This window comes from Anas acuta, chromosome 3, assembly GCF_963932015.1.
Source record: "Anas acuta chromosome 3, bAnaAcu1.1, whole genome shotgun sequence".
NCBI lineage: Eukaryota > Metazoa > Chordata > Aves > Anseriformes > Anatidae > Anas > Anas acuta.
In genome coordinates this window covers 72774455-72830955 of record NC_088981.1, presented here as the reverse complement: position 1 = coordinate 72830955, position 56501 = coordinate 72774455, and the positions used below count along the sequence as shown (strand labels likewise).

At 42.2% G+C, this 56501-nt stretch overlaps 1 protein-coding gene across 4 annotated transcripts; it reads right to left on the bottom strand.

Annotated features, from left to right (window-relative positions):
- Positions 1 to 3872: 3872 nt before the first annotated feature.
- Positions 3873 to 56038, bottom strand: LOC137854436 (popeye domain-containing protein 3). Of its 4 annotated transcripts, XM_068677814.1 has the most exons (11): positions 55662 to 56019; positions 47623 to 47976; positions 47232 to 47342; positions 27694 to 27927; positions 25506 to 25630; positions 19217 to 19404; positions 18177 to 18285; positions 16042 to 16209; positions 11842 to 11983; positions 6658 to 6761; positions 3873 to 4186 (listed from the first exon to the last, which is right to left on the bottom strand). In XM_068677814.1, the coding sequence occupies exons 2-10, from the start codon at positions 47720 to 47722 to the stop codon at positions 6694 to 6696; spliced, it is 1245 nt and encodes a 414-aa protein (XP_068533915.1). In that variant the 5' UTR covers positions 47723 to 47976; positions 55662 to 56019; the 3' UTR covers positions 3873 to 4186; positions 6658 to 6693. The 4 variants fall into 4 exon arrangements, with proteins under 4 accessions (XP_068533915.1, XP_068533914.1, XP_068533916.1 ...); XM_068677813.1 differs by lacking the exon at positions 6658 to 6761 and having other exon boundaries at positions 55662 to 56014; XM_068677815.1 differs by lacking the exons at positions 3873 to 4186; positions 6658 to 6761 and adding an exon at positions 7164 to 8512 and having other exon boundaries at positions 55662 to 56018.
- Between the last annotated feature and the right edge of the window lie 463 nt (positions 56039 to 56501).

The window sequence follows — 56501 nt, the reverse complement described above, 5'->3', positions numbered from 1 at the left end:
TATCTGAACTACTTAGATATTATTGAAACACTTTTGATCACTAATCATTTTGATCAGTTTTAAGCGTACTATTTCCTGCAAGCACCAGCCATGGACTAGACCTTGGGGGCTGTTTCCCAAGCTGCAGCAATGCAAGGTGGGAAGCACATAGCACCCTTCATTACTGCTCACCAGGTGCTTTGGGCTCCCCAGCTCTCCAGCTGGAGCATGCTTCCACCTGCCCATCTGCTTTCTGAATCCCCTGAAAATGCCCAAGTTATCTTTTCTGATCTTTAGACAACTCCTTCAATGCAGATGTACCTCCTGGGGTAGGAGTATGCGTGCTCTTACGTGTACGAGTCACAGCTGAGGAGCTGCTGGGTCAGCTCCGCATGAAGTTCACGCCACACAATTTCGGCATGAGACACACATGCTTGGCTGGTGAGAGCAGGACGAGCTCTGAAATGATTCCTTAAGATGGTTATTGATACAGCTGATGAACACTTCGTGCCCCTGACGAACACGACATTTAATGTACGTTTTACTACAAGTACCAAAATCCGAGAATTCTCAGAAAAATATAAAAATACATTGTGATGAAGTACTTTTTTTTTTTTTTTTTTTTCTCCTTTCTTTCCCCACAGGCATTCTGGTTAGTAAAATGAACTATTTGCCCATATAATTCACATCTGCTGCACAGTGAAAGTTCTGACCAACCCGACATGATGTTATGATTTAAAAGTACACGTTGTTTTATGTTTGATTTACCAGCCACACCTCGGAATGAGCCAGCAATGGGTTTACAGCCTGTCCTCTGCCCATGCACACAAACACTCCTTTAAATCTGAATTATTACAGGATGCATTTACTTACCTTCTGCAGCAGCAATGGAAAGGGGTGCCTCATTAAATACAGAAAAGCAGGCTATAGCCTACTTTAACCTCTCTGTTGCCTCGGAAACATCTCCATTTGAAACAACAGGAAGAAAGGTAAATAGACTTCGTAAGTTGTGTACATCAAGCAAGCATTTGCTATTCATTTTACCCCTTCACCGGGAATTTTAAAATACCCAGCCATATATATTTACGTATAAAATGTACTGCTTCCTGTAGTGTAACACCGCTATTTGCCATTATTTGCAGCGTTATTGCTGTAGTGTCACTAGCATGTGTGATGCTTTGTAGGCACGGAGATGACCTGGTTCCTACCCCCAGCTCCTGGCGCTGAGGCTGGGACACGCAGCCTGTGTGCAGAGCCCTGCTCCTGCAGAGCCTCTCTGATCCTTAAAACAAATTCTGCTCTGGAGATGCAATCTTTCCTGGCATTGAATTTGTAACAATACGTAAGAAATGAGTGTGCTGCAGAGGGAAGAAGAGGAAAAGAAGTGATTATTTTTTATATCAGCCAGTCTGGGTTTCCTGGTTATTCGCTTATTAAGCTATATGAGGTCTATACCAGTAGCTTAATTTCCTCCTTAAAGGAGTTTGAAAACTGGCAGAATTTAAAGAAAATTACACTGGGACAAGGACACGGCTCCCTGCATCTTCTCCCTAGTAAGTAAAATAGTTCCTGTTTTCTCTCTTGCCCTCCCTGTAGCTAAGAGGCAACCTCAGAGATAGAGCCACGCTTTTTCTGACCTTCAACTGATGTTGCACTTGCTTCTTGTGTGTAGATCTACTGGTTTTAATCCAGAAAGATGGGATTCGGTTTTTGCTTGTTTGTTCTTTTCATATTTTCACCATGGTCAAATGACCTTGTTATGTGATTTTATTTATTTATTTATTTATTATTCCTAATCATTAAAAATCATGCAGCAAATTCTTCCAACTGGTGTGTGCTATTCATTTGGATTATTTTATCTGGAATGCGAGTAAAACATCCCTTCTTATGCAGAGCTTGAAGCTGGTGCATGGAGCAAAGAAGCATGCCCCTAACCAAGCCATGAATCTCAGACCATTTTGTTACTGACACAGATTTTTAATCGACTACTTGCAAGTAAAACCTGCAAATATATGCAGAATTGTTTTATTTACGAAGTCTGTCTGTGTCGTAATCCAAAGGAACGTAAGTGTTTTAGGCATGCGATACTCACGAGCAGCCTGGTTCCTGTAACAGCACCTGTTGATGGTTTTGTCTCCCTCATTCCACCATTTCCACCCACGTTGAAGTTGAGCCTGCTTTGGGCAGGAGGCTGGATCAGATGATGTGCAGGGGTCCCAGCCTAACTAACCCGCTCACTCCATAATTCATCCCACAGACTTGTTATATAATTGCTATTGTTTATATTAAAAGAAATGGGATATCACAAAACTCAAAACAGACCTCCAGCACCTGCTGGAGTTATGAGGATAAGTATTTCTCCTTTACTACGCACTTAATTGTATAGAGAATACTTCATATTTCTTTCTGCTGTATTCAGTTTTCTTGTCTGTTGTATTTTTGGTCATGGTATAATTCGTTTCATTGCTAGTATTTAACAGTTAGCCACTAAAAACATGGTACACTTGACTTACTATACTGTAAAGATATTTTACATCTATTTACACAAAGTAGTAACCATGTCTCGCCTCAGTGGGACATTTTTAATAATGTAAAACTGAACAAGCGACAATACACATTGATGTAATGTTAAACACCGGATTTAAACTCACAGAAACAAGAACATCGACAATGAAGGTCAAATTTCCAGTTGTGTAAGCATGCATTTTGATGCTGCAGGAGTTTTTGGAACAAATGGCTTACATAACTCAGATGCAGGATGATTCAAGGATGCTTTGCCAGGATAAATTTTAGAATTAAAGCGGAGTGACAGAAAACAGAGCAGAAACAGACGCTTAACACCTTGGACTGCTTGCACATGTACACTGAACTTCTATTATTGTATCTAGTGGATTTTTGTGCAACGCGCTAAATGAAATACTATCTGTATTCTGCTTAGTTACAATATACTACTTGTTAAACAACAAACTGCAAAGCACAGAATGACAGCTACCATTTATGCATCCCCACTTATTACAGGCAGGGCTGCTACAAGTGCCTCTGACAAAGCCTTCCCAATGCCACCCACTACGACACTGTGCTTCCCTTTACTTGCAGCAGGCTCATTTGGACAGTTGGAGATGAATTTCCTGCACCAACCGTCATCTATACCTCATGTATTGTTGTGTGCAAAGATTAATCCAGAATAAATCAATCATCCTGCAGATAAGACTAAGGAAAAGTGTATATTTTTGCCCATCTTAAAAAAGCAGATCAAGAAGTCCCTTCCTGAAGAGGCACTAGAACCGACACAGCTTTGTAAAAGAGAGGCATGTTTGGCACAGATGGGCTGATGTGACTTCATTAGACTTTGTTAAACAGACTTTCTTCTGTGAAAAAAAAAAAGTGGTTGCCCAACTGAGACTTCAGTATTACAATACACTTACCTAAAGAAGAAAAAGTTAAGGTTAGAAACATTACATTTAACATTAAATCTAAGTATTTGGCCAAAAGAAGAAAAAAAAAGAAAAAAAAAAGAAAAAAAAAAAGAAAAAAAGAAGTAATTATTACAACTCTGGAGTCAAGCAGTCAGGTTAGGAAATGCCAGAATTTGAGGCAAATACCTACCAATATAAGCAGAATAGTATGTCTATTGTTTCACAGGAGACTCACAACGATGAGTTAAAAACAACACAGCTTTAGAAACATAATTTTAAAATCTCCCACAGTATTTTTCAGCACTAAAATACAAGCTTCTAAGAATCTTATGGAAATAAAACTTTGGATATTCTGCATCAAGTTAGTCTTTAGAAATTTCAGGCTAGTCAGCCACTGTATACTAAATTAATAACAGCAAAAGCCAAAGTAAAAACAAAGCAAATACCCATGTCCAGAAAACAAAAATAAAACCCATATGAGATTGTTTTTATTTTTATTTAGAAGTAAAATAAAAGCGTGGCACTTCTGTCTAGAAGCCACTGACATGCTGTGGTAAATTCAATTGTGGGAAGATGTTTTTAGCTTCCAGACTCCTTCCCATTTAAGCTTCTTCCTCTTGCTCTGGAGCTTAGTACAAGCTCTTGCACTTCCGAAGACATATCTGTTTAAGGCAGCCGCTGGACTTCAAGCTTATCAGCTGATGGTGCTTCAAAGACATCATCTTCAACGCTTTCTTCTATTGGCTTCATCTTTGCCGAAGTTCTCAGGTAGGGAGATGTCCGGCCTGGGCCTGCCATAGTTCCAAAGAAATTTTTGATTAATTTCACAATTCACACCTGCTATTTATACCCATTTGTGACAAAGAGTACAGAATCTGATGATCCATTACTAATTCCCTCCTAAGGGGATTTTATTTCTGAAAGTTTCTTTATTATTCGGCTACAGGCATCAGGAAATCCTGACATACACCAGTAATACCTTCAGGGTTCAAATTCTACAGCCACTTCAGTCACAGATTTCTCCCCAACTTCAGTGCAAATCCTGAGACTGCATGAGAAGCACAGTACTGTGGCCTTGACATCTGTTTTCTCATTTGTTAGACTCACCCACGAATTATTCTCCAAAAGGACACTAAGACCTTATGTACAGATGGTATGTACATCTGCATACTTGCCTTCACTGGGAACCAACTCTTACATTTACTGGGAAAACCTGAGGCGTGTATGTTATCATAGTCCCAACTGCCTTAAAAACACGATAATGTAAAACTTAAAGAAAATACAATATCCCCATAAACAATCATAAAGAGAACAAGACAGATTAGGAGATGAAGGCCATACAACATTTGACTGACAGAGATGTCATTGCTCTAAGACAATCTGCTAGGAAAGCAGCAACTCGTAAAGCCTGCCAGAGCAGAGCATGCACAAAAGCCATTGCTGGCAAGACATTAAATGGAGCTTTTGTGCAAGTTGCCACTGCAAACTACATCTGTTTTAGTTAACCTTTCAGCTTGAGCGTTTCACCATAGAACTCCTTTAACATTAGTCTAACAGGTTTATTTCCCATCGTTCAAAGAAATGGTATCTGGAGCTGCACAGTTCTTTCTCTGTGAAGAGTTAACCACAAAGGTACAAGGTTGTAAACAGTTAGCATATGATGACCAAAAAGAGTAGGGAAATCTCTGAAACACCACTTCAGAAGAGAAGAGCAAGAGGTAGTGGTTCTGTCTGACAGGTCATCTGTATACAACCTAAAAGTTTTCTTGAAAAAAAAATACTGGTAGCCATCACATACTGCTTCAGGACTATTCTTACTACTTCTTTAAATAAAGTTTGTCAGACACACAGTAAGTGCTCTGCTAAGGAAGCCTTCTTATGAAGAAGGACTCCTTTCTGAGGAGATTGGATATTAGGAGGAAATTTTTTGCTCAGAGGCTGGTGAGGTACTGGAACAGGTTGCCCAGAGAAGCTGTGGATGCCCCATCCCTGGAAGTGTTCAAGACCAGGCTGGATGGGGCCCTGGCAAACCTGATCTAGTGGGTGGCACCCCTGCCTATGGCAGGGGGGTTGGAACTAGATAATCTTTAAGGTCCCTTCCAACCCAGGCCATTCCATGATTCTATGATTCTGCTGCGTATTTTACACACAGAGAACAAAACACTTGCTACACGTAAGACCAGCAGGTGTTACATTACTGCACTTTTAAGTCACATTCACACAAACATAGTTTGGAATTAGTGGTTTAGAACTTTTTGTGTTAAAGATGTATTAGTATTTTATTCTAGCATTCAAAAAAAATTAACTTGTGATAAAGGGATACTCACATGCATTTTTAAACACTGGAAATGTTAAGCACTTCTTTCCACACATGAGCTTTTACAACCTCTGTGAGTGATGACTGCTTTTAATCATCAAAATCCAAGGTTTAGATATAAAACAGACTTTGTTGGAAGACATTAACAAATTACACTCAAAGGTGAAAGGATATCTGAAAATGTTGGATTACAGTTTCAGCTTTTTTACATTTTTTTTGATTTCTATATTAGAATACTTCAGTTTTAGAATGTTTTTCTTTTGTTTAAATGTGCTTACTCTTCTGTCCAGAAATCTAAAATAAGAATCCATAACTCTGCTGAACAGGATCCAATATTAGGTCTAATACTGTTAAGTTGTTCAGTTCAAAGCCATGCCCTTGTTTCCTCCAAATACAAAAAAATTTTCTATTCATGCCTCCACCCAGCATTGTACAGATGTTTGAGACTCAACCAGGTCTTGAACGCAGGCCTTCCATACACTGCTCTTACATTTTCTTTAGGTCCTAAACTAAGATGCCTATTAAAATGGTATTTCCTCTGAAACCCAATATTGCTGTTACCCACAAGCTGGGTGTAACATAGCCAGCATACACAGTGAGATAATGCCGATAAAAGCATTACCAAAACAAAGCCTTTCTACATTCCTGCTTAGCTCAGAAATTCACAAATTCAGATTCATAGCAAATCTCAGTGATCTAAACCAAGTACCATGGAAAAGACCCGTGTCATTAGTAAGTATGACTATCAAGCAATAGAATTATTGAATAGAAATTAATATTGAAATGTTTCTTAAAGGACTTAAAGTTCTGATTGCATTGAACTATTTCTGCTTATCTCATATTTTGGGAAAAGAGATACAAAAATTTCATCTACTAATAAACTACACCTGAATGGATAATGTACATCAAGCACACGTACCACAACACACAAATTCCACTTTATACCTTTTTGAGGATGCTTGCTGAGTTAATGTGATGTTATCAACACAAAGCATCATGCTGCAAACGACCCACTCCGTAAGCATTACAGAACTCTTGTTGGTTATTTCCTTAACATAAAAGCAAACAGTTAGTTGGGTTTCTTAGTTAATTCATTTCAAAACACATTTTTGTTAGCAATTGTAGTTTGGGGCCTACTAATTCAAAATTTTCACACTTTCACAGCAAAACACTTTGAAAAAAGCCTTTTATCAGTTTCTTTAGAAAATGAGTTAAAGCTGATAAGGTATAGAACAGCTAAATGCATAATGTAAAAATTTTATTAAAAAATAATAAATGCTTATTATTTCAATAACATGGAAATTAGGAGAATAAGGTTTGCTTTTATTGTGGCAGACAAATATCGTATCTGTACTGGGAAGGTTTTTGTCCACACAACTGATCACCTAACAATGACAAAACAGAAGTCCTCCAGAATTCCTGCACAGGTATGTTTCTCATTTTTTCTTCTAAAAAAAAACCATATATATATATATATAGGTGTCGGTTCCATATGCTCTTCACTATATCTTCTGTTTGATTTTGTTTGTTCATAATAAACTAACGCATGACTAAGAGGATCCAGGGGAACACAGCTCTGGGACTGTATGCCTCAGCACATACCTCATACTGCAACTTAAAAGCATACACAAAAGACTGGCTATGCTGCAGTGACAGCACCCAGAAGGTTATTGAAAACAGAACAGTGGGAAGGTAAATGGCAGCTTTTTTTTTTTTTTTTTCTGTGATCCAAGAAAAAGTGCATAAATGGCCACAATCCGAATTCAATAAAAAACTTTAGACAGAGCTCACCTTGGTAGAAAAACCGCCATTGGCAATGGCATTACACAGGACAAACAAGTTGGCAAGATATTTTGGCAAAAAGACAGACTGAAGTGTTATAGTTTAGTTAGACAAATCACCTTTTATCAACTACAGAGGTCAGAAATTTCATATTAATCAAAATGCAAAGAAATAAATGATAGCATTTCTTGAGGTGTCTTACACACTGCTCTAGGGGCAACCTCCCCACCTCTACAAAAGAGAAATACTGGACTCCAGGGGCTGCCACCACACCTAGCAATGGTAATGCTACCAATGGCATGGTGGTACTACCAACTACACCAACCATTGTCAGAACATAAAAGACATTTAAACCTCTCTCTCCTCTCTCTTGGGGAAAGTACACACCATACACCAGAAAACACGGTACATAAACCAGGAAACGTACAGCAGAGAACAGTATTTTTAACAAGTATATACTAAGAATGGATGCATCTTAGGGATTAATGTAATTACAGCTGAAAATGTCAAGCATTTAGATTACTTTCTCCCAAAGCTGAAATACTGGTGTTAGTGTTCTGATGCTAGGCCTTGGAGAGAATTTTAATTTTAGCTAATTGCACAAACACAGTTTTACAATTTCTTTCAGGCTTCTGAGTGTGCCAATTTGTACAAGTGCCCTCTATGCAGAGGAGTGGCTTCAGCGCATGGAGCTTTGCCTTGGAACAGGTGAAAAGCCAGTTGAGAGCTTATGGGTAAAGATCGGAGAACAGACCAACATGGGAGACTTCACAGCAAGTATCTACTACAGGCTGCCTGATCAAGAAGAGCAAGTAGTTGGAAGCCTTCTTTAGACAGCTGGATGAAGCCTCATGATGGCAGGCCTGGGTGCTCATGGGGAGCTCTAACCACCCCCGTAGCTGGTGGTAACAGGGCTGGGTTCAAGCAGTCCAGGAGGTTTCTGGAGGCTGTAGAGGACAATTTCTTCACACGAGCAGTCGATGAGCCGGCTAGGGGAGGTGTTCTGCTGGACCTGTCACTGACGAACAAGGAAGAACTCATCAGGGAGGTGAAGGCTGATGGTAACCTTGGCTGTAGTGTCCAAGGGCTGGTGGAGTTTAAGAAACTGAGAGAAGAGTGCAAGACAAATAGAAGAGTTACAACCCTGGGCTTGAGGACCGTGGACTGTGGCTTGCTCAGGGATCTACTTGGCAGGAACCCCAGGGTCATGGCCCACAAGGGCAGAGAGACCCTAGGACAGCTGGTTGATCTTCAAGGACACCTTCCTCTAAACAGAAGGACAGTCCATTCCAATGTGCAGAAAGTCAAGCAAGCGTGGTAGAAGGCTGGCATAGATGAACAGAGAAGTCCTGAAGAAGCTCAAACACATACACATAGTGAAAGCAGGGATGAGCTGCTTGGGAGGAATACAGAAACATGGCCCACGCATGCAGGGATGGAAATGGGAAAGCCAAAGCTCGGCTGGACTTGGATCTGGTAAAGGGCAACAAGAAGGGCTATTACAAATACACAGGCAACAAAAAGGAAGACCAGGGAAACTGTGAGGCTACGGCTCAGTGGGGCACAGGACCTAGGCAGAAAGCAGATGGAAATGTCTGAGGTACTGCATACCTTTTTTGCCTCAGTTTTTACTGGTAAGGTTTGTCCCCAGGCCTCCCAGATCAGTAACTCTAGTGGCAGAGACTGGGAGAGTGATCCTTTACTTACAGGAAAGGTGGACTGAGTTAAGGACCACCAAAGCCAACAGGGCATACACAAGACTGTGGAACCACCTGGGCTGCATCCAAGGGTGCAGAGGGCTGGCTGAAGCAGTTGCAAGACCCTTCTCTGTTGTCTTTGCAAGGTGATGGCAGTCAGGGGAGAGGCAAATGCCATGCTTGTTTACAAGAAGGGCAAGGAGGAGGATCTGGGGAACTACTGTTCCATCAGCCTCACCTTAGTCCCCAGAAAGATTACAGAGGCTATCTTCCTGGAAGCTGTGTGCAAGCACATGAAGGACAGCAGGATTACTGGGAATAGCCAGCATGGATCTACCATGGTCAGATTGTGCCTAATCACCCTGACCATGTTCTGTGGAGAGATGACTGGCCCCTGTGAACAAAGGGAGTGGAGTAAATATTGTTTACCTGGACTGTAGCAAGGCCCTGAACAGCCTGCCATTAAATCCTTCCAGCCAAACTGGTGAGAAATGGACAGGATACATGGACTACAGTGAGTTGTAAACTGGCTGGATTGCTGAGTTCACAGGATGGTGAACAGCAGTACAAAATACAGCTGGCAGCTGGTTACTAGCAGGGTCCCATGAGGCCTGTAATGTTCAGAATATATTTATTACTGACCTGGAAGATAGGACAAAGTGCACTCTTGCCAAATTCATAGACAACACTCAAGTAATGAAGGAAACTGCTGACAGGCCACAGGGTGAGGCTGCCAGTCAGAATGGGCCTTCGGAGGCTGGAGAAAAGAACTGACAGAAATGACATGAAGTTCCACAGAGTCAAATTCCTGCACCTGGGACACTATGAGCCTATACAGCAGTACAGGCCAGGCAGTGACTGGTTGGAAAACAACTTTTCAGAAACAGACCTGGGAGCCCTGGTGGACACCAAATTGAGTATGAGTCAGCAGTGTGCCCCGGCAGTGAAGAAGGCCATCCATATATTGGACCATATTAGCAAAAGCATAGACAGAAGATCAAAGAAAGTGGTTATTCTCATCTACTTGGTAATTGTGAGGCAAGATCTGGTTTGGGCTCCCCAGTACAAGAAAGACATGGACATATTGGAGTGAGTGCAGTGGAGAACAACCAAGGTGGTCAGGAGCTGGAGCATATGGCATACATGGAGAGGCTGTGAGAACTGGGTGTGTTCAGCCTTATGAACAGAAGACTCACAGAAGATCTTACTGTTGTTTTCGGCTACCTAACAGAAGGCTACAAAGAAGACAGAGCCAGACTCTTCTCAGAGGCATGCATTAAAGAACAAGGGACAACACTCATGAGTTGCAGTAAGGGAGAATTTTTTTCACTGTGAGAGTGATAAGGCACTGGAGGGGGTTGCACAGAGAAGGTGTGGAAACTTAAACCTTGGCAATACTCAAAGCTTGACTGGACATGGCCCTCAGCAACCTGCTGTAGCTGATCTTGCTTTGAGCATGGGGTTGGACTAGATGATCTCCAGAGGTCCCTTGCAACCCTTAACTGTACAGTGATTATAAATGTTCTTTCAGGAAACAGAGGATAAATTAATAAAGTAGCACTGGACATTTCACCAGCCTTTAACAACTATGTCCCAGCTGTCACCCTAGAATTCTAGCAGGGTGAAATATTATCAGGGCTTTTGCTTCCATCTCTCAGGAGATGAAAGTAGTGAAAACAGACAGGCTGAAGGAGTCCGTGGATGAGAACTGTGAGGAACACAATGGAACACAGTAAATAGTAGAGTGCAAATACTTTAAATCACTTCTTCACCTTAGCAGTGTGGTTAACCACAATAAATAACTGGCTGTGATTTTTTCATCATAGATTTAAATTCTAACTACCAAAGAATAATAGTCCCCAAATCAAAATAAATAATTCTATGTGACCCTTTTAAATTGTTAAACTAACAGCTTATGCCAAAGGAGGCAATTGAGCTTCTTCTGTTTTTTGTGCTGTTGTTCAAAAGTGGGTTTCAGAGTTCAGACTACTGTTGAAACACAGATTCAGGGAAATTGGAAGTGAACAATAGAAAGCCTAGAAAGTATTGTTTAAAAGGCTTCTATAAAGGAATAAATTCTAAGAGCAAAAGGTCAGATACGGCTTCACTAACTTGATCTGTACTACTCCCATCATACAAAGCACAAGGAAGGAAATTCTGACAGGATATTTGGAGATTTTTCCAGGGGGCATCAAAAAATTAGTTACACATCATATCTTTCCACACCCTCCCAACGCAAACTACCTTCGGAGGAAATGCAGAGCTCCCAGTTGATGAGGGGAGGAAATGTTTTGCTTTGTTTTTTTTTAATTTCTACAAGCTCTAGTCACAGACCAAAGGAGATACTACTGTGACAAGCACTGTGGATTCACGCTGTTTTGCCCCTTTGCTATAAACATTCTATATTATGTCTACAGATTATATCACGAATTATTACTATATATGCTACTTTTTCTAGTGCCTACTTGAAGTAGTTTCAGTTAGCATAGAAATCCTTAAAGCAAATCTATGAGATTCTGTACACTTAATTTACAGCAGCAACCGAAAAGCTACACTTTGCTCCTACTGAGGACTATAGGAGTTCTACAATCATCTTTAGTTATCAACCAAATTGTGTCCAAAATTGGCATGAACTATTTTGAGCACTCACGTAGAGAGGATGCAGAGGAAGTCCCACGAAGAAACATCTGCAAGCCGTCCTCACTGTCGCTGGTACTGGCCATACTGTTTCTCATCTGCATCACAGATAGCTGTGAGCAAAGACTAGGCTGACGATCAATCTTTTTGGAGGCCTAAAATATATATATATTATTTTAAAAGAGGTATCAAGTGAATTCAAAACAAAAATTGAGACTTTTTTTCTCTGTAGTTAACACTCTGGTCTCAGCTGTGACTATTTATGAATCAAGAAAGAGCAGAAGATTCTGTGCAGTGTAAATTGATTTAAATGCAAATATAAGATGCCAGTAATATATTGGAATTAGAACATCAACAAGCATGAATTATTAAATTTTTCTTCTGTGTTGTACTGGAATTTGCAGGTATTTTCCTACAGGTAGATTTATTTTTATTATATGGTAATCCATTACTCAAGTATGATGCTTGGTAATCACATACAGGCTTCATGACAGCGTGGTCCTCCTTGCTAAGAACTGGTTCTTGATTATACTGAGGACAAATTAAATGCATCATATGTACAATATTCTCTATCCAATGATTTTAGGGTCTTCTATTTGCTTGCAGGACTTTTTCTGAGATGTCTTTGTACTATCATATTTACTTGAAACAATGCATTTTATCTTATTAAATATTACTGAAAATCAGAAAGCAATTGCAGGTTTATTTGAAAGGTGGTAATCAATGGCATATGTATAATGAATAACTCCATTTTACTGAACTTTAACAGTCAGGAATTGCCACTCTGTTTCATGTAGAGAAGAACAACTATTTTCCCAAGAGTAGTGAAAATCTCCTTATGTAGAAGTCATAAAGTTCCTTACAATTAAAATGGTATTTTTTCTGTTTTCCAACATACAACAAATAGACACTGTTCTCAGCTACTATCTTGATAATGAATAATCTACACCGGATTTGTTTTGGCTGCTCTCCTGTGTGTCCCCTGTGTACAGAAGTCTACTACAGAATTTTCTGTTGAGATTGTTACCAGATGAAAAGTACAAAAGACATCAGGAATATGTACATTTGACAATGAAGCTTGTGAGAAGTGACATATGCATAGGGTTCTGACAATAAGGAAATTAAGCTGGTTTTACTTGACAGAGCATTTCTGTCATGCATTATATAGGAAGGGCTTGTGAAGAATTTCATTTGAGGAAGAATAAAAAGGTACTACAAATTTTCCAAATGCTCACTCTTGCTGTTTATAACATATATTTTCCAAAACTGTTGAGATGCAAAAGTTATAATGATTTTGATTTCAAATGACTACTTTCACTAAAAATAAGGACTGGGTACAAACACAAGCGAAAATGAAAATGTAATTAAGAAATATACATAAAATTGTGAAGCCAAATATATGTATATGACGTTAACATTTTAAATGACTTTTGAGTAAAATATATACTCAGTGTATATAACTCAAAAGTGTTACTAGCTGTAGTTAAATGGACCTTTTCTGTTCATACTGATACATCTGTATATTATAGAGCTATACCTTTATAGTTTACTAGTAGCTCTACTATATTTACCAAATACCTCTATTTAGCATACAGCAGTAAATACAGACAGGGTAAATACAGAACTAGAAAGTACTTTCAGCATTGATCTCATCTAGCTCAACAGGCTCAACAGGTTGGGTATCCATTGGATTTTCCAAGCTCTGCATACCAAAATAAACATTTCAAACCGCAAGGACTGCCATTTGATGACAGCAATACCCGTGGCAGGGAGGAGGCAGGAGCTGTTCCCACAAGGAAACCTGAAAGGAATATGCTGATGACAAATCCTTGCACTACTGTTTTCATAAAATGTGCAGATGTTGTGTTTGTCAAAGCATGAAGGAAATCAAATGGATAGGAAGGACATAGAGAATGGGATAAAAATGACCTAAGCTAAGACAGTATGAGGAAAAAAAAAGGATAAAGACAAAACAGTAAAATAAGAGACAGAGAAAGAGAAGGGATTTCTTCTGGCAATGAATATATTCAGATATTCAAACTGCATCTGTTTCAGACTTTTTGGAGGATAGCATGAACTCCTTATGAAGTGAAGTTGCAGTGTCCCAGCAAATCAATTTTCTAACATATTTAATTCAGCAATTCTCTTCTGCCAGATTTTGGTAGCTGGACTCTGTTAAAGTCTAACCACCTTCCTGTTGTTGTTTTTAACATTTTGAAGGTATGATAAGGACTTTTTACTTAAACAAACAAACAAACAAACAACAATTTATACCTTACAACAGTGAGTATTCCATGTGGTATTACCAGAGAATACTGACACTAGTGCTGAAGTTCTACTGTGCAGCACAAGTCAGCAGCGTAAGTGTGTTGCAGATGAGTTTGTACACTATGCACAATAAAAATACCTCAATGTGCCTAGAGTCACCCACATGTAAGAAAATAAAAGAAAGGAATGAAAGAAAGAAGGAAGACAAGAGAGAAAATTAAAATAAAATAATAAAATAATAAAATAAAATAAAATAAAATAAAATAAAATAAAATAAAATAAAATAAAATAAAATAAAATAAAATAAAATAAAATAAATAAAATAAAATAGGAAGAAAGCAGAAAAGAGGAAAAAGTCAAGAAAAAAATAAAAGAAGAGGAAAAAAAGAGGGAAAAAAAAAGGAATGTAGAAAACAACTGTCCCCCAGGAGATGCCTGCTGAATGCAATTCTTAGCACAAAAAGAAGGCATGCTGCTAGGTGTTCCTTTCAGATGCCATAGTTCAGAAATGACTTACTGTCTATACAGTTTTTTTGTTTTATTTTGTTTTTAATACTGTACATCTCTGTACTCTGTAATTCTTGCCTTTAAAAAAAAAAAAGAAAAGTATTAACCATATATGTTGTAAGATGTACTTCATAGATGGCATATTCCTGCTACATCACTTTTAGTTTATTGCACTAGTAAGACTCACAACCTCAGATGATCAATGAAAACAGTGATCTGAAATAGTTTTGATGATCTAATTGCAAGACAGGGTAATCCTCAGTGTCACTGACCACTGTAATCCCCTTTGTTATTGACCAGAGGGCAGAATAAGCAGTATTTTACTGCCATAAAATTGTTTCTCTGACAATTCTTTTTTTTTCCTCTCCTTATAACCAGTAGAAAATTGGGAAAACTTACAATGTCTAATTATCCATAAATACCTTACAAGTGAAGCATACTATGTAATTTATATGGTAGCAGTGGCAGTCATTCTTTTTGGATCTTTTTCCAGTAAATTCACGACTTTGAAGAACTGACTATTTAACCTCTATGTATTTACAGGCAATCTGACAAAAAGGATTTTTGCTCTCAGTTAGTGTGATTTAAGTCAACAAAGACAGAATATGAAAATACTGTATTATAAATATCCTAAGCTTTTCATAAATGATGGTTCTTCAAATAAATTACATGAGAACCCTAGCCACTATATAAAGAATAGAAAAATCACTACTAGCAGCTGAGTGGCATACCTTCCAAATCTTGAAAAGCCCTGTAACTAAGGAAGGAGACAAAATGAAAGTAAAACAAGATAATCAATATATCCATGGCTATGTCCAGACCACTTACCATGACACCTAAAGAATACTCCCTCTACACACAAAGAATGTAATTACAGCTGAAAATGTCACACAGAATGAATTATTTTCAGACTTTTTAGCAAAGGTATTTATATGGATTTCATGCCTTCTTCCACTGATTATACTGTATCAATTCAACACTGCCTTTTTTTTCTCATATTGGCAACACTCAAGCACATGCTGAAATTACTCATTTTGGCAATCAGTGTTACCCAGCAGTCTGATCGCAACAAGTGAATTCTTCTAAAATGCCCTGAAGCTTCTCTGTGCAAAGGTACACATTTATTAGTTAGAAATGATATCCAAGAAGAAGCACCTTTTTAGCTACTGCTCACCACGTCTGCCAGTTGGCAGTAGCCAATCAGTTGAGAATTTGTTATTCATCTTTCTTGCACATTGCTGTGCTAACATCAACCAGTATTGATGCTGACAAAAATGTTGCACTGACTCATATTTTGGCACTAAAAGGCAATATGAGTATGAATTCAACAGCTGATAGCAGCAGATAGAAAAAAGGTGCTTTAAGATGATTTAAACCTGAAGTAACAATACATTTGTGTGAGGCAGGAAAATTCCCGAATGAAACTTCAGTTGCTTACCTTGTCATTTAAGGTTGGGTCATTCAATGAATACAGTTTATTTGTAATATCTTTGCCAATAAGATACTTAAAGATCTCATAAAGAAATGGTTCAGATTCCAGAAAATAAGTCAGCCTTTCTCTGGACCAGCACAGGAACTTGCAATTATCATCTGCGACAATGGTGACCTGAGAAAACACATACTCAGAATTAGCCCTTCGCTTTTGCCTGCAAGTAAGCGTTACCATTTTATTTGTGCCTCTATTTAAAATAATTCTTAAATCCATTACACTTTTTGTTGTCCCTTAGAACATGATATTTACAAATTTAAAACAGCTCACATGTTTATTATCATCATATTTTTAACATATAAGCACAACCAGTTTGATTTGCTGAAAGTCTGGTGGGAAATAATATGAAGGGGAAATCTGCTAAGTTCTAAAACTCTAAGTATTTATATTACAGGAGATTTACATGCAAAGTCAGTCCTGTGTTGATGACACTTCTCACATCCCAACAGGCCTACACATTTCTTGGTTTTAGTTCATATCACTGTGACCAAGCAGGAAGAATTGGTGTAATCCAAAAGTTTCAATGAAAGAGTTTTAAAAATGAGATTAAAAAAAAAAAAAAAAATGAAAAGAAAAAAAAAAGTTTAATCTCTCTTTCTTCCTTGTCAGACCTTTTGATTTTACAAGCACTACCTTCTAGCACGTGAACCAGGGACCTCTCTGCTTAGTTATTGACAATTTTGCTGTTGATAGCTGCAGCCTAGCTTACAACCTCTCTAGGCAGGCTGTAGCATTTATAAACAACTTATCAGATTTGTACAGTTGTGCCAGTGGAGGGCAGTGCCACACAGAAATAAGCCCTGTGATGCTGCAGCATGTTTTACAAGATGAAGTCAGTCATCCAGGAAGAAAAGAGGTGCACTGTACTATCACAGACTAACTTTGCCTCCTCAAAACAAATATATAAAGCCTAAGAGAAAATAGAAAGTCTAAGGAAAACTGTCAGATATACTCAGGTTTTAACTCTACTGTCTGATAACAGTAAACAGGCAGAGAAATACAAGCTTGGGAGGAACTTGTCAGCATTGCCAGCAGATGGAGTCCCTAAGACGAAATTCACATCCTGCTTCGATGGCACTCCCGAGAACATTTATATTGCAGCACGCCGAAATGGCAAACAGCTAGAAAATCTCAAGAGTGAAGGATGTGTACTGCACTAGACTGCAATAATTTTTCAGGCAGGCACAGCTTTGAGTTTTTTCCCTTTGGCAGAACTGATTCATATCTAGCCATTTATGAGAGAAATAGATTGTACCAAGAGGTCCGCAGCCCTGCAGGATGCCTTGCTGCCGTGAAATGAATACATCTTGACAAGTATCTCCCTTTGGCATTAAGCCTAGTATTTGACTGGAACATGTTACATCAGTCACTGACTTTACATTCCGCATTACTCTTCTCCCTCCCTTTCTGCCATGGTATCAGCGGGGATGTATCCAGTCCAGCCACAGTCCAGTAATTACTACATAGACACTGTTAAAGAATATCAAATACGAGGCAGCAAAACAGTGATTTCAATAGTATGTGAAAAAAAACCACCTTCTCTAGTAATAGTATTTTTTACTACAAGCTATAAGATACTCATTAATGTACTAGCATAATTAAACCACTAAAGATATATATCCTTACTGCTCCCATATGAATATTTTAATTCTAAGCAGTATGATCACCTTCAGTTAATGCTGCTTTAACAATTTTCAAGATGATAGAAGCATTTAACACCTTTAGATAAATACCAATTTCAAACTATTAGTTCCTGCATTTTACAAATCTTTCATTTTAGTAACACCAAACTTTACTGTAATTAATTTTCTTTTTCTGGTTTTTGAACTAGTGAAGGGACTGCTTGCATCATCTTTTTCTCCAGTAAAGCTCTCTCTTAAATAATTTCTCCTGAATGATATTTTAATACAAAATAAACTTGCGAACAGTAAAAAGGTAGAACAGAATATCAAAGGACAAACTATTCAGTAAACACCATCATAATACTGTTTTGCAGCATTTCATTCAAAAAAGTTTTTCTTGATATGGGCCATCACTAAACACCAGTACTAGAAAGGCAGCATATGACTTAAACCAAAGTGTACCTGGAATTTCTCACCCCGGTTCATCTGAGTTGATCGAAATTCAGGTGAATCTATAAAGGCACAGGGGTAAATATTATGCAGAAAATGCCCTCGATAAGAGACCTTCATTCTGGAAATAAAAATGTACGAAATATCACTTTAAAATCACAGAGGTCAACTTATTTGATATCATTTGAATATGATTATTGACAATGCTAATGCAGAAAGTAACAGGCTAAAATATATATTTATTCTGGAGTTTCAGCCAAAGAACCAACCTGTTTTCTGCCTGAATCTCCTCTGTTTCCAATTTTCCTGGTTGCCTGATGCGATATGTAGCCTCAAAACACTGATTTTCAAAAGGGAAAAGGTCTGAAGGGTAATGACTCCACAGTCACACCAGAATCAGGCTTCCTTTAGATAACTAGCTTCACAGTGATGAGCAGCTCATGACTTCAGAGTCAAAGAAAAACATGAAACCTGATGTCACTGTTGCCATCTACAAAGACTGGTTAAAATATTGGCCAGAACTTAGCAAGACCTTCAAGATTACAGCTTGGCCATGGGGATTTATTTTACCTTCTCATCTGGGTTTGTGAGCCGGGTCTGGGCAGTGCACTTGACCCAATTTCAATAGGCTTCTTGGTTTACAGTCAGCTGGAGGGTTAGTCTTCCCCTCCCTCATGAAGAATATTCTTTAACATTAAACCCAGAGAATGCACTGAGGATAAGACTAAGGATAATGAAAATATCCAAAACCGGAACAAACTTCTTGCTTGTTCTGGAAGACACTTTCTCTGGTATTGTATGAATATAATTTCCATTAAAATCAATATGGCTCTACACACACATTGATGCACAATGTATTTTCAGTAGGACACATCACTGTCATTTGAAAAAAGTGTCAGAATATAGCCTATGGCTAGAGGCTGTGTGGCTATAGACCATAGCATGCAAGAAAAAGTAACATTTACAAAACTAGCAAGCAACCAAACAACTTTTTTAACTAATCCAACCACCACACAATACATAAGACCATTCCCAAGCTTTATAGCACCTACTTCCCCTTCAGCAGGATGCTCAGCCTATCATCAACTGATGTTTTATCCTCTGCAGCATAAGCTTGACCTGTCTTTAAAGTCTGAATGTTGCAAAATTGCCCAGTTAATCTCTGGAACAGCTCTGGAGGCACATGGAGTGGTTCAAACATTCTCTTGTAGAGGCTGCTGAGCTCCTTCTCTATCTTGATCTAGAATGCAAACACAAATAAACATAAATACAGAGACAGACTGGTTAAAAAAGACTGCACACATGCTTTAGCTGTTAAATCTGAGTAATATCTTTGTCTTTCATATGTTTAGTCAAGAAAAGAAGTAGCCAATGTGTGACATCTATCCACAATGCTGCCTATGGCAGGGTGACCAAAGCCTTAGCTAAAACCGGCCAGGCTGGCAGCGTGGTGCTTTAGTATGCTGTTCTATGCAAGTGGCATGGTAAATCAGACACAAGGAGTCTTTTGAGACTTCTTTTCATCTAACAGGGAATAGAACTTGGGTGAGAATTACACAGAAAAAAAAAATGAGGTTGCCTGCATTTTTCACACCATATCCACAACACATTCTGGCCATCTCTCAGACTCTCCTGGGAGCCTCTCATCCCTTAGCTTCTTGGCTGACTTGCAGTAGAAAAGCAGGACTATGAGTCCTGAAAAACAAACCCATCATATTGAAACCACGTGCGATGAGGGAGGAAAAAAGCAATGCCAGCTGAACATCCCACATCTAGGAGCCCACCCAAACTCAGGCAGTGGCAATGAGGGAAAGGAAGCTGGCTGAAATCCCAAGCCTGGAGATCTTTCCTGAATGAAGGCAGCAGGGAATGAGACAGAGTCCTGGCCTCCCCTAAAGCAGAGGCAGCTTGAACAAACAAATTAGAATGAGCAACAGATCATGAAAAAATAATGTATACATAGAAAAGAAAAATGGAAAAGCAACAAAGAAAAAAGGTAGAAAAAGAAGAAAATGAGTCACCACTTCAACAAATGAGAATATTCCAAGTTTCTGTATTTTTCTATTTATTTATTTTTTTAATATTAGAAAAAGGGAAAGATAGAGTAAAGCAGCACAGGAGTCCAGGAGTCACTTTTCAGCTGATGGTAGCCAACAGCGCCAACTGAGAAGCTTCTGAGCACCCTGTGGTTGGAGGTGGAAGGGGTCCAAAATGATCGTGGGAGGCCCTGGGTTGACTGAGGCCCATGAGAGCTTCCAACTGTCAAGTATATACTATTTCCTCCCCAGAAGACTATTTTAGGGTTAAAATAATAGTTTTTAACTCCTACAAAACCTATGTATTCCGTACCAAAAATCCTCCCTGAGCTGTTCTTCATAGAATTACATATGAGTGCTGAATAGTGAATCAAGCATAACAGAGGTTTTTGGAAAATTCATTAAGGTTTATATGTTTTTTATTTAAATCTAGAACAAATTGAGCCGAAGCAGAAACTTTCCCGACTTATGGAATCATATTTGAAGCTTATCACCCACAAGCTCAATCACTGGATGCCATCCATCCCACAGATGGGCCACTGAACTCCATGGGAATCACTTTGGAACTGACAATCAAGAAGAGATGGTGGGTTAATCCCAGAGAAACAGGATACAGCTACTTATTAAATTTCTGCACAGGAAGAGATAAGGCTGCTTATGTGACCTTGACATTATAATTTCATAACCTTTCAGGATGGTCTTTGCAGCCTTTATTTTTCTATAAAGGCTCAACAAGAGCATCCCAAACCTGCAGTCTTCACTTTTCACCCAAACATCCTCAAAATATGGAAAGTGGAAGCAAGTTTATAAACTGCAGAGATTTCTATGTGGCCTTGAAAAACAGACAACAATACCTACTTCCAAGGGCTTAATACAAAATATTCTTCTGAGAGCTCCTGAGAACTTTCTTTTGCTTATACATAGTTGAACTTACTGTTGACTTTGTGTACATTTGCCACCCACAACAATATTAAAATATTCTATTTTTGTTTAACTTTTTTGATCTGTCCATACATATACCTCCATCAACTGTGACTTACTGTCTCCTCAAAACATTTAAATGGATCATTCTATTACATTGCTTTGGCGGGATTTTGTTACACGTCTCCCTTCTCCTATAATATCATCTCTGCCACAGGACTGAGAAGAGGAGGGCTGGAATACAAATGTTCAGACAAGATGATCAATAAAGCCACAGAATAATTGAGCTTGGAAGGGACCTCTGGAGGTCATCGTGTCCAAGCCTCTGTTCAAGCAGGGCCACGAAGAGTAACATTGCCCAGTATCTTGTGCAGACAGATTCCGAACATTGTCAAGGATGGAGACCCCACCACCTTTCTGGGCAACCTGTGCCAGTGCTCCATCATCTGTACAGTAAAAAGTGTTTCCTTATGTTCAGGTTTCAGTATGTGCCTGTTGCCTGTTGTTCCATCACTGGGCACCACTGAAAAGAGCCTGGCATTGTCATCTTGGCATGTCTGCAACCTCCCTTTAGGTATTTATACACACTGACACGATCCCACTTGAACTTCCTCTTCTCCAGGCTGAACAGTCCCAGCTCTCTCAGCCTCTCCTCATAGGAGAGATGCTCTGGTCCCTTCATGATCGTGGCCCTTTGTTGGGCTCCCTCCACTACGTCTATGTCTCTTGTGTTGGGGATTGCCCTGAATTGTTTGATTTCAAAATATGTTCCATATACATGTGAAGTTGGGCAATTTGTTTGGTCCATAGCTTCTCCAGGAACTCACTCATTTTTAGGACCCATACCAATTTAACTTGTACCTCTTTCTATCCACGAGCACTGCAAGTCAAAGAGAGAGAAATTCCTTTCCCTGATAAACATACAGGTAGCTCCCAAGACTCCTGAATTCAAAACAATAAAGACATGAGGAGATAACTTGGCCCTAGAGTGCTAATTCACTCCCTTAACTAGCACATAATTCAGATTTCATGATCTCCCTTGTGTGTTTAATACTTAGGAAAGAAAACATCCGCAACTACTTTCCTAAAGATCGATCAGGTTGGACACTGTAGATACACTTCGGATAGCCCTCCTTGTAACAGACTATTCACCCTCTGCAAGCACAGTTGACTCTTTCTCCAGTCATGCTTGTGGGTCATATTCCAAATGAGCCATATGGGTAGGTGTAATGTTTTGTTCAGCAATGGTTGAAATATTTTGGGATCCTGCCAAAGCTCCGAGTCAGAGCTCTGTAGAGACACTGATTAGACTCTTTCAGCTTCCACTCAGACTGGAAAAGCCAAATCTGTAAAGCTCCAAGGAGTCAAAACTGCAGAAATAATCTTTTGGTCAGAAAAGAAATTCACTGTTACTTAGCATGCCACGTTTAATAAAATAAATATTTAACTGAAAATATCAATTATTCATTTTGTAATATGGCTAACTTGTAATTATCTTCCATTCTTTTATTTCCTTAAAAATGTGATTTGTGAGCATGACTAAATAAAATTGATTTTGTGATGGGCAATATAATAGATGCAGACAGAAAATCTAATTCAAAATCTGTTTCTAACTTACTTTTTTTCTTCTTTGCATCCTCCAGCTTTTTATAGAAAAACACTAAAAAAACAGCCTGAAAGTTCATAGTAAACAGAATCTGTATGAGAGCTAAAAAGACATATGTGACTACCAGGCATCATTTCTTCCAGTAATCTTGCTGTTCATAGCCTGTAAAAAGGCAATTTATACATCACTTGGGATACTACCCTGCTTCCATATACTTTCCACTATTTAAATTCACACAATTTACTAAGAATTTAGAGCCTAGTTTTCAGAGATGCTGAGGACACAGACCACTCTTACGGTGGCAAGAATAAAAATATTTCATAAACCAGACTCTGGACTCCAGTTCTCCTTTGTGGTACAATTTAAATTAGCATGAAGTGAATTTTTTTTCCTCATACTGCTAGAAAGCAGCAATGAAATGCATCTCACCTAACTGTGAGTATATAAAGATAGGTTAGTAGTTAGCAATGGTTGTGCATGCTTGTTCTCTGGTCACTGGAGACAGATGTATCACACCTTCAACAGGTGTTAGGTAGGTGGCTTGAATGACAGCGGACAAACAAGCTTAAACTGGATGTATAACCCTGGGACTGGGACTGTTTAATATCCTTATCAACAACATAGACAGTGGGCTTGAGTGTACCCTCAGCAAGTTTGCATATGACACAGGTTGCCCAGAGAGGTTGTGGATGCCCCATCCCTGGAGGTGTTCAAGGCCAGCTTGGATGAGGCCCTGAGCAACCTGGTCTAGTGTGTGGCATCCCTGCCTATGGCAAGAGGGTTGGAATTAGATGATCTTTGAGGTCCCTTCCAACCTGAGCCATTCTATGACTCTGTCAAAGCGAGACAAGATGACTCCAGTTCTTCATTCCTCTTTCATAAGGTAAACTTATTGTCTCAGAAGTAGAAGCCACAACACATTATTTGTACTCTTTGAAAGTGCTCTTAATTGTTAGACTCAAGTGTAATCTGCTTCCTCTCAGAGGCCTTTCATTTCTGGAAGTGCTTATGTCCTGAACTATGTAATATTTCAGTGTCAGTATGTGACAGAGACTACATAAGAACACAGCTGATGCCTGTGTAGAGCACTTCCCAGTTACAAGGATTTGATATTCCTCCTACATTTTAACATTTTTGTTGCCTGAACATTTCTGTCTTTAGAAAGCAGTTTAATATTGAATAAGATTGAGGGAAAGAGAGATTTAGTAAAGGCATCAGTGGTGGTGGTTTCAAGATTTTAATTTGTTCTCTGTCCAGGATTATAGAGAATGTCAAGATGTAGTCATTCATTCTTAAAGTCAACAGAACTGACATTTGTTTTAAGAATGCTCTTCCTGTAGTAATTCCAGTCCCAGCAGAAAGAGCAGCTAGAAAGTTTTCATAGGGAAGACCGTTTCTTCAAGCTCCCCACTTTTGTTCCCTGGATCTGGTTGAGATCCGGAGTATGCAACTGTATAGGCATCTATCTCAACTAAGTGTTGCAAGCTTCACCACTACAAGAAGTATTTTGAAAGATGAGTGTACACATCTACAAAGATCAGGGTTAAATGATTTCCTATGATATACATATATAGACGTGCCAGAAGGGTTTTACGTGTCCAAACAAGAAAGCGCAAACTTAAAATTCCACCATGTCACTTTCTTTGGTCATGGAATTGGTGGAAAACCACATTTGGATCATGGTGGAATGTGCAGAGTTAGCATATACATGCAGGAAACCATTTTAAATACAGCTGATTTCAACTACTTATTATCTGTCACTTGTTAACACAACTTTAAGAACTCTCACTGTCCAAGACAGAATTTAATCTTTACCCTCTTTTCAAATGGTGTGGTTGCCTAAGTCTGCAAGTACCTGTGGACTGTCAAAGTTTGTTCTGCAGTTGTTTTTAGCCGTACTGGTAAAGATTTCAGCCTTTCTACCATCTCTCATTTTTTGTCATTTTCTTTAATTCTTCTACTGACAACTTGTTCTATTTCTTGAAATCCTTAACTTGCACAGCATTTTTTGAAGATGTACACAGAAGTCTATCTGTCTGTTTCTTCCAATGTTCTCTGCCAAGAATTATGGTTTATTCTGTATAAGAACAGATGTGGTCTTGCACCACATTTGTATGGTATACAGTCAGTTCTGAGCACCTTCATTCTGTTTTAGATCCACAGCTAGTGGGAAAGGTGTAGAGAAACGGAGAGAAAAGTTACAGCCACGACCTACAGTCCTTTCTCTTTTAGTGTTACTTTGTGTGGTGCACTGGACAGCATGGTGATGGCTGAGTAGCAGAAATACAGTGCAGTACCGTCATCTATCTTGATGATGACACATAAACGGAATGAAAATTGTTCTAAATACGAACAAAAGAGGACCTCACTCTTTAACTGGGAAGATTATTCTCCGAGATAGAAAAATTTAAATGACTATGCACACTATGGATGCGAGGGTGGGGAAAACGAGAAAAAGACTAAAACACATACAGAACGCAAGCCGGTCTCTGCAAAGAAATCCCATAACCCCTTCCTTACTACCAAAACTACAGACAAAACCAGTAACTTCTAAAGTCAAATCACTTTTCGAGAATATGGATTTCAGGAAAATATTTATGTACTGAATCTGACTGAGCTAAGAGCATACTCATGGTCTGTATCCTTACTGAAGTAGCTGGCTTAGTTCAAAATAACCCCTGTGGAATTTATTGATAGGTTTGTACAGCAAGCATGGTAGGAACGTCCTTTTTCTTGCATCTTACCAGAGTGCTTGTGCAATTTAGCTGTTATACATACCGGTCTTCTCTTATACACTAGGTATATGAAATGTAAAAGGTTGACAACCAAAAATACAGAATTCCAGATCATTATGTCCAAGGCACAACGGTACAGGGTAGCCCAAATGATGAACAATGCACATCCTGCAAAAATTAAAAAAGGAAGTTAACTGTCACTGACCAATAAACACATTCTTATAAAGCCATCAAGATTTTGTCCACTGCGTGCAATTACACTCAGAAGCAATATATTCTACAAGCTTTATTACACTTAGGCTCTGTGGATCAATGCATGCAAAGGTAGCAGGAGCTCATCACTGCAATGCTACCAACAGGCACTAGGAACAGAATGAAAGCCAACTGCAGTCCTGTTGCACAGGACTACAATACCGGAGCAACATGAATTCAGGTCAGGACTGGGGAAAGCAGGAAGGCGCTGCCCATGATGGTCTGTTACTAAAATGCTGTAGAAATGGTAGCTCACAAAACTCGATTACTTGTATTGCATTAATTAGACAAACAGCAGCATAGAAACAAATATTCATTGTCCGTATCAGTGACAATCATATCTATCTAGTGAGAAGTAGTTGCACAAAAACCTCCTGAAGTTATACATGGATATTTTTGACAATTTAAAGGAAGCGTGTCATGACTGCATTTTGACAAAGTCACAGCAGGAACCAGAATTCTCTTCAAAGAGAAAATTTCAAATGCTTACTCTTTCTTAGTTACTTTACTTTGAATAGTGACAACTGCTCTACAAGATAAATTATGCTGTATGATTAGGGATACTATTTCTAGCCTACAAAGACAGTACTTATCAGATGATAGGTTATGCATCAGTGAGTCCCTCTCAGATAAATGTGAACCAACTGGCCAAATTTAGCCATGTCCAATAAAGGTGCCTGTAGATGTCACAAGTTTTCCCTTTCCTCTTTTCTCCCTGAAGACATTGCTGAATATGAGCTCAATATTCTGTCTTTGTCTGACAGGTGAGGCAGCACTTACATATGGATCAGAAAAATCAACGTGATCACTCTTGATCTGCTGCTAATTTAGCCTAAGATGAATAGGAGGACACTAGACCTGGAGGTACTGAAGAGGAGTAACACTGTGTGGTTATCAATGCAAAGGACACAGATCCATCAGAACCAGACCTCCTGCTGCCCACAGAGCACATCTGCTTCCAGCTTCCACCTCAGTTTGACGAATTCTGATTCCCTATTTGCTCAAAATGCAAGATGACCTACAGTCCAAATTGGCATGCTCAGATTGTGCAGAAGTCCCATTGTTTTTAAATGAGAGCTACACAGACAAAAGATTTTACAATACTGAGACCCTTGGTCATTACTGCAGTCTGTTTTGATAAACTATCCTATAATTGCTATAAAAAGGGCAAAATGAAAGGGTAAACTCAACCATCAAAGTTTTATCATAAAATAGATCCCTGCTATTATACAAAGCATTCTCATGTAGAAAATACTCAACCATGCCCTGTGTTGTGAAACACCTGGGTTTATCTTTCTTACAATGTAACTGTTTAGTCTCAAGCATGCCAAATTCAGTTTTTCCTTTGAAGCCAAATTTTTGTACTGTCAGATGCCTGCAGTGGTGAAGGAAAGAGGACTGACTACAAGAGAACTGACTTCATCCTGTATTGACAGCTCGCATGTCTAAACTGGTAATGAAAATAATGGTACTGCAACAACAGCAAATGCCACGTGTTTGAACTCCCATTTAAAGAATGTGTGCCCACATCATGCTTTTCAAGGAAAACCCTACCTATTACAGAGGTACTAAGCCAGTGTACCAGCCAATGCATGGTCCCAGTATTTACCCAAAACCTAAAAATTCAGCTCTTAAGGATCCATGGAATCAACTATGATTTGGAATTCAATGAATTTTAAGCAGCCAGTGAGGTTTAACATGAATGGGGTTCACTTGTTTTTAAATCAACATCTACATAGTTTTGAAGTTTTAAGTTGCAGCTCTGGGAGATTTTAAGAGCCTAATACATAACCTTACTAGAAAATGTCTGTCTGGGTCAGAATGGACCCCCAATTACACCAAAATACCTTCAGCAAAGCACAGTGACCATGAATATGTGCTGGAATTTCCCTGTAACCTGAAGAGACCCAGAGATCTCCTTGTAATGTTCACTGTTTCTGCCACAGGTAAGTTGCAAATCTCCCAGAGAAGTCACCTACCTATGGTGAGCAGGCCCCGCAGGAAAATCATATGAAAATTCAGAGTAGTTGGAATAACAAGTCCAACCGCAAAACAAATATTTGCCACATGGAAAACAAGATGATGAATCTCTTTCCAGTTTTCACATGCAGTCTCATTGAAAGGCACAAGGGTGGCATTTTTTAGGTCTGGAATAAAGCCTAGTGGAGTAACAGTGAGTGGGCTAATCGCTGTAGTGTTCATCTTGAAGACCCCTGCAAGGAGACAGAGAGAAGAAAAAGAAGACCACGCGTTAAACCAAAATGTATTAGACACAGGCACGGATTTATTTTTTTTTTCTCTCTTTCTAGAACTTATTTTTCATTATAATTCAGGCAAAAATCTTCAAATGCTTCAGGAGGGCAAGCTAGACCTAGTTCAGTAATACTTTACTATCTCTTTTTCGCCTAAATGTTAGGCTTGAAGCATTCTATACTTCAAAATTTGGACTGTATGCAAACAGCAAACAACAACGTTTGAATGCTAGCTACTATAACTTTGGTTGCTCAGTAAAACATCCAGAGTATTCCTCCTAGTTCTACACAAATAACAACCATATTTTGGTTTCCCACTTACTGAATGAGCCCATGGTCTTAGGCTAAGTAAGTAAGTAAGTAAGAGAACTTAACAACCTACGTAAGAACTGAAAGTTAAAAAAAAAAAAGAAAGGCTTTTGTAGCGTAAGCCTCCGTTAGGACACACAAAGCTGTTCTTCTAAATAAGGAGTGGAAGGTCCTCAAGGAGGAACAATGCTGTCTGGTTGATTAAAAAAGACAACCACACACGCGAAAAGGAAGCAAACAAAAAACCACCACCACCCAGCAAATCTCTTTTGAGAACGGTAAATAAATATTACTCTTTCTCCTCCCAGTTGATCAGATGCTACCAAATCAGAAGTGGAGACAGCCAGAGTGCTAAGTTTTGATGAAGTTGCTAGTCTTTCAGGGAAAGCACTTGGTCTACCTAGCATAAGCAAGCTTGCAAAACCTCTGGTTGTTTGTGGAAATCCTGGAGAAAATGAGACAGTTAGAAAACTCTGATTCCCAATCTGAAAATACATAGGCTTTGTTTTAATACCAATGATAATTATAGTGTATTTTCTTTTTGCACCAATTAAAAGACGATTTCTGTGGGCAAATATCTTCCCCAAAGAAAGCAAAAAACACCCTATTAAACTGCAAAGAGAACAGGGGAGGATTCAGGACACTACCTTTAATATCTCAGAAGCCAGTCCCCGTAAGGAACTCGGTGTTACAAGTAGTCCAGGGGGTCTTCTGAACATGGACCAGTTTCCAGCTGGAATAATACTACCACCTCTAGATAGGCTGCTTCCAGCCAAGTACGTGTGATCCCCTGCTGCTGCAGCAGGAGAGCTGATAGGGAGCCGTGCTCGACTCTCACTAAGGAAACACATGCCTGTATCACTGAGCAGACAGACTCCATCATGCCTAACATGGTGGGATTTGTATTCAAATAAATTCTGTAGAGACACTGCCTGTCCCCACCTCGTGTGCTTGCTAACTGCCTGTAACTCAGCTGCTGAGCAGACTTGCAGGACACGGTCAATGCACCCCACGCTTCCTGCCGACGGGAACACACTCAGCATCTTTCTGACACTTGCAAGTGCTTGTGTTGCCTCAGCTCCATCCGCTCTTTTTATTATTTCCCCCCCATCGACTTGTGTACAGGGCTCATGCAAGCTGGACAATTCCTGAAATTAACCAGAAATTAACCATGAAATTAACTGCTTGAAATCCCTTTTGAAAGGAGTGGGAAGAAAGAAATCGGGGAGAAAAACTCAGCCCTCTTGCAGCTCCTCTCAGAAGCCCAGAGCCTGTCACAGATAAGGCACACGACAGAGTACACAGAGGAGACATTTTGCAGGATCAAACACTAGCAAGGACATAGTGTACACGGTCCCTGGAGTGAAATGGTTTTCAAAGAAAAATAATATCTAATTTTTAACCAAAAAACCATGATTCTCTTATTTCTGTTCTTAAGAGCTTGTTTTCCTCCTTTGATTCCTACGTTAGTCATTCAAAAAGGCGTAAACAAATTTAACACCAAATTGCTACCCATTCCCTGGATGCCCAAGCAAATTCACAGGGAAGTTATTAAACACACACCATCCACACCTGCTCCTACCCCTCTTCAGCTCCTGCACATGAAGTTTAGCAACAGGTCATGAGAGCAGCTCTGCCGTCGGACCCCAACCGCTCACACTGCCAGTGCGAGAGTGCGCCAGGAGGAGTTTCAGCTGCATCTGATTACGAACCCACAAAGCTTTCCAGATGCTCGCTTTTTTCCCAGCCAAATTTTGTAGTGCGTCCATGAGAACAGAGGATACCTTACTCTTCTAAGACCTGGCCGTAAAGCGTCACACATTTGAAGACTGGAAACCCAACCAGGCCTGCCAACTGTATGGCACATGGCTATCGCTCTTCTCCCAGTCCAGCCAACCCGAAACTCCCCGTAAACCACAGGTGCTGATCCTGCTGGCCAAGAATTGGCATAAGGAAAGGTGTTTCTCCAACACATGTTGACCTATCACTTAGCAGCTTTGACAATATAGCATCCATAGTCGCAACAACAGGATGGTCGGTACTCTCCAAAATCTGTGCCACCTGCTTAGTTGCCCAAATTATAACCTAGGAAGCTAAATCTACACACATTCAATTTTTATAAGCTTTAATACCTTGAAGTCTTCATACGATTACATTTGATGTTAACTTACTACTTAGAGACATCGCAGCACCCCTGCCACACTGGAGAATGTCGGAAAGCTGCAGAACTTCGAGGTGGTATTTTAAAGCCGGCAGAAATAGACTTATCCTATCTGCAGGATGACATGAGGACAGGCTGTGACCCTGGCTCTTACGGAGGAATTTCAATTAGTGAGCTTGTTTGAGAATCAACAAAAATCCAGCACATGCAGTTACAAGCTCTACCCTAAAATGCTATCCACAGATAACACCAGAAAATCAAATATCCAACTCTGGAGCTTTTAGATCCAATTCTTTAGCCTTAACTTTTACTGCTGTCAACTAATATTGAAGTATTAGCAAAAAATCTGCTGTTCAACAGGTGAACTGCAGAATACCAAATTTTAATATTGGAAATACAGAATCACACCTTTAAAAATTTATGTAGGGTTACTTCTGCTAAGAATATTGTAGGATTTTAAAGGGGCATATATTTTAATATGTAAGTTCAAAATACAAATAGTACAGTCAAATCATTTGGAAAAATAGCGGAAATAGCATCAAGTGAAATGTAAGCTTTATGGACCATATGACAAATAATTAAAGGAATACCTTAAACACCCTGTAAATTTTCCTCCATATGGATTTAGATTTACTAAAGTAAGAGTTTGAAAATTCAGCTGACTCAAGCAATCTGGTTGTCCAGAAAAAAAAAAGAATATTGAAAATATGCAGTGACTGCGTAGTATTAAATTAGTATTAAATCCACAGAAGTTAGTACAGTTAGCAAGAAAGCCTATTAACAACTTCTTGTGTGTATGTTAAGGTGTGTAAGACATTGTGCTTTTAGGTCTAAAAATCCAAATTCTCAGAACATAAAGGAACACCTGAGGTGGGTTTACTCTAGGATTTTCCTTTGCTCAGGACATCTTCACATGAGACCAAACTTTTGAAAGCCATTCCCAGAAGTATTTAGTCCCTGGACGCTCACACACACAGATTCCTTCAAAATAAGGGTGGTTTGTGGATACGTGCACAACGTTCACAAATCGTGGACGTAACAGAAAAGATTTAAGCACTGTGTTGCACTATGAGAACAAGCTTGCCAAGCTGATATGGGACAGCGTAGAGCATCCAACTCTTATTGTCACTCACTTTCTTGAGAGTATTTGTATCCCACAACTTTACTGATCAGCACTATTCAAGTCAGCTTCTTAGAGCTTTGTGCAAGTATGTTTGTACACGTTTACAGTCATTGCAAGCTCCTTTACGTAGATGGGCTTTGTGAGTCTAACGAAATAGCCAAGCTCAACATTTTTTTTATCACACCTGCAGCTCTTTAACTACTTTTCTATGGTCTCCTAGCACAAAAACTGCATAGAGAGTCGTGACAATCAATAATGATTTCTGTGCCTTTGTGAGCTGAAGACAACTCTAAGTGCTAGCACAATTAAGTTAATTACAGGGTAAGTTACCAGTTTCCTTTTTATAATGAAGTGGATGGGAAAGTGATATAAGAAAAGACGGATTTCAGTACGCTCTTTGGGGCAAGTTCATTTCTATTAAACGTGTCGGCAATGACACAAATTTGTCACCCTCATGTTACCCAAAATTTAGTGGTGTTTTTGTCCTGCTTAGTTAACAAAAACATCCATCCAGTGACAACCACTCTTGCGTAGGCTCAAGGTGGTACCACCGGGGACGCGGGATGGAGCTGGGGACGTGTTGGCTGCGTTTGCTCGCGCCCTGCTTGGGTTGCGCCGCGCACAAAGAGCCCGCCGAGGGCTGCGACCGCAGCTGTCGCCCTGCAGCCCTGCTTCTTATAACCCTTGCTTAGGAAGCCGGGTTTTAACCCACCATTAAAAACTGGAATAGTAAAAAAAATAAATCACGCAAGCCGTCCCTTTCACCCCAAAAAGGGACATCTCCAAGGCGGTGTCCAAAGTGAACGTGCCACCACAGCAGCACAGCTTGGAAGACGAAGAATATATATATAATATAAATATATTTGTTTTGTTTTTTATTTATAAGCACTACAGAGGGCTTTTTAGTGTCAATTTCAGTACTACCAAGCCACCGAGCGACCCGACCCGAGGGGGACACGCGGGGCAGGCGGTCGCAGAGCCGCTCCCCAACCCGACCCCGGACCCGATCCCGGACCCGGTGCCCGGTGCCCGGCCCCTTACCTGTCCCCGTGCCCCCTGCCGGGCGCCCTCGGCAAAGTCTGGCGGCCGGTTCGGGACGGGCCAGACGGGGCGGCCAGAGGGGGGTCGCTCCCCGCAGCCCCCGGCGGCAGGCGCCGTCCCGGCCGATCCGGTCCCAGCCCCCGGCCCCGTCCCGGCGCTGTGACTAAAATAGGCAGCGGCCGCCGCCGGGCTGCGGGCGGCGCCAGGCGCGGGGCCGGCACCGAGCGGCCGCAGAGCGCAGGCGCCTCCCGGCGGCCCCGGGGGGCTGCGGGGTCCCCCCGCCGAGGGGCTCCCGGCTGCGGGCACGGGGGGCGCTGGGGGACGGGCTGAAGGGACGGGGCGGCAGCGAGCGGCAGGGAGGGAGGCGCTGGGGCCGGCCGGCGGTGGGGCGGATAAAATTAGCAGCGCCCCGTTCCCCCCGAAACGCGCGGCCGGCGGCGATTCCCCTACATGGCGAGCCCGGGGCCAGCTTGGCACCTGCCGCGGCCGCCCGGTCGCCGGCGGCTGTGTCAGGCAGCGGGGCAGGGCAGGGCAGGGCAGGGCAGGGCACGGCACGCTCCGTCTGTCGGCGGGCAGACGGAGGGACGGCGGGACTGCCCGCCCGCACCGCCGCTACGGCAGGGCAGGGGCTTCGTTTGCAGGGTGTTGGCCATGGGCATCCCAAGCCCGTCCCCGTGGGGACCTGACAAAGTGACCAAAATGAGGGGCTGCAGTGCCTTCCGATGCCTCCCAAAACAGCCCCGAGCAGCCGTCGGAGAGCTGCTCTACAAACCTACATAAGCATTTTCTGTCACGTTACTGGGTGATACACATTGGAGATGCATTTTGCTGCGCTGGTTGTGCCTTTTATAGCATCTTCAGGCTTCTCGCACTTCCCAACAGGGTTTGGGGGGGGCACGGTGATGAGCAGTGGCTGTTCGGGGATATCTATAAAGTGGATCTCTATATGGGTATCTACATAGTTCATACAGATCTCTATATGACTGTCAGTATGGTTATAGAGATAGCATAGATAACATTGTTTGAGTAGAATGAGCTCTTCCAAGTTTATTCTCAAGCCAAGGTCTCACGTGCCGTAGGAGAATGTGGTTTAAATCTCTTCAATGTTCAACTGTTAAACCACTGTGAAGGCACAAAGAGTTGTTATAACCTCCTGTCTATGTCAATAAAGCACATCTTCATCAAAGTCTGCAAATATAAATTAACCTGACGGAGGCCAGACACAAAAACTATGTGCTCCACACGTATGAGGGGTTGCCTTCACACAGCCAGATCGATTTTTAGGTGTGTGTTGGATTGATGCATTGAGTTCGTAGAGACGGGTCTAAGCGCTGGCACTACGGCTGCTCAGTGATGCAAACTTTCCCTCTGTTGTGTTTCTCTCTTTTGCTGTTAACTTGATAGCTTGTGTACTTTCTCCAGTTGTTTAGTTATCTTCCCCAGTAATGGCCCACAGCAGACAATGTCAAATGGGTGTTGCAAGTTACCCTGTTTTGTGCCTTATCTCCATTGCTCTGCTTTGTGATCTGTGACAGTGTAAGTGAACCTTGGGGCTTGGCTGTTTCTTACACATTGTAAGGAGACCAAGATGTGCTTATACACAGGGCAATGCAGCTCAGCAGAGGTCCTGCGTGAGGCCAGGAGCTGAGGTGGGAGCCGAAATTCCCACTCCTGTGCCTGGGCTCAGTGCAGCGAGGTTTTTTACTACACAGGCTGTTGAGTAGCTTCTTCTAAGATCGCAAGAGCTCTGCCTCTTCTGAATGAGCGCCTCTGATTCCACGGCCTTTTTTAGGCAAAGTTTTTTCACTAAAGAGAACAAATGCTTTGTATACCTAGCTGCTGTAGCTCTGGATCCCAGATGTGCCAAGCTGACACAGCTATTTTGAGACAATGGCAATGATCTATGAAACGTTTCCATTTATAGTTTCAGGAAACGTCCCCAGCATCTGCAAACCCAGAGATCTCTGCTCTAAACTAATTTTTTAAGTCACAGAATCACAGAAGGGCTGAGGTGGGCAGGGACTTCTGGAGGCCATCTGCTCCAACCCCCCCTACTCAAGCAGGGACACCCAGAGCTGCTTGCCCAGGCCCACGTGGTGGTGGCTGTTGAGGATCTCCAAGGGGGAAACCCCACAGCCTCTGTGGGCAACCCGTGCCTGTGCTCCATCACCGCACAGCACAGAAGTGCTGCCTGGTGTTTAGATGGAAAAAATTCCCCCTACAGAGCATGCAGGGGGGCTCACTCAGGAAATAATTAATCCTGTATGTGTATGTTTGACAACCGTCTGAAGGGGGGTGAAATACGCTGGCCGTGTGTGGTGGCTGGAGGAAGCCTGGATGTGTAGTTCAGAACTACCACATTTCAGTGAGACAAATCCCATTACAGACGCTGAAATTACGTGCCATGTGACTGAAATATTGCACACATTTTCACAGAAAAATTATTGATTTGGGTTTTCTCTGAAAGCATCCTTGAGAATTACATTTTATTACAGGGAAGTTTATATTGAAGGGGTTTTGAATGATAAATACTCTCTCAACTCTTCAATATTCTGGAGGGCTTCTTATATAATATATAGGAGGAGCAAACACATTCTGGCACATCTTTACCCCATCCCCTCTGACAGTCACTTTCTGATGCATCACAACATAGTCTGGCCGTGTTTCCCATGGCATGCCTGCAGTGAGGGTGTCTCCTCTTTCCACAACAAGGGCTTTCTTTCTGTGAGCCATGGGCTTTCGAGTGTCTGACCGACAGTACAGTAATCGATAGCTGCAAACCTGTCAGCCAGGATCCAAGTGTCTTCTAAAACCATCTGTCAAAGTATCCAAGTTTTAGCAGATGCACAGGTTGTCGTTGACGTTTATCCAAAGGGTACACGGTCATGAGGTACAAAGGCAGAGTGAAACTGTTTGCTCTCAAGGTCATCCAAACTATGCACTGTAAACAATTTATTCAGTCACGTTTAGCAGTTATCCCCGTTCCTCAATTATGTGTCATGCTGACAATTTAATTTGTATTTAAGTTGCTCAGGGAGCAATTTCAGTGAATGTAGACAAGCCTATGGTCTGCTCAGAAGTGCATTTTCTCAGCCTGATGACTGCAGAGCCTGCTATGCTACACTCTGTCTGCCTGAATCACACGATGACCAAAAAAATAAAAGGAGAGCTGCTATAAAAACTTATCATGTATCACGGTGCTAAGGGCAGCAGGGAAGGGCAGGGGGTCCATCCCAAAGGGATCTCCCTGGTTCAGGAAATAGAGGGATACTGGGAATACTGGGACTACTAGGTCTGAGCACATCATGTGTCCAGGAGGCAAGCTGCTACTGCTATTTACCACAAGGCATGTGTGAAGCAATGCAGCAGTTCCTGAGCTGGGCACCCAGTCCTGAGGGACGTGACAATGCAGAGGTGTCTGTGCAAATCCTCATGTACAGCCGTCTTTGCCACAGATCACAGCGGAGGTGTGTGGGAATGTGTTATCCTGCCTGGCTGCCCGAATAAACCAAAGGAATTGCAAACGTTGGTGGGGCATAACTGCGAGCATGCTTTTTGGTGTTGGTACAATTGCAATTAATGTTTTGTTGCAATATTGTTTTTAGCTGTGCCAGTGGCTGGTTTTGAGAAATGAAGGCTAGGCTTGAATTTCCAGGACTTCGTAGCTATGCATCATTAAAAACTAGTTTTCTAGGATCTTTTTAATTATCATTATTGGTAAGTATTTACAATTTTATTTCAAGACAAAAAAAATTAGATGAGAAGTGCTTAGCATGTCCAGAAGGATTGACAGAACTCAAAAAAGTAAAAAGGAAAGAAAAATATTAAAAAAGTTAACAAGTACTTAAGGAAGAAGGAAAAAGAGGAAGTGAGGGGAGACAGAAGATGAGTCTACTGCTTTATTTAAACAAATGACAGAGAAAGCATGTAGGATTTGAGAATGAAAATACTCCACGCTCTGAGGGGGAAGAAAAAGTAAACAGATTAGTTCAGAAGAACTGAGAATGGGCATGAGATAGCTTTTTTTAAGGATACATTTATCTTTACAAAAAGATATGATGAGAGCAAGAGTGGGGACAAAATGCATAATCACTGATACTTGGGAAAAAAGTAAGCTAAAATAAATACTAGGAATGAAAGATCAAAAGCACAAAGCAAACCTGGAGTGCACAGGTTTGGTCCAGCTGCACAGAAACACGTTGCTGTAGCTCAAATATCAGGCAGGAGCATTTGATGCACTTGTTCAGACTAGCAGTCCTAAACAGGAGTCTTTGAAATGCATCCTGTTTTGAGCATAAACCTCAAAAGATAATAAACACCCAATTTCTTGACTGAGTTAGCTGCTTCCTCTGCTATTTCAGTCAGCATTGAGCAGCTGCTGAGGAGGGTCTGGTCTGCATTTACTGAACTCCTCGGCTGTAGGTCCAGATGCTGGACCTCAGTTCTGCATCTTGTAAAAGACTACCAAAAAGTGTGCCATGGTATGTCACACTGCAGCTTCTTCTTGCTACTGTTTGAATGATCTTCAAGAGTAAAGGCAAACACAGAATTATAAAAGAAAAACACTCTAATTTCAATGAATAAATAAGACCAGTCTTCTGATTCATGTTTATTATATTTTTTGTTCTGTAAAGAAAAAAAGCAACAAACAGAACCCTATTATATAGGGTTAAAAACAGGGATACATACTGCAGTAAACAAACATTATATATATATATATATGGTTATTGCTTTTGCATGTAATATTAGCTTAAATACGCATACCACCGTATAAAGCAGTTTCAGAACTAAAATTGCAATGTCTATGGTAAAAGTAGTAATAATTTATAACAAAAAATATAAAAAATGTTTTATATTCCATATCTCATTTTAAAATATCCATATATAGTGTGTGTTTTTTTTTTCTACTAATAATTATTCATTAATTCTTTAACACATGAACATATATATTTAAAGGATACTGCATGTTTTGAAAAGCCATAACCAAACAAAAAAAAAAATGTAGACCTAGTAAAATTCAGAGGATGGAGCAGTAGGACTGGTGTTTAAGAAGTCCCCATTCACTTCACTTGGGAGAGCTGCTTAAAAAGTCATCTGAGAGAGCCCTACCTTTCTATCAAGGAAAACAGGACACTTTTGCTTCATATTCAAAATAAGTATTCAAAATATTTTTTATTTCTAAGCTAAATCTTGTACTAAAATAGAGCATCTGCTACTGCTGCATTCACCAAAAATTGTAGAGATTTTAACATGAAGGTAACAAACCAAGCACGGCACAGATTTCCAGCACAACAGCTATGTCGCACTAACTGCTGATACCCATACTCATGTACCCTAGCAGACATGGACTAGACCACCTCACTTTTTTTAGGGGATGTTATTTCATGTTTACCACGGTGTACAAGAATGCACACAAGCAGATACAGGGATTACCTGATGGGTTTTCATCCCATCTCACAGTGCACCTGCTGGCACCCCACCACGCAACCATGTCCTACAGCTGGGCCCCACCATCCCAAACCCGCAGCTGGGTATCTAGATATTCCCATGTGCATCCTGTGGTTCACTAAAACCCTCAGGTGGGAAATGCTCAGCATGTGTGATGCCCATCTCAGCCTTGCAAGCCCAGGCACCAGGCAGGTCTCTGTCTACTTGGGGTCACAAAGCCCAAAACCCTTCCCAAAGGCCTGCACACATCCCCTCACAGAGCGGCCTGCTACAACGCCCCCATATAAAACACGGTTGCTGGAGAAGATGGTGTTGCTGCCCGCTCCTACACAGCCAAGTCAGAGCACTGAGCCATGAAATGGGACTGCTGGCCTTCTCAGCCTAAAGGGCCTTCACACCTTACTCCTGGAAAACTACCGCATCCCCCTGGCTTTAGACAAGTTCAAATCCACCTCAAAGGGAGTGCAGGGAGAAGGTATGACAGGAAAGAAAAAGGCTCAACGAGAGACATTCAGCCACGTCCCAGGAAGCAAGGCCTCAACACACGTAGAGGTTGTCTGGGAGGACAGACATCTTCATGACGAGAGCCCCTCCTCTCCTGCCTCTTTCCCATGTGGCATGGGACATCCCTTTGGTCCCTTTAGGTCAGCTGCCCTGGCGATGTCCGCTCCACAGCTCTTGCCCACCCCAGCCTGCTGGCTCTGGGGGTTTGGAGGCAGCCCTGGTGCTATGCCAGCACTGCTCAGCAATAGACACAACACCGGCGTGATAACAGCGCTGCTCTAGCTCAAGTGCAGAGCACAGCCCTGTTTGGGCTGCTGCAGGGCGAGTTAACTCCATCCCAGCCAGACCCAGGACAAATAGTTATTTACCACCATTATTTTATTGCAGTTGTTTATTCCTTTGACACCAGTGAATTCTTAGTCTTTTCTGCAAAGACAAAGAAGTAACAGTGCTATCCCCATAACACACCAACAGTGTAGTGGAAGAGACAACTGAATAAAACTACTTGGGAATCCACAGCAGGACAACAGCTGTAAAATCCCGCTCTGACAGGCTTTTGGGAACATCCCACCTTCTCCCCAGTCCATGACAATGTTTAACAACGTTTGTGGCTTGCAGAATGATGATGGGTCAAACCCCTCTGCTGGCAGAACCACCTGCAAAGCTGCTCAGCAGAAGGGCTCTGCCAGCCCTGGCTTTGGAGGTGGCTCCAAATCTTGCACATCATCCCTGTGCCAGCGTTCCCTGCAGTTCCAGCTGCTCGCGGAGCCTCCAGCAGTGGCCGGGTGCCTCACATGATGTGCTCCTGATGCTGCTCCTACACACTGGTGCTTACAGAGCTCCACCTACACCGCTTGATTCACCACGAGGAGGTGGCATTATTTCCAGGCTAAGTTCAATTAACTCCCTTGACTCACACAGAGCACGCGGTGCAGACTGCAAATGTTAGAGCAGTGCAGTGAGAGAGCAAACAGTCCTTCAGCACGTCTGTATGTATGAATTTCTGGCATTAATAATCTGGATTATTACAAACTATTTGCTCACTCTACCCTTAACACACACTGCGCTCAAACCCGTAATCCAGATTATTAATACCAGAGCATTCAAGCACTACTCAGCTGTCTTTCTCTTTTTTAACCAATTCTGACAACTTCAACAGAAGGCACGCTGCAGCTCGTACTGCCTCTGCCCTCTGCCCCAGGAGATTAAGCGGAAACTGCAGAGCCACAAAAATCTACCAGACAGAAAAGTTAATGTGATTTGGACAAAGAGTGAAAAAAATGAAATGGCTGCTTTCCCTTGGAAAACCCGAACCTATTATATTTTTATGCATACTAATGTAAGCACAATAAGTATTTTCAAGAGAGATTAACAAATCAGCTTTATAAAGTATTTACTTTGTTGTATTGTAAAAAAAATCTGTGATGCCGTAACACTTTGGGGCAGAAGAATATGCACTCAAATATTAAGAGGAATAGAGAGGAAGAAAAAAAATTAATCTGTTAATGTGAATTCAGCAAATATATATTTATTTCCATTTCTTCTGTTTAAATAGTTTTATCTAAATAGCTTATGGATTCATTTAATTTTTAACAGATGGTTTGCAAGACCTGTTTATGTAAGCAGTACAACACTGTATTTTATTTTTTTCATGTATATTGAGCCCAAATATGTATTATATTTATCATTAAAAATATTTAAACACCATAAACACCATAGAGTGTTTTTTTTTTTTTCTTTCTAGAAATGATCATCAACATATTATTTGATTACTGCAAGCATCTGCCTTTTTTTGAGGTATGGCAAAACTATATATCATCCAAGCATGTATCCAGTTTTCCCAGCATTATCCTAGCAGATGTCATATAGATGTGTGTAGTTTGACACAATTATTTCCATTCCATTATTGAGTTCCCTTTGAACCCTCTGCCACATCTGCTGGTTTGTTGCGGGGCAATTAATTCTTGAAAATGTAGGACTGGGATGGACCTCCTTAGCTACCACGTCCAGCCTCCATTAGAACAAGCAACCACATCAAATAATCTTTTTCATTAAGCATTTACAATTTGCCTTGCATAGCACTATTAGTTAAAACAGTACATAAGGATACATCCTGTCTGGTATTTTGTAGTTCTGAGTGGAGTTACATGCTAGAGCAAAAACATTTCTGAGGTTCTGTTACCTGTACTTACACTACTGCTTGTTCAGCAAGTAGTACCTAACAAAAGAACTACAGGGTCAGTCCTATGCTTATTTAAGGCATTTATCAGACGTGCATTGCTCTGCCAAAGGAGTGCAGGCAACCAGCCACTGGGGCGCCCCCAGAGAGGGAGGACTCACTTTGAAGATCTCACAATATATTGCTGCATCCAATAAATCGATTTGCCATGATCCAAATTTAATAAAAGCCTCTCCTGGATAACTTTTTTTGGCTCTTTGGACTGTCCTGGGCCATGTATTTTTTTGGCTTGTGCAGTAATAGGAAATCTGAACCCTTCTGCAGGCTGGAAGGGCAATTCAAGCACAACGTTCACAATCCTAAAAACTCTGGAGGATGAACTGCTGCAGACAAATGAGCAAACAGCCATGTGCAGCAGATTCTGACACTCTTACCTGTAAAAACATTCACATCTAGACATAAGCCCATAGAAGATTATGGAACTGTTAAAAACATAAAATGTGAGTACTGGGAGATCTGCTGATCAGAAAAGGATTCACGATAGTGTCTTCAATTCGCAAGGCAGCTCTGATGCAATTATCCTTTCACTTAAACCGATTACTAGGGAGCCTGACCACCTCTCTGACAGCTACTCCTGAGTAATAACATGGACATAACTGGGATGATGTTCAAGTTGAAACTTCATCTTGCTCCAGATGTTTACAAACCTACAAGTGGGTTCATATGACATCATAAAAGATTGTATTATTTCACAGACATCATTCTGAGTACTTCTTTACTGAGGTAAATTAGATAGATCTCCCAAAATACTGTTGTATGAATCACATACCAGCGTGTATTCTCTATAGTACATTTTAGGAGCACTGTCAAAATAAAAAAAAACAAAAACAGGGGTGGAGAGGGCTTGGTGTCTCACTTCCCGTCCTTTGTGTGCACATATTTTATTGTAGATATGTGCCCTGAATTCTACAGCTGAAATGTTCTGCCAGTCGTGACTCAAACAGATGCTGAAAAACTGGAGATGATTTTAAAAAAGTGACTCAAAGCCCAAAAAGCAGAGTATCAAAAGCTAAACAAGATTACTTAAGAGTATGTTCAGATATTGACTCAGTCATGTCCTAGTAGAGATTTCTGACAGTAACTGATTCAACCAGAGAAAAGCATCACAAAGAACAAACTGTGGCTGGAAAGAATGCTGAAACTAAGGCACACGCTAGTCATGAGGAAGGAAAAAATTACCTAAGGATGTAATGAACCACCCATCACTGCAGAACAGGTCCCTCTCTATGCAGTAAGCTATAGCTTAAATGGAATACATACACTTGATACAGAAATTGGGCAGGCATGATTCCTCGGTCTTATTTTGAAGGTGACGGTGATCATAGTAGCTTATTAAATACTGGCCCTATTTAAGTTAAGGCAAGCTTTCCAATGGACATATACAGGACAAGTCCATATATTCAAGAATACTGAGAAGAGTATTAGTTCATGCTTTATACTATGCCTTAGTCCTGAATACCAGTTTTTATGTTTCTAGACTATAACCTTTATATGCTTGTAGGCTGATAACACATAAAATGTCAGGTATAAACTTCATCTTGGTCCAACACGTTTTATAGCAAAAGAAAGTTATAAATTCTTGCCATTTTATCAGGAGAGGTTGGGGGGGTGTCTATTTTTGAATCACCTGTTAAAAAGGACCGTAAAAGCTCCTCAGTGTGTGGAACGGCCACCAGCAAGAGCTCGGCTGGTTGAAGCAGAGGCTGGATGTGCAGCACAGAGCATGGGTGGCCGCATCTGTGGAAAGGGATGTGCTCCTCACCCACTGCAGGTGGTGAGCTCCGCCAACAGGTAGGCCACGATACTAATAGCAGTGCTGAAGTGATGTGAGAATACCGCTCCTGAGCCACACCAAAGGGTCACACAGCCTGCTGTCCTGTCTCTTCTCCGCCACCTAAGGAAAAGTGTCAGACTGGGGTGCACAGCTCTGACCCCTAACACCCTCTCCCAAATTCTGGTACTTTGTGCCTTAGATATTTCCTAAGCCAGTCTTCAATAACTGTCAATGACTTCTCCCTTCACATTTTACCAATTCTCTCTTGACCAAGACAAAGTCAGGGACTTCACACAGTAGGTAACAACCACGGAATACATAATGTGGAAGGGCTACTAGCAGGATTTAGGGATTACCACGTTACATGCTGTACTAATGTCTGTCAGATTACTAACATCTCTGAGAAAGGGATATAAAGATGAAAGCAAAGCTTAGGAAACAATGTTCTACATCGAAGGCCATTCAAACAGGGCTGTTTCAGATCACTTCTAATAGTGTTGTTAAATGTCCACTGCCTGATTACCTTTCAAGAATGAGGTTTTAGCATTGTTTTACGCCCTCCAGCACCAGCACTCAAGATCTGAACTCATATATGCACCTGCACACACACAAGCACGCAGCAGTTGTCCTACCAAACAGTCCAGCAATTTTGGATTTTAAATATTAAAAATGTGATCTATCTCAAGATCTATCAAGCAGCAATATGGTTTCATAAAATAGTAATGCTTCTTATTTTCAGATTACTGGCATGCATCTGGAAGGTGAGTTAGAAAAGACATTCAAACACTTCTCCCCAAAGGCACAGTGACCTCAAGGTTCAAAACCAGCTTTCTCCCACTGAAGCTTGAGCTGGTGCTCCCTTATGTTATTAAAACACCACAGATTTTCAGAGAGAACACATTTTAAATGAAGAATTCATAGGCACAGAGAAGTGACTCTGGAAGCTAAACAAGAATGCTTCAGCTAAAGATGGTATTTGTAGCTGCAGCTGTTTCTTAATTAATTTCTATCTGACAAACCTGGCTAAAAAAGGATATTGTAAAACAAACTCCAGTGGTTTGGCAGTTGATTGATTAACAGTATTTATTGTACATGTTATGAATGGCACTTACACCTTGGAAGTCCAGGTTCTGTAGCATTACATTCTGTTAGAAACAGTGCACAATCATTTCCCTAGCATGTATTTGCAGCAATTATAACTGCGATACTTTTCCAGTGCCAGCAATTACACTGGCGTTTGTTTTCACACGATGTCCTTTTAGAACAGCCTGAGAGAAAGCAATCACTCGTGGGACAGGATTTGTTGTTGTCTCTTGTTTGTTTGCTTTAGGAACCTTGCTGTGCATTTCAAAATCACTTCTTCAAAAAGAAGAACAATAAAATTAGTCTCTTCCTGTAATATTCTTCATGTTAATTGAGACAAGGTTCACATGGCATAAGTTGAATGTTACAAGCAGGTTGCTGTGCTTTGAAGACAGCTTACTTGTTTGCATTAAGGTAGAACTGTGTATTTCATTAATGGCAAATATTTTTGAGAAAGTATAATCACAGATACTGTGTTGTTTTGTCTTAGCTTTTAACACAGCACAGAGGCCGCCACAATTACAATAAAACTTCAGCCTATTGTGATTTGTTTTCCTCCCAAAGTAACAAGGTCAACAGAAGAACCAACAGAAACTAAACATATTGCACAAGTAGTCAGAATGCACAAGCCAACCAGCTGGCTCTACAGGGGGAATCCAAGCTACTTCAGCTAAAGTAAATGGCACTTCTCAGTCAGTTTTGGCGTCGCTATGTCTCATTCTGCTTCATCCTCCCGCTCCACCGCGTCCCCTCTTTGTGCTTGGGGGGGCTTTGGGAATGATTAGGGGAGCAGGTTCCTCCCTGCTATTGCTTCCTGGAGGAGTTGCAGTTTGGGACCACTGGCCGCAGCCGCCTGGGGGACCTCCTCTGCAGGCGGCGTGGGGGTGGCACTGGGGGCGTCTCAGGGAGCGAAACGTGGTAGAAGTTTGGCAAGCGAATGTCGTACCTAAACCCCTTCCCCACGTGCACCCTGTCGTTCAGAGCATACAGTTTTTCGGCAATGTCGCTCCCGATTAAAATTGAGAAGAGGCGTGAGATGAAACGGTGCTTAGCAAACAGCAAGTACAGCTTCTTTCTCCTCCAGGCCACATACCGACAATCTGTCTCTGCTGTAAGTGTTACCTACAGAACAGAAAATTAGAATTAGCTAATTCTGATGTTTTGTTGCATCTCCTGCACCTAAAGCCGGTTTAATACAGCTAGCGAGCTGTGTGAGGTTGCAAATGGCAAGCCAAAGGGATGACTGGGAGGGGATGCCCCCAGTGAGGCCTCGCTGGCTGTGGTGAGGAAGACTATCAAGCCTCACTGTACTGTGGGCACAAGGCTCCCTGCCGGCATGCTCTGAATTTCACCTCCTGTGGGTGTGGGTAAAGCATCTCCTGCAGACGTGCATGGTTTCTCAGGTATTTGAGCTATCTTTGCACAGCAAACAAGAGTCTACCTCTCGGATTAGCTTGTAGGAAAAGCTCGTTTGTCGTAACAACGAGATGCAAACAGAAAGAGGATGCAAACAGCATGACCAGTCCGATGGGTAGAGGACATCCCTCCCCAAAACAGCGGAGTGCCAGATGTTTGATTTCAAAAACAGCACCCACATTCAAAGACAGTTATTTCCAGATTTTTTTTTTTTCTAGTACTCAAAAAAACCCCTCCACTTTTACCTGGAAAATTCCCTCTTCTGTGGGCCTCAGTGAATCCCATTCAGGAGAATCCAGAAATTGAAGAGGAAAAATATAATGCAGAAACTCCCCATCAACTGTCACTCTGATCCTACCGAGATAAGACGTGTTAATTTGTTAGTACTGTGTGTACAGCAGCAACGACTGCAACAAGAATGTGTCATTACTACTAGGGGAGGAGTTTAAATGTAGCTTTGATAGCATGAAGAAACAACCGCTGGCCAACACTAATTATATTTTTTGAACCCAGCTGGATCAGACTAGTGGGGTGAGAATACAAGGCAATCGTGAAGCTGAAATTCAAACCTTTTCAGGTCACGTTATCCTCTCTGGGGCAGGTCGGTGCAGCAACATGCAAGCTTGGTCATGAAAAGGCTAGTGTGTGCTTGCGAGGTGAGAGATCAATGCGCAGAGCACCGGTTGCCCCCTACGCTTGAAAGCCACAGGATATTCTCCCAGGTACGGCAAACATGCGTTTTGGAGGGAACAAAAGCAGCGTTTGTGGTGGAGTAGTTCCCCATGCCATGTGTTATGCAGAGCTCGGTGTTGAAGAGGAATTAAATTGCCACATAACAACTGTCTCTGGAGCCAGGAGCCAGGATGGACATATGGCATCTCTGTGTGGCCTTCTGCAGATGCCAAAGAAAAATTTTCTTTGAACTTTTTTCTAAGACCATATTAAAGTTTGAGGGCCACAAGCAGGAAATGTTTGAATCTCAAAGCAAGCTGTAGGTGTCCTCTTTTTACATCTGCTCTACACCAAGATCAGCACTTCTTGCAAAAGCACAAGCAGCAGCCCTACACTGCATGCAGGAGCCTAACAGGAATTCGCCGCATGGTGACTGAGCAGCTGGGCATGTAGAAGGCTGAACACCTCCCCTTCACTATGACCATGACCAAAAGCAACCTCCACATGGTGCCATCTAGACAGCTCCCAAGAATGTGCCAAACTCGTGTTCCAGCAAAGCTAACTACTTATGATCCATATTGTTCACTGCCAGTCATACTAAATCAACTGAGTTTCAAGCTGCTTGCAGATTCCTTCTGTTTATGCAAGCAGACTGCCAAAACGCACCTACAAAGTGTCCCATCAAGCCCAGACCACAGCCATCAGTGCTGGGTATCTCATATAGTGCTGGGTATCTCACATAGTGCTGGGTATCCCATCTACCCTCGTGGTGGCCCTGAACCACTCTGCATGCAGTATGTCAGCGAGTATTTCCCCTCAGGAAGGCATCAGCAAGGTCGCTAGGAGGGTCCCTGGTAAGCAGGGATAGAAGCAGGTGGATTTACTGCCTCAGGGTCTAATGAAGGGTCGCAGCACACAGTAACTGTAGAGTTATGCATGTCTGGATGGGGCCCAACTAGGCCCCACTGCCCTGGCAGGGTGCTATCAGACCTCCTCTCCCTTGCTCTCTCCCTTCTCCCAGCCCCCGGAAAGCAGCCAAGAACAATCTAATAACAAAGTCAATACACTCTATTAAACTGTGTTTACCTCAGTATATTCAGTTTCATAACTACATTTTAGTCCTGCTTCAGATGATATTAGCAGAGAAAACAAAAACACAAAGGAAGATGCTTTTTTCATCAGCTAGGTGATAGATGGCAAAATGTAGCCTGAAGACTACATTTGGTCCCTTTACCTGATACTGTGCTCTGAATAAGGATGACTTTAGATGCTTTTCTTTAAGCTATTACAGATTTTATGCTTAGTGTTTCTATGTTAGTGCTGCCCTAGACAAGTGTATTTAGCCCATTAATATTTATATTACTTGCATTAATATTTAATCTACTGTACTGGAAAATGAACAAACAATACACAAATGAGGCATTTTTGCTTTCATTTTCAAGAAGGGGTGGGGAAGATATTTGCAGTAAGTAGGTCCAAACAAACTGATACCAACCTGCCTGATACAAGCAAGGAGAGTTTATCGATAGGTGTTTTGCCTTGCATAGCGTAACAGTGCTCCTTCTCCAGGGTAACCACTTCTGCATCACAGCACAAGACAATCTTCCTATAAACAGTTAAGGAAATTCCTAGAGGCTGGAAGAGAGCACTGTAGAGTTCCTGGAATTCTTTGTCAAAGGAAACACTCCGAACTTGATAGGTAACATAAATGAACTGTACGAAGCATATAGCAAACAGTATAAAATTCCAGGAGAATATATCAGCAGCACAGACATCCAGCCAAGCCCAAACAGAAGAGCAGAGAAAGCCCAATCCAAGCAAACTGAAGACATAGAGAAGCCCAAAGAATCCGCTTCCACCCATGAAGCCAACAACAAAGAGAATACTAGCTAGGTGGTAGATAGATCCCTCTGCCTCTTGCTTCCAGGTGGCGCATGTAGGGTGTGCATATATCAAGCTCTCCCAAAAACTTGCATTTTCTCCCATGGCTGGACTAATTTTTCGATTCAGCTGAATCTCTGAAATTGTTATTTATGTGATACAGCCAGAGGGGTCCTTTGCTTTTCCATTCTTGCAAACTCTGCTCAATGATCACATAGTGCCAGGGTCTCTTTTGGTAGTAAAGTTGCACTTAGGATCTCCAGCAACTAGGAAGCTAATGTTCTCAGAAGGCAATGTTGTTTCTCATCAGTTCATGCGTTGTCTTGACTTTGGACGTGTCATCTGTAGTTTTATCTGATCTGGACAAGTGAAGAAAAGATGAATTACTTATAAAATGATTTCCATCAATTAAACTTGATCAAAGCTTTTATTGTCTAAAACCGCAGACTGCATTACAATCATTCAATTTCCCCTGTAACCCTGTGATTCCAGGATCAAACCTTAATAATCACTCTAGTAGTGAAGATCATGTTTTTGTACACACGAAGCCTGCAGAAGCTGTCAAATTGCCACTGAATCCATGTAAACCTGTACATAACATCCAGGGCATCCCGTGACAAGTCTATCTGCAGCCTAACTGCTGAGAAAGTGTTTGCATTTTCTGGTCCTGAACCTGCTGCCTGCAAGCCCCATCTAATGCCCTACCTCCTTTGGGAAAAAGAGATGATGAACTTTTGTCCCTTGCTCACTTCCTTCATGTCATTCTGGATCTCTGTCAAACCATTCCCTTCCCCTCTTTGCCTTTCTGTTATTGTTCATGAGCTCAGCAAAGCTGTCCCTGGAGATGGCAAGCTACATCCCCAAACATCCCAGTAAGAGAAACCCAAGCATCATGGGGGATGCTCTTTTCTACTCCAAGGATGGACAGCAAAAAGCTGTCATGTATAAGGAAGACTATGAGATTTAAAGGCAGCTTTACACAGATTGTGCTGTTGGAATGTGAAGCAAGTCATCCAGCAAAATACTTCTCACAAGGCATTTATAGAGCTGTTTTACAACAGTCAAAAGTTCTACTTTATGTAATTCCATGCTAAGGGCTACAATTTTATTGTTCAACACTGTAAAATGTTTAAAATGTTACTTTTTACCATATTACAATGTATTCTTAAGAGTTTAATAAAACCTAAGATACACAACTGAAAAACATGAAAAAAAAAAAGAAAAAACACAAAAGCAAGACAAATAAATAAAATCAAGCCCAGCTTTCTTTGTCTCTCTTTTAAAGCAAAAATAAATATTTCACTGTGAAATTAGAAGCAGTAGAAAGTGCAAAGCCAGCTCCTAAACCTTTCAGTAATGTAACCAGAGCTGAAACCCACCAAGGTCTTCACTGTCTGTTGCTTTTCCTGGAAGAACCGCAGGAAAGCTAGCATAATCTTGCTATCTAAATTATTGGATTCTCTAGAATATCAAAGGCAGCTACTTTTTTTTTTTTCCAAGAGCCACTGACATCAACACGTAAAAGAAGTACTACTGCTCCAGTATTGTTCAGCAAGGCTTTCAGTGCTTTTCTTTTTTCCTTTTACAGTGAACAGATCTAAGAAATTCATAGAGCAAAAGCCGTATCAGGAGTCGGACTCGATGATCCTTGTGGGTCCCTTCCAACCTGGTTATTCTACGATATTACATTTCCTAGCTGCTACAGCTTTACTTCTTTTAAGTTTATTCGAAATTCAACACTAACTCCATAATTCACAAACATTAATGCTGGGAAAAGACACAAAATCCCAAACAACCAGGAAGCAGTTTAGAAGAGAAGATTAGGAGGAGACCTCTCCTGCTTTGGGAGTAGGACAAGGTGTCACTGATCCATCAAAATGTCACAGCTAGAGAGAAAGGAACCTTTCCAAACCCAAGGTGCTCTATATCCTACTTTGGTGGAAGAAGCAGATTCCCAGGAACGAGGTACTTTGTAGCTATAAGCTTTGGTGCTTGTCTCTTTACCCAAACACCCTTCTCCGCAAACACAATCGATACCGGATTCCCCCTGGGAACAGGATTTAGCCCTTGGAGGATGGGAGTTCAGAACCAACTGGCCTCAAAGCAGGTACCTCAGCGTGGTAAGAGTGCTGGGAATTTTAGGTAGCACTTCTATGACCAAGGGGTAAGATTTCTGAATGAAAAGTAAGTGCAGAACAAGCAGTGGCAGGCCTCCAGTTCTGAATCCACTCGGCCTTTCCATTGCACAAGTTTTTGTTCTTTTGAAATACCATCACTGGTAACAGTGATTTCAGGTTACTGTTAATACTTCTCTATGGCCAACATTTTGCTTCAACCAGTTGTCATCAAGATCCTACTTTCTACACAAAATTCAGTGTTTTGAATGGGATCGTGACTGAGATATTGCATGGGAGCTGCGTGCATGACACAAAGATAAACACCGTGGGTATGTACTGCAGTCTACCTTCCATTTCCAACATCTTTTTTCATGAAAAGTTGTATGACATTGCAATAATTTCACAAAATTTATGTCCAATTTCCAATCCACTCACAGCATTCGCAGCCTGCCGGCACTACAGCTTGGAGCACTGCTATAAAACATCTGCTTGTGACAAGATGGATCAAAAAGAAATCCAGGAGAACAGCGTACCACTGGGACACAGACAGGGGGTCACTATACACAAAACCAAAGCCCCCCAAAAAACGTCCTGTATTTATAACTGTTTATTTTATTAGCAGTTTATAAGCTGTCCCAGCTATGTGGCTACCACTTTCAGAATAACACAGACATGGTAGCTGCAGGCTGCTGGAGCCAGAGAAGCCTGGATGAGATCTCCCAGCCCAGAAAGACGCCATACCCCGTGAGCACAGGTGGGATTGCTGAAAGGTTTCTGGGTGTTTTACCCCACCACAAGTCTTTCCTTCTCAAATGTGGAGAAAAATCAGCCCTGACTTGAGTTGGGAGCAACATTCAGCAACATTCAGCAGCAAGGACTTGCAATAACCAACAGCTTCAAGGACTAAGCTGTCCTCAGACAGAGATAAAATTAAGGGGTTTGCTGCAGCTTCAAGGCAGTAAATGGAGCGTCTCAAGTATATTCTCTAAGATAAGTGCTAGCCAGCAACTGAAAAGTTTGTATGAACAGAATAATAAAATAGACAAAGCAGAATGAATTTATGTTGGAATTTGCAGGCACATTGTATGATCTCCAGAAATGGGCATTTCCCCCATTCTCTGCAGCATTCCCACAGAGAAACACCAGTTATGTAAATTGCAATTTACTTGAGAACCACGTACTTCACCCTGTATTTGCCATCGACTACTCAAAGTCAGTTCTGAGAAGCACTGAGTGTTAGTTACTGTGTGTTGAGTCACAACCATTTCTGAAACAAAAACCAAGCAGACCCAAACCACCCAAGGCCACAAGCAAGTCTTCTCTTTGGTCTCTTTAATTAAGTCGAAAGTGAAGCTGTCCGGAGCTGGAACACCCTGCTCCTTTGCTGCCTTACCCTCCGTACTCGGGCAGGAAGCCCTCAGGATGCACACTGTATGAGCTGGCCAGAGGTGGAGCTGCACGTGCTGACTCTGCAACCAGCCCAGCTGACCCACATTGCTGGCTACAGCCTCGCCACCAAAAGGGAAGATGTTCCAGCATACACGCTTCTATGTTTACATACATAAAAGGGAGATATGCTGCGTTTAGTAGGCTTTGTCTCACCTGTTTTAGCCATCTACAGCACAGACTGGTTCTGCAGTCACAGCACCTGCCCCAGCCATACAGACAGGAGCTGGAGTCCCCCTGAGCTGGAGCAGGAGCACCCATGGCCCCGGCTTCAAGAGGGCCGAGCCCTGAGCATCCCACCCGAGCTGGGACATCTCATCCCGTCTGGCCATCTTTTATGTGTATGAAGAGAAGCTGCTCTTTAATTTTAGCAAGTGCTTCCTCCAACATAACGCAGTAGCTCTGTTCAGCAGCTCTATTAACGTATCGCTTTCTTCCAGTTCCATTAGGCTTCTGGAAACCACTCTCTGCTGCGCTACTGCCACGCGTTTCTCTTGATGGTTGTTTAAGTAGCACACTTCCCCCGGCTATTTTCCTTCAGCAGTTGCTCACCTAGGGTTAGATGCCCAAAGGGACTGAGATGACCAAACTTTGCATCGCACTGCAGTGTCTAACTTGTGCCAGGCACCTACAGACAGGCACGGCTGTGCACCCACAGGCAAGTATGGGCAGACAAACACACTGCTTTCAGTGATAAACAGCCCCTGAAGCACGCATACAGCAATTAGGACAGCAACTAACACCACAAGCTCACATCTCAGCTTACCTTACACTTTGTGGGTGTCTCTATCCTAGAGAAAGCAGCAACTATAATACTGGAAAACACTGTTTTCCCAAGAAAATGCAGCCTCTGCAATGCAGAGAAGGCTACAGTAACTTCATCACAACTGATAACATCTATTTGGGAGGTAGAAAGGGGAGGAAGAAGGATGAGGAAGAAAAGGACTACCTGATCTGAAAGACAAAGGTACCAAGATAAAACTAGATATATTCAGATGACAAAGATATGCAAGTACAGGTAGCAAACTTCATCATTGGAATGACTTTGAAAATTCCCTTTTCTTATCAAAAGAATTTATGAAATTAAAGAAATCAGGATTCTGACTGACACCTAAAATAAATCTGGATGTGCTGTTAGTAAAAAAATGAACTGATTTACTCTAATTCCATTTTTTATTCTACTGAAAGTCAGACCAGATGATTGCAATGATGTGGAAATGATGATTGCAAAGCTGTGTAGCTGGTCTTGCTAGTGAAATCTTGAAGCCTACCTTATATACCAACTACGTAACTACCTCAGACAATCGAAAACACTGAGCACAGGTAGGTCTCTGAAATTATTCCTCATGTAGACCTTCTAGCAGAAACTTTCATCCATGAGGAGCCAGAATCCCTCCCTGTAGCTATGTTTCTTCAAGAACGGGACCTTTTACCACTAAATGCTTTAACATGATACATGCACCTGGCATCCAACCCCCAGGATCCTCCTTTCCAGGTGAGCACCCTCATCACAGCACAAACTGTGCCTGCAGCATGGTTCTCCCTATCTAAGTCCCTTTTCTGCACACCACCACAGCTCCAGCAGGACGGGCAGGGAGCGCCCCACCCATGTGAGCTGCTCTACATCCCTCAGGGCTCCCCATGGGAGCAGGGATGATGGATTTGCACTCCCTTGAGCTGAGGAAGGCATCCTGTGTCTCATCCCTGCCTGGCCTGCAGGACCCAAACAAGCAGCTGGGGCACTTCCAAGCGTTTCAGTGCCTTCTGAGAAACAAGCACCGGCCACGTGGGGCTTTTCTGGGCCCAAACCCTGCTCCAGCCTGGCAGAATTTAGGTTCCCACAGGCACAGCTGTCAACCAAAAGTGACAATCAGTCGGCTGCCACCTCGCTATGGCACCCAGGGGCTCAGGTGGATGCTTGAGGCCGGCGGCTGTGGGCCCCCGGCACCTTGGCCTGGTCGCTGTGGGGCTGAGCAAGAAGGAGCTCTCCCTCAGCAGCCCTTCGGTGGGGCTCAGGGTTCATTCAGCTGGTTCGGCCGGGCTGGCAAGGCCTGCTTCTGCTTACTGTTGGCTCAAATAAATCCTCACTAGTCCTTTTTAGAAGTGGAAAAAAGCTGGGGGGGCAAGGAGGGAGGGCAGCGAGAGAGAAAGGAAACCCACAGCAACACAGAGTAGTTTAAGGTTCATTAGGAGCACTGCACACAGAGAAGCCGCTATTATTTAGTCTTTAAATATTTAAAGGCCAGCCTACTATACACAGATTACAGTACTTGAACGATCGCTCGTTTATCACTGTAAAATACACAACGCAATCCTCTGTGGCTGCAGAGCCAGTACCGAGGATGCTATCTATTTTTTGCTCCAGACGGTATCTGACGTGGAAGAAATGACAGATTTTCTTCCAATCTGAATCAGAACTGATGAAAAGTAAGCACATGTGGTATTCATGACAAATAATTTCCCCTCCTTTCTCTCTCTCTCTCTCTTTTTTTTTTTTTTTCCTAAGTTCTTCAGCTCCTAGGAAACATGAATATGGAAGGACAGTTGGAAAAATTTTACATTTAACTATAGATTGCTGGCACTTGCATAGGTTTGTGCAAGACTTGTCTGCTGCTGAGCAGCACTGGACAAGCAATAATTCAGTGGTTCTCTTTTATTGCGTTTTATAATGAATACACCCAAGTGAAGCACAAGTTTAAGATTTTCTATGGTTCAACTTTTAAATTAATAATAGAGGAAGCAACCACAACGCGTATTTCACAAGTGCTTTAAAACTGTGCTAATGAACTGCAGTTGAACCCTGCAGACCTCAGCGTGAGTGAGTTTGTGCAGCAGTGCCCTTGGCCGGGAACGCATTCCCCTGTAACCAGCCACGTGGCATGGACCTCGTTTCCCAAAAAAGAAATAAACACAGGGGCTCGCTCCGTCACACTGCACCTGGATGTAAAAACAGGTTACGGAGTAGTGCCATCAACCACGCATTAAAACAGATATACAGCGCACTAAGTCATGAAACTGTACATAAAACAGAGTGAAATGGTCCAAGGTAGCAGAGCTGTTGAAATTATTTATCCCTACTGGAGGGCTCAGGGTCACAAGTGACCAGTCCAGTTTGTGCTTTACTGGGGCAAGCATCACGTGGCTTTACAAGCAAAGCAGCGCCACAAAGCAGCAGCGTGCCCAGAGCTCTGCCTTAGCACCACTTCCATCGCTCTTCCACCTAGGTGAGTCCGAATGCTCTCAGTCTCAGAGAGCAACCTCACCACAAGCTGAGGCTGTGCCCCCCACACAAGAGCAGCAGAGGCGTCCCCAATTACATGCACTACGTGATCACCCAGCAGCACCGATCCGAGTTCACTTTTGCAAGGCTGTGTAATGTGCTCTTAGGGTAAAATAAAATCTCATCTCTGAAGAGCCTGCACACTTCATGCAATGATTAAATGTAGTTTCAGCTAACAAGAGTTTTCCTGAATCCTTAAGAAACTTTGCTCTCAACTTTAATCATAAAACACTTTCCTGCAACAAAATCTGCCTTCAGAATTAACCAGTATCATACTTCATTCTGTTTTAACACCTATTCTCCTTATTACAGCATACTTGCTATTTTGCAAGCTAGACATTTTCTTAAAAACACACACTTGGAATTTATCGAGTTTGTTAACTGGCTCTGTGCAGAACTTTGTGCAAAGCCCGAACAGCAACAGTTCTGCAGACACGGAGACCATTTCTTACCTCGCTGTGGTCAGTGCAGACATTTTCACTCGTGCGTACACAATCACTTTGCTATTAATCAACAGAGCAGCATGCAGCCCGATTTCTGGAAGCCAGATTTCAATAATGACATCTTTGTAACACTACCAGGTGGTCCATGATTGAATACTACACAAGATCAGCTACATCAAATGTTTGCCCATAAAGTGATTGACAGCCTAAACGCACGCAAAGCGTTACGGAGCAGCTGAAAAAACTGTGGTAAAACATGACGGTTTGGGAAAAACATGTTTGGAAAAAAATATTATAGGTTGGGGGGGAAAAAAAAGTGTTTTGTAGGTTTTGTAGCTGCTTCTGTGCGAAGAAACTACTGCACGTACAAAACAGACCTTAATTTCAGGGCTCATCTCTTCTTGCCATTTGGTGACGGGGAGCGAGCAGCATCAAGTAGCTGCAGGCAAGGAGGCAAAGCAAAAGCTGAAGAAGTCTCCGGCCCCCGAGCTGGTTTAGTGGAAGTCCGGACAGTTCCCGAGCTGGCCGCTGCCCGAGCCGGCTGCAGCCGCACCCCAAGGAAACCAGAAACCACGCTTTGTAAGGAATACCCCCCAAACCCGGTATATGACGAGGAGCCTTATTTCGGGCAGACCCCTCGGGAGACGACGAGCTCTGCACACCGCCCTCCCACAGCGGCTGCCGCCCGCCCGCCCCAACGGCTCGCCCGAGGGCAGCGCCCGGTGCCCGCTGCCCGGTGCCGGTGCCCGGCCCCTTACCTGTCCCCGTGCCCCCTGCCGGGCGCCCTCGGCAAAGTCTGGCGGCCGGTTCGGGACGGGCCAGACGGGGCGGCCAGAGGGGGGTCGCTCCCCGCAGCCCCCGGCGCCAGGCGCCGTCCCGGCCGATCCGGTCCGATCCCACCCGATCCGATGCGGTCCCGTCCCGGCCCCCGGCCCCCGGCCCCGCGGCGGCCCCGTCCCGGCGCTGTGACTAAAATAGGCAGCGGCCGCCGCCGGGCTGCGGGCGGCGCCAGGCGCGGGGCCGGCACCGAGCGGCCGCAGAGCGCAGGCGCCTCCCGGCGGCCCCGGGGGGCTGCGGGGTCCCCCCGCCGAGGGGCTCCCGGCTGCGGCTCCGGGGTTCCCCCGCGGGGGGCTCCGAGGGGCTCCGAGGGGCTCCGGGAGCCGCTGGTGGCGGTGTCCCCGCGGGGAGGGGAGGGGAGGGGAGGGGAGGGGAGGGGAGGGCAGGCTGTGCATCTGTTTGTCCACAATCTGCAGTTATTTCATGTAAAAAGAAGCCCATGCCTCACCGAGAGTAGTACGTAACCCCCCCGGTGCTCCGGCCATAAATTCGTTCTGGAGATCGCCTTGTGGCTCGGGGAGATGGAGCTTGTTGATTGAATGAGACCGACTTACCCAGTCGGTAATGCACGTAACATCACAGCCCGTCCATCGCGTGTGCGGCTCCCGGTGTTGCAGAAGCTGCCCATCACTAGCTGCAGCTGGAGCAGGGCGTGTGTTTCAATAAGAAGCCTGGAGGACCCGGTGCGCTTGTTGGGTGCCAGTACTGAGGTCCCCGGTAGCTCGGAGCAGTGCTCCGACATGAACCTCTCCAGGACTAAA

Bases quoted from the DNA above. Each gene is read 5' to 3' on its own strand.
- LOC137854436 (XM_068677813.1), bottom strand. From the start codon at position 47,722: ATGGGAGAAAATGCAAGTTTTTGGGAGAGCTTGATATATGCACACCCT. The intron at 47,343-47,622 runs GTATTCTCTTTG...AACTGTTTATAG, and splicing joins ATCTATCTACCACCTAGCTA to GAAGATTGTCTTGTGCTGTG. The intron at 4,187-11,841 runs GTGAGTGCTCAA...GAACTATGGCAG, and splicing joins TTCCTCTGCATCCTCTCTAC to GCCCAGGCCGGACATCTCCC.